Here is a 72,089-nt window from a genome sequence, read left to right on the forward strand (position 1 = left end):
ACTGCCAACAGCATTGCTCGTCCATTGTGCCAGTCACCTTGCAATCATGCCAAAGCAAACACCTTCTTTGCCACTGGCTGTAATACTCCGTTCACAAAACATTTGTGCAACAACTTGACAAAGAGATGTTCAAGCTCCCGTCTGAGCCTACAGCTGTAAAAAAACAGAAGTTTCACCAGAAGACTTGAAGCCTTTGACCCATCAGTTGCAGATCCTACAGCCTAATTTTGGTCATACGATCTCATTGGGACTGAAGTTTGGATATGCATTTACATGGAGAATAAGCTGTATTTCTACATGTACTAAGCTGCATAATTAAAAGGAAATTACTTTGTCTGAAACAGCTGGCGGGAGAGGAGGGGCAGCTGGAAAGACTTTTAGGTGGTTTGTTTTTATTCATAAATAACCTCATATAATATCAACTCTGAGCTCTGAAGAAAAGCCTATGATGTGATGATAATCTTTTTATGAGTTCACTCCCACTGGCCCACTAGCCTTAATTTAACAGGACCCCTGTAAAGGTGGGAGGACCATAGTGCAGCCGGGAGACAAGAATTCTCAAATTATTCATAGTCCTGCCCTCATTCCCAAAGCACAAATTGTTACCTCTTGCTCCATGTGAAATTATAATACTCCAAACATGAGTAAAGCCAGTTTGTTCTTCTGCTCAGTGATTTTTTTTCTTTCTTCTTCCAATTAAAAATGTAGTCTGTTCTTTAATGTGGACACCAATTCTTTGCCTCTGGACTGAGACTGTTAACTTGCTTCCAATAAATTGTGCCAACCATCAAGTTAAATGAACAATATTGAAAATACATTTGTAAAATCTCATTAGCTTTCCAAGGAAACATCTAACAGTTCTCAGCAGAGGCAGCTTCTGATTGAAGTGTTCGTAGTATCTGTCTCAAAGGATGAGAAGAGGAAAGCTAAACTCAAACATGTCCCCTCACTTTCCATATACAGTGCAAACAGTCCACTGCAATCTGACAAGGAGCAAAGTTGTATGCCATCTACAACTAGATGGTACACGACACAGGTTACACTGATTGAACCCAGCTTAAAAGTGTTGAAGCTAAACTTCATATTGTTTTGAGGAGAGTGAGGGCAGGTAGCATGGCTTTCCCACTTAGATATCTGCTTTTTTTTTTTTTTTTGAGAACTCGGAAGCATCTGCTCTCTGAAGTGTGTGTGTGAATCTTCTTGTAAGTGCTTAAGGCATGCATCATCCTAACATCAATAACTTAATTTCTTTGTCTCGTCACTGGAGAGAAAGAGGTACATTTAATAGCTCTCAGAGTTACCTTTTTGCCTGCCAGAGCAAAGATAATGCTCTGCCAGCTGGATTTCACCCACAGTTACTTACCTGGCTTGCACTACTGGGTGGCTACTGATACAGCTGCTGAGCAGAAAAGTGATACTAATCTGGAAAATATATGAGACAGACCTTTCCATCTTGGAATTCCCTGGTGTATTTTTACTGGTAATGATTGTACTCCAGTGACAAAACACACATGCAGGAGGTACTATAGGTACTAGTGACGTGCTCCCCAGAAAAGTAAGAATTTCCCTAGAGGTTTTCTCATCTCATGTAGTATATGGTAGCAGAAACAGAAGGACAATTTGTTTGAAGGTTGAACTTAATGGAAGTTTCATCCAACATCACTATGATTTATTTATTTACTTATTTATTTATTAAAAAAAAAAAAAAAAAAGGTAATGGATGATCTCAGACTCCTAAGTTTGGCTACTGGTCAGTTCTTTTACCAGATAAAAGAAAACATGGGAGAGAGAAAACAGTGTGTGTGGGGAGGCATTTCTCTCTATATAACACCAGTAATTTTTTCTACCTGTTATACATAGCTACAGTTGTCTTGTATCTGATTTTGGTATGTGATTTCTGCTGATAGCTGGAAAGGAAGGCCAAACCTAGCAATGCAAAACCTGTTGGGAGGTGTTATGAATACCTGCCTTGCTCTCAAGTTAATTGCCTTTTCAGGGTGTGAACACTTTGTGGCAGAGAAGGGCTCTTGTGATATTTATGCAGTTCCTTTCAAAGCCTTGGTGGCAGTTTACTTCCCATGGCACTTGCACGTCCTGTGCTCTGTCACTGATTTCCTGAGTGCTCTGAGACAAGTTGTTTGGAGCCATATTTTTAAGGGGTTAGCACATGTTTACACAGTTCTTATGGCTGGGGTGGAAGACACTGGAATGTGGTTATCAGTCTCTTTGTGTTTTAGTCTTTCTATCTGTAAACATGTTTATCTCCATTTTTCCCCTATCCCTGCCCTTCCTTGTCTTGTGCATTAAACAATAAGTTCCTTGTCATCGTGCTGTGCTTGCTATGTATTTGTACAAAGCTTAGCAGAGAGATGTTACTCCAGCTAGTTCTACTAGTATATAAATGAAAAAGTAAAAGAAAACCCTGATTTGAGTCCCAACAGAATATAAACATCAGCTCTGGGGCTCAAAATTGCATTTTTTTTTCTAAGCATTTTCGGTTCAATAAGAAGTATTCAACTTGACACAATAACAGCTAGGTAAAAGTCTGTGGCCTTGATCCTGCATCAAGGAAGAGTAAAGATGATTGCTTTGTTTCCTTTGGCTTTGAAATCTGTGCATAAATCAAATTTAGTAATTCTGAAACAGTCTGGCAACTATGGAGCTGCCAGGTTTTGAGCTTCTTTGCCTGTGGTGCCAAAATCTGTGTGTCTCAAGCCCCATTCCTCTTGGGACAGGTAGATCTGGGAGGATGAAAAACATTGCTTAGGTGGCAAATCAACTCCTAATAGGGAGAAAGTGGAGTGAAACCTCACTCTTCCTCCAGGCAAAAGGTTCACATATGGTTATGCATTAAACCTTAGGGGCTTTTAAATGCTAATCTCTAATGAACTTAAAAATGAAATTACTTGTGTGGACACTAGTGATTCAGCAGACTGAAGGAAGATGACAGAGATAGATTTACCCTTGTTAAATCTTGCCAAAATCAGCAATGTGAGATGAATTTGCACTGCAAAATAAAGTTATCTGAACTAATTTTCACAACGGAACAAACTGTTTAGCTATGTTTATCAAGTCTGTGTGTAGAGTCATTTCTGCTTGGTGTGAAGTTAAGCAAAATCTCCTGAAGTTCTGAAGATTAGAACTTGCACAAATTAGAGAAATATCTTCACATGTTCTTACTGATGATCTGCCGACTTATACTCCTCACTTCTGGTGGATGTGTCATAGCTTTACAATAGCTAACAGTAAAACACTACATTATAGAAGTTTTTTAGATCATGATTCAAGTTCTGAGCAAAGTTGTACACATTTCTGTTTATTATGGATGAAGAAAGCTATACAAATAGAACCCTGGACTGCGATCTGTCAGGAGCTGACCTAAGCTAACTTCAAGCTGGACAACATTTGGACCATGCATCTCCAAGAACACTTGCCAAATTAAAGTTTAGGTGAAGTTTTGGAAGCAGAATATATTTAATTTGAGTTTCGATTTTTATACCTCATGCTTTTATTCCACTTTTTGTACCAGACAGCTCTTTGTTAGAGAATCCTATGTTTTACAAAATATCTGCTTGTCATCATCAATGACCTGAAACAGAAGAATAATTGCTATAAAAGGAAGACTGAAAACCTCATCCAGTAAATTGCATGGCCAGGATTACATGTGTCTATAGCAAACAGAGGTAACAGGAGTCTCCTGTCTCACTACAGCCAAGGAAAAATATCTTAAGCAAAGTAAATTGCCATCACACAACAAGTTGTGTATTTGATTTGATGATTTTAAGTTAAATGTTAAAATGATATCTACACATTATGACAGTTGTACACTTTCACCAATGAACCCCTGACAGTGATGACAAGGATACATGTGTAATGGTGGGAGTGAGCTGCTTGATTTAAACAGTCTTTCAACTGCACTGTAAATCTGTCGTGAATGTTGATCGCTATAGAAAACCCATAAAATAACAAATCTGATTAGAAAAAAAACCCAAACAGTAGAATTTCGCATGTATAATTCACATAACACAGCACATGTTTTGAGCCCTTATCTTGAGAGGCAGGAGCTCGTTAACAGTGTAAAGCTCAAGACTTGCTGCCAAGGAGGTGCGATGGGTAAGGAAATGCTTTGACCTTCAAATTCAGTGACCTTTTGGAAAAGCTGTGAATGCCTCCTCCCACGTTTTGGTACAAATGGAGCAAGGACAGTAAACTTTTGAAGATGAAACCAGAAAAAGTGTTTCTTTAGTGATGGCATTTGGAAGCTGTTGCTGAATAGGCTGAATTCTCTGAGCTAGCACATGGCAGGTGTTTCCACGTTCCTAACTAGGAAAGTCAAAGTACTAAAAAACTAAAAAACACACTTATAAACGTGATATGAATTTCAGATTATTTCTCTTGTAACCATGCACCTGGTTTCTTCCTGTCTGAAGCAAGGTTTACCCAGCTATTATTGATCAGACTGAAAGTGGCCATCTAAAGGAACTCCAGCTTCATAGAAGTATGATCTCAAACGACATGGCCTGTGCTGGGGCTTTGTTCCCTGGGCTATTTAGTGATATTTGAGATGGCTGTCTGTTCCTTTCAATCTGCTATAGCCAATCTATGGGACACTGTTCATAGGTCCCCACAGCAAGGAGAGATTAGTCTCCTCTCCTGCTAGACTGGCTGTCAGAAAAACCTCAACCCTAGGCAGTGCATGAAAATATACTTTCAGAGTTAAAGTTTTGAAATTAATGTGGTTTGCATGATGTTTGAATATCCTAGTGGTCTCAAATAAATTTTCTGTAATTCTGTAGCCTGACAATAGCCTATATAGCAGTTTCACTTCACGTATAAGGTGATTATTCTTTCTAGTGAATGGAGCATCATATGGCTGCAGAGATGGTTTTGGATGATAAATGATGCCCACGGTTTTTCTGTGTAGCAGGCCAGGGAAGTCAAAGAATTACAGCCTTTTTGTAAACTTAATAGTATAAAATACTGAGCTTGATCAGTCTATATGAAATTGGAAGATCACCATGCTCAGTGTCTCTGAAAGGTGCAGGAAAGCAAAAGATGGACATTAGGATCTTCACAAGGCTGGACAGGGGCCAGGTCTTGCAGAGACTGCCAAATGAGTGAAAATGAATTTACTGCATGTAAAAATGCTTGAGGGAGTGCAGGACTGACTGGACTTGTGGGGGCTTTTTTGGGGGGGAGTGGATGAGGGGGGAAGGAAGGGACCAGGGACAGACTGGGGTGAGGAGGGAAGTTTGAGATAACATATTGAAATGCTGTGATTGTATCTGAGAGTTACTGATCTGTAGTCTTCCACTTCTGCTAGAAAGATGATAAGTTCCGCTGTGGTGAAAAATAGTAAAGCTTGCTGAAGTAGAATAGGTGAAATAAAAAACTAGGCATGAATTTTGAACTGATAGAGTATCTTCCAGAGCATTTCTGAGTTGTATTCCTGAAGATTTTCTGCAGGGCTATCTGAGAGGCACTGTTTAGGAATCTGAAAAGTTTGGTTGTAGTCCAACATTCTGAACAATTTGCAACTGCATCACCCCAACCATTATTTTTATTTGAAAGCATCAGCCAGATTTGTTGGGGCAGATGAAAACTTTTCTTCAACTAAACTGGCTATTTTTTTGTGTATAAAAGGATGAAATCCATGACAATTTAAGGTTTGGGTTTGTGTGGTGTATGTGTGTGGGTTGTTTGTTTGTTTGTTTGTTTTTCCTTTCCTTTTGACGTGTAACTTGAGTGGAAAATCTTCCTTACTGTAGAGCTTGACCACTGACCCCCTAATTTTCTGTCCTATGCTAATGCCCTCCACATGTCTAACGCAGTGCTGTAGCCAGTGTTAGGGAAAGAAATAAAAAAGAAGGAAGCAACAGCTTTATTTCTTCTTTCTCGTCTCACTACTGCCATATTAAATGCAAAGAAGAAATATCATTAAGTGATTTCTTCATGGCAAATGGCATGGAAAGATAGTATAGAGCTGAATGGCAAAGATTCTTGAAGGGGTTGGCACCCACCTGTGTATAGGGCTTGCTCATGCTACTCTTGAGTAATTGCAACTCTCTCAACCTTATCAAATTCTGCCCTCAGAAGTCAGTGGTGCTGGATCAGAAGGAAGAACTGGAACCAGTGGGGAGGCAGGGTGCCTGTAGCAGCCTGAAGTGTAGGGCTGTTAGGAAGAGCAAGCTGGAGCTGCACGGTTTCTTTTGGGAGTGAATGGAGACAATAGTAGATAAAGTCAACGTAGGAATGCCTTGGCTAACATGGGGGACTTCTCTGATTTGTTGTATGAGCAATTCTTTGATCAATTTTGGCGGTCAGACAACTGGCTGGTGAGAACCTCAGGAATGGTTCTGTCTCTGAATCCTTCAGGGAGGCAGGACAAGGGAATACACATTCTTAAAATGCTCCCATTGCTTAATACTATCCTTCACAATATAATAGTGTGGTTTTCCTGGGTGGGCAAACTAGCTTTCTGCTGAGGTATTGCATCCAGGCTAATGGTACACTCACCCAAGGGAGAACTGCTGCTGGAAAGGCAGTTGAACACTGTGATGCAAGAGAGAGAATGAAGGTGGATAAAGAATAGAGGGACTGGAGGAAGACAAGACCTGGAACAAGTCTCTCACATAATTCTAACTTTCACTTCTAAAAAAGAAGAAAAAATCTTTGAAGACTGACTTCGTCACCGCTGCGTAAATGGACATGTTATTTTTTATCTTATCAAACAGTAAGAAACAAAAGGATAGATGCCTTATCAACAGGCAAGAATAGACAGTTTTGTCATTGAGCCTGTAAGTCAGCTAGATTTGAGAACTAAATTTAGACACTTAAGGGCATGCATGTTGGGAACTCATTGCCTCAAATCTTCTTGAACTTGACCATTCCTTTAGAAGAAGATCCACAGTTGTACTGAAGACTGTGGTTGGTTTGTTTGTTTTTTAAAGACAGAATCACTCCTATTTTGATTATAAAACTACTAGCAATACTGGAAGCAGGTCCTTCTCATTTTCATATGTAGGACTTCTCACTTCTTCCTCTGAAATATGTAGTCTTCTGTGATCAGAGATAGATTATTAAATGGGGTCTGTTGTTGCATGGCAGTTTATCTTCTTCTGACTTCATTTTTGTTGCTGGACCATTACCATTTTAGAGGCAATCCAGCAGCCATATTATTTCAGTAAATGTATCCTATTAACAATACTATTAATAAGAAGTAGGTAAGAGTAAAATTCAGAGATTCAAATGTCATTAATTAGTAGAGAAACTATCCATCAAAACATAAATCTGATTTGACAGAAATAAGAATGTTTTTTTGCCCATCAAGAGCATGTGTAATTCCTATGTAAAGGGTGAGTCTGTAATATAATGAGAGATATTGGATTTGGCTTTTAGAGAACAAAAAACATTTTTATGAATTCCTCTTCCTTCTTCCCTTCAGAATTACAGTTTCAGAAATAACTTTAAAATATTGGCAGGTGTAACTTAACGGACAGCTCAGCCTATTGTTAACAACACAGGCACAAATGTTTCAAATGTGATGAAGTCTCGCTGCTGGAGAAGAGTTCTCACCAAACTTTGCCATTAAAAAAAACCAAAACAAACCAACAAAGAAAAAGTCTGCTTTCTGTAGTATACCTTGGAAAGTGTCCCTGTGATTAACACTCCCTCTCTGATGCTCTCTTCACTATGTTCCTAAAGTGCCAAGGACTATTAAACAAGTTCTTCAGTCAAAACAGATCGATACACAAAAAATAGGTTTCAGTCTTTCCTTGTAAATATCATCACAATCTATCAAACATACTATTTGTGCTGTTACATATTCCCTGTGTCTGTTACGTGGGCACTCAGGTAGAGCAAAATGTAATTTGTGGATGCACTGAAGAATTATTTTGTTTAGTGTTATTAACTCCCTAACCTAACCTTTAATGATAACCAGAGGAGTACTTGCCAAATAGATTTACTTTCTTCTGCCATATTTAATGGAATTATTTTCCTAACACAGGCGGCTGCCTGTTTTATTTATTTTTTCCATGTTGATCTGGTCACGTGTCAGCTACCTGTCATCATTTTTGCCCTCTGAGTATCGATCTCCCTTTATAATCCCCAGGAGAGATGGAACAAGTGTCTGATCTGAGTCCTGTCCCGTTCCCCTTTCATGTTCCCCATTCATGCCCTACACATTGGGATTTCTTCTTGCCTAGATTATACATTTTGAAAACTTGCTTGACGTAGTTTAGATATTGCAAAACAAACTCTTCATGCGTATTGCCACATTAACTTATTTTTTGGAGGCGGTGTGGTTTTTATTTGTCCCCCCAAGCTAACTAACACCAAACCAACATGGCTCCATAGAAAAAGACCCACCTGACAGTGCAGGCTTTCTGATGTTTTTTTTGCTTTCCCCTGGAGCAACAGTCTGTCATGCTTATGGAAAGAGACCTTTCTAGTCCCATAGCTCATCAAAAGCACAGCACACTGCAGTGCCCCCGGTATCTTTCTCCAGGTGCTCACCTCAGTTTCTTGAAAACAGAACATCAGAAGAGTAAAGGCACCTTGTATCTATCTGGATATCAGGTTCAACTTGCCTCAAGGTTCACATTGCATGTTTTTCCCATGCATCTTCAATCTACATCTGTCCAAAATAAAGTGTCAGTATCCAGGCAGTGTACTGACAGGCAATTCAGTTCTACAGCTGGATGTTCAAGACTGGTTCCTGGCAAAGTGTCAGGCACATTGCTCAATTAAATCATTTTTAGCAAAAAAAAAAAAAAAAAAAATAAATAAAAAAAAAAATCCTATATGTTTGCAACTTATCCAGCTGATATGGGTGCTTAAAATCTGTTGTTAATGTTAATTACAATTATAATTTTAAGAAATTTAAGAGCTGTGAACAAGTAAAATACTGGCCTTTCTCTGCAGGTGGGTTTCTTGATATGATCTGCTTTGCCCTGATGCTGTGAAGAGAGAGCAGCTCTCACAGGATTTCTGTTATCACATCAGTGGATCAGATGAGACATTTAAACACTGGAAGTCAAGAGGGATTTTTCCCCTGCTTGTGCTCAGGCCTTGATTTTTAAAGTAATTATTTCTAGGAAACCTGTAACATACAAGTGCCTGATTGTCAGTTCCTAATGAAGAACTACTTCACTGTTTGACCTGGGTTTGGTTTTCTGGAAACTGTTTTCCTTTACTTGCTTTCTGTACAGATATTAGATGTGCCATTTTCTATATATAATTGGAAGAGTGTTAGACAGTAAGTGTTGCAAAATCAAATCTTTGGGACACAGGAAACCTTTTCCTTTTTTTTTTTTTTTCTGCTCCTGACCCTGTGACTTTGAGGCATACAAAGGTTTTTCTGCTGGTTTTGTCGTTTGCTTGTTTTTAAGAAATTTCCTTTATTATCCTTGAAGTTAGCTCTTAGATTGTAAATCATTCACTGCTGTAATGCTACTGCTGCTTCTGTACCCCCTCACTGCTTCCTGCCCTCAAAAACCACAGCTCATCTCGGTCCTTCTGCCAAGCTGAATTTTGGCATTAACAAGCAGAGACATGAGACTTTCTTGGGGATGAGCATGATAAATACTATGCAGAGTTGGGAGTGGTCTCTAAGTCAAGGTAGTGTGTAGGTGTCTAAGGCTTTATATCCATTCACCACTAGCAGGTAAGCTGCTGAGTTAAAGACCCAGTGTTACTTCTGCATGCAGCTTGGATGTGAATAAATCTCTAATTTAAAGAGGAGAAGAAATCAGAGTAACAAAATAATATATTGAGTACTTTAGTTGTATCCTGTACTCACAAACCTGTGATCACAACTATGGTTCACAGGGATATAAGTAGCTAGCAGAGATTTTGAGATTCCCAGTCATATCCACTCCCTAGCTTGTTAAGCAATGTTGACACTTGAGGTTTTTGTTTCATCCTAGCAAACACTAAAAGTACCCAAGGATGGGCAGCAGGGCTCTAGTCTGTGTGCAGAACATGATACGCAGAGACGTTGCCTTTGCTCTGTAATGTTGCATGTATTATGATGGCATTGAAACACTTGCAGCACCTAGAAATGGAAACCTTTACTGTTTAATGAAATTGCTAAATAAAAGGTGCTCCTTATAGAGCGTTTTCAACACCTGTTTTGAAGGAATAACTCTGTTGGCATCACAATCAGTCACAATTTGTAGTATTCTAATCTCTGTGAAGGAGCCAGAAGTGTTTTCTTAGAACCTCCGAAAGTCAAGAAACTAGCTATGCTTCCAAAGTATGCATGGTTACATAAAATAGGTGTGAACCCAGTGTGATATTTAACTATTATTGTTTCTAGAGGCTTTTGAGAGGTGGCAAGGAAATGAATTCATAGAAGAATTAAGCTAAGAAAATTGCAAAGTTTTCTCTGCTTAGCAGAAAGAAGAAGTATTGCAAATAGTACAAAGTTGGATCCTTTAGTTCACCTTTACTTTCCATTTCTTGTTCCTTAAAAAATTACCTAGTAATGTGAGTAGGAGGCAACATATTTCTTTTTGTAATACTTGAGGCCAAAGAGAAATCATGAAGTATTTCAGAGTGATAGCTGAAACCTGAAAGATAATATCAAAACTTAACTACACATTCTTGAGGCTTCTGGAAAGCAATATTCCCAAATGTGAAGTCCATAACTGAAAATAAATTCTTTAGACATTATGCTTTCAACAAGGAACTGTAGAAGTGCAGTTGTACGAAACAGAAGGAAGCATACGTGTCTTGTAGAGGGAGTGTCTGTGATATAGTAATTTTTGCTTGCACAGTGTTCCCCAACCGGGTGGTAAAGCAGTCAGTTCTGGGTCATGCAGAGCTGAGCAGAGGCTGCAAAAACCCACCTGTCAACTTGTGGAAATCTACTGAGAGGATGACCCACTTCAAGTCCTGTTTTTGTTATGCCAAGACTGCTAGCTCTACCCTTTAATGCTAGCTCAGATGAAGTACTCTGAGCAGCACTATGTCAGTTACAAGTAGCAGTGTAGACATATGTGGGTCTGCAGAAAATTTAAACTCTGGCTTCAGGATGGAGTGTGAATGGCTCTGAAGTTCCCATGGGGTGATAAATTTTCAGAACTTTGAAAAAGTAGGTACCAAACTCATCAACTACTTAACAACAGAGTAAATAAGTAGATATATCAATTGAAAATGCTTTTCTATCATTATAGGAAGAGTGACAAGTAACAGGGTCATACTAAAGCATTAAGATTGTGGCAAAGCATCAGTGATACATAGGGTTGAGATCTCTCAAGGTTGAACATTAAAAGCCGTTTCCATCTCTGTTCAGAATGAGATACAGCTGCATTTTCTGTGATTGACTTACATGTAGCAGTCTAAGAGAATAAGGCAGACTTTATAACCTCAACTGGAGGTTTCATTTGCTATCCTTTACTATCACAAGCTACACAGTACCACAGCTGAGACCTGTTATCAAAGACTGATAAACTTGTGTCCAACCACTTGTCAGCGAGTTGTGTAAAACTGTTCCATGCCACAAGTGCCAAGGGACTATTAAAATACAACCTATTACTGTAACTAATGTTCATCTAGAAACATGTTAATCTGCAGAGAACAGGCAGTGTTTTAGATTTGATGATGATGTTTAGTGCCTTCTGAAACCATTTCTCTTCTTTGTATTGCTTTCTCTTTAGAATTCCTTTTCTTCTCTCTATTTCATGGAATTTAAATAATCCAGTATACTTAATACTTGATCAAATCAGGAACACTGTATTTAACATTCTGGTAAATATACCTTACTCTTTTTTTAGAAATAAACTTGTAAAGTAAGTCTAAAAATCCAACCTATGTAACTAGCAAGTCATTTTTCTGCAGGACAGCTAAAAGAGAGCCTGAGGAATGAGGCACATCTCCATCACCTTCTTGTGTTGTTTGTCCTGTCTTTGCAAATGCATAAACTTCATCTTCTGTATACAAAGGCCACAAATCACTGTGAATAATGGTATAGCTGAGTAGCACTATCTGTATAAGGTTCATGTAGATGTCTGTGGGGAGACACTGCCACAGGAGATCACTGCTCTTAACAAAACCTGCTTTTGAAGAGGACTGCACTGGGTCAAGGTTGAATGAAAGACAAATTGCTAGTGTCTTTCTCTGGGATGTTGATACTCTGAAACCACAAAGGAATGTGTTGTCTCCTATTTTTGAGGGCAAAGGCAGCAGAGAAGTGCTTTCTTTTGAGCTTTTTTTATTTTCTCCCTTACCACTATTTTAAGCACAGTAGGAAATATTTTGTTTTGGTAGCTAGAGTGGAAAGATTAAAAAAAAACAGTGCAATTGAATTTTAAAAGACCTGGAAGAGAATTCTGGAGGCATCACATGCAGCAAAAATACCATTTGCAGCAAATCTGTCTCCTGACTTCTGTGAAGCTGAACTTTCTACCTGAGACTTTTCTGTTCCTCTAATGCATTTTTCTGCCTCTGTGACAGCAGCACTCTGCATCCCAAGTTCTCTGCTCTTATGGGTCAAGCACTGCATCCCAAGCTTGAACAGCAGAGTGCACCTGGCAAACTGTTTCTTGCCCTTATACAGAAAAATGCCACTTCTCTCAGTAGTCACTCGGGTTCACTCACTGGTCATCAGCACAGCTGATCTCTTTCCAGCCTCTTCACTTCCTCATTCCCTGCTCACTTCATGCTGTGAGCATGATCATCAGTCAAATAATACTTTGCACCATTAAGCACTTGTCAGTTTACGTCTTCCTTACACAGTAGCTACAGCAAATGAAAAGCTTAGCTTTTTTTTTCTTTCCTATACAGAATTCCTTCTTTTTGCAGCAAAAGAGATTCATACCTTTCCCTTTCCCTGAGATTCATACCTTTCCCTTTCCCCACTAATCAGCATAGCTTTATATCCCATGTGCATTGTTCTCTCTTCTCTTACCTGGATTTATCCAGGTAAGTTCCTAATTAATAGGGCTGTCCATCAAAATTTTCATTTGGGATGATATTTTATCACTGAATGTACCTATGGAAAACGGTTTTCTTATTTTCCTAGTATCCTACAAAGGCACTGGGGATTTATGCATTCCCAGCACTAAGCCTAGAACACAGGAGAGATGAGACCCAGCCCTGGTGTCATATAATGTAAGATCATCAGGCACATTGCCTGGTACTCGATGATGTGTGTACAGCTTGTCCCATCACTTCCCACATCCCTTGGCCAGCTGACCAAATGTGGTCATCTTTTGCCCAGCAATGTTTATATTTCCCTCCTTCTCTCATCGTCTTCTTGGCAGGCCTGAGGACATACCTCAATCACAAGGGCTCCCTCATTATGCTCTCATACAAAGGAATGCTTTTGGGAGGTGGGGTGCTTAGTTTTGAAAGTGGTTTTCCTTTTCATTACCCTCCTTTTCTGTCTTTGTGCCAGCCTAGTGGTGAAGGTTTTAAGGAGTTCCCAGAGGGAACTTTTTGGAAATGGCTTATTCTATTTGCAGAAATTCTTAGTGTTTATAAAACTTCCATATGTAATCTTGTTGTCATATCTCTGTCAATATACTTCCACTGTGTAAAGATATTGTTTCTCTTTCTCTCTCCTTCCCCTTTCCCCATGGGTTTCTTATTTTAGCCCCTGTGCATCTACTTGCATTCTTGTGCTCTTTCCTTATCCTTACTTGCTGCCTCCACTTCATAGAGATACTGAAAGAATTGTGGGTGTTTTAACTATTTAAAGAACTGTTCTTAGATTCATGTGTCAATTCTCAGTAATTCATCAGTCAGACATTAGTGCTGGCAACAAATACACTGGTTCTGTAAAAAGCACACTTTCTTTTTGTACATTAATTGGGATTTTAGACTATGGATACCTTAATCTGGTGTGATTAAACCTCCCCAGTCCCTGAAGTAGAAGCCTGAGATATAAAATCTTGCATGTTTATACAATGTGCTCAATTTTTCAACACTTTGAGATGCAGCAGTAAAGCAAAATATATTTCCTTTGAAGGAATCTGAACACATTATCAAAGATACTGTCTCATATCAGAGGCAGAAGGAACAGTGAGATTTCTATACAGATGTGGGATGCCAAATCTAGGAATTATGGTGCTGGAATTAAGGAGGCATTTTAATTTCCAGTGGAACAATAATAGTAGAAGCCACAAAGTATTAGTCTTGGAAGCTTTCACTACTATCTGAAATCAGGACTTCTAGGCCAACAGCTGAGATTTCTGGAAAGAGAGGAACCTGAAAGTCCATACAGCCCTGTCATAGCAGAGTGGTTGGGTGACAGTCAGGTTTAGCCTGACTTCAGCCTTGTGTCCTGCCTGAGTGCAAAGCAGGCCCTGAACAGATTGACGTTAACTGCAGGTAGCTCTTACGGGAAGAACAAAAAGTACCAATTTACACTTGCAGTGAAAAAACCCCACGTCTTAAACCATGGCATTGCACAATGGAAACAGACAACCAGCTTTCAGTTTCTATTCAGTAATGATTTGATATAACACACCTCCTAGAACTGTAACTGAAAATTCTTTTTTCGTTCTTTTTTCCATCAGCATTTATAACCCGCTATGTATAGGATCAGTGAGAGGATTCTAGGAAAGTCACTGAGTGGTCTCTTGGTTTACAGCACTAATTTAATGAGCTCTCCTGCACAAAAAGGTCCACAAGATTGTATTTCCTCCAGTTTCTGCTTCAGAGACACATTTGCTCCTCCTGCCCTGCCCTTGAGATAGGTTTGTTGTTGACTCTTTCTCTTTCACCCATAGCATCTGGTTTACAGTCCTCATGTAAATGACGTCAAAACCAAACAGAACTTCTTGTAGCTAGAACAAGGAAGAAGAGAGACCTGAATAGCCTCTCTTGGGCTGTTGCTGTGCTGTCATGGGCCCTGAGGAATGGTACTTTAAGTCATTCTTGTACAGACTACAAGGAAAATCTGACCCAGGGAAGAGTATAGGAAGAATAATAAAGTAAAAAGGATTGGAAATACTTTGTATTAATTGGCAAAGTAACAGATCTAGTTCTTCCCCTTTAGTCATTCTAGCAAAATTTATCTGAAAACAGGAATTGTTGTGTCGATTTTTTTTTAAGAAAAGTTTTTATTCTAGACCTTCCGAATGGAAGTTGCTGTACAGTTGTCTCAGTTCCAATTGCAAGATCTTTAATTATGTGAGTTATTGGACTTCATTGTGGGTTTGGGTACTATATTGTACTGTAGCTGTAGCATCTGGTGTTTTTGCTGCAAATTAGTAAGACTCAGGATTTTCATGCTCTCGGGCAGACTCCATAAATTTAGTCATAAACCATAACTTCACTTTTTTTCTTCATTTGTATCACAACACAGCAGCAAAGCTCCATTATTCTTCAACATTTTCCCCTTTTTCCAGTTGGATATTTGATGATGTTTTATATGATTAACTGTTTCCTAGGAGGAAAGCACTTCCAGTAGTGGAACGGATTCCCTAACCTGTGGAGAGATTCCACGGAGCAGGTCAGAGGGGACTTTGATTGATGTGGATGACAGGACACCTTCAGCCAGCTACAGTACGTCTCTTCTGCTATTTCATATACTAAGGCTCTCTACCTGAAGTCTGTGTTTCTGCAAAAGTCTCAATAGTGTCAAGAGCTATAGTTACTCTGTAAATGCCTCTACATTATTTTATTGTATTGCTTGTGTATTGCACTGCCCAGTTCATTGTAGATTTTCCTGGAGTCAGAACACAAGGGGTTTTCACGGGGTCCCCCAGAAGAAACTTACTGGCATATAAGAGAAGTCCTCTGTCCCCTGCTATGGCAAATGTGGGTCAGGCAGGTTGGGAGGAAGACCTGGAATCATTAACTTTACATGAATAAATGCCATTTAGGGTATGTTCACTGGGGGTTGAGACTGGAAAGAGAAGAGAGAATTCTGAGCCAAACTACATGAATTTGGGGTTTTAAGAATCAGAAAGGCAAGGTAATTTTGGAGTTAGCCCATTTTAAAAACTGGAGTCTTAGCAAATTGATAATTATCAGCACCTCACAGAAGATGCTTTACATCCTTTAGCACTGATTTGTTAGGACAGTTTCTATTAGCAAAGGTTCTTAATGCTACTTAGAAGTCAATATTGATACTGTTTAAAAACCTGAAGGAGAAATATATAAATGACCTAAATGTATTTTAGGAACATAAATTTAGTCACCTGTTAGCTTAACAGACAATCAGTTTGAAATGAATGGAATGCCTCAAGTTTCTGTGCTTTAGGAAATGCTTCTTTTTTTTCTTTTAAACAGATGTCAATGAACGTAAATTGGATTTGGATATTGACTGGTCTGATGTGTTCAAACACGCCCGTGCTGTTTCCAAGACTAATCCTTTCTGGAATGAACTGTCAGCCTCCAACCCTTTCGTACATGATATAGCTGCTTCAAATAGAAATGAAAATAATAAATACCTTTCAATCTTAAAAGAAAAACACTATTTGTTCTCTAAAGCTTCTACCAACAGGGATTCTTTGGCTTCCTCGGGTGATGAGCTAGATATTGATTGTCTTCTAAGAAAGACTTCAACAAGAAGATCTGGACGATCCAAGAGTGTCTCTGACTTCCTGGATATTGTTGAAAACAGAAGATTTACTCCTCACGAGACAACACCTCAAAAAACTATAGCTTGGGATATGACATGGCTTCAAAAAGACCGTGAAGCCTACAAGATGGCTTGGTTGAGTCATCGACAACTCACTCGGTCTTGCCTAGATTTAGAAGCCATGAGCCATAGTCCTGGATGGGCACAAACGCAAGCTACAGACATTCATGTAGTTTGTAAACTAAATTATGAAGGCGGTTCAGTACAGCTACCTGACTCAGATATTAACATTCATGTCCCTGTGGGTCATGTATTACCTGGGGAATTCCAAGAAGTTGGTTTAAAGGCTATCCTCAACCCTCCATCATCATTTAACAATGAGCTGTCTAGCACTGTAAGCCCTCTAATAGAACTTACGCTGAGCAACCTCAACACGAGGGAAGCAATTTTCCTAGAGGTGAAAGTTGCAGCTAAAGTGAAGAATGATCCACTCAGCCAAGTTATGAGTGAAATGGTGTGTTTTTTTAGTCTCAATAAAGAAGGGCCTTTTAAGAAGTTAGAGAATTGCTACACTTATCAAGATACCATACAAGTGAAGCTAACAGACCTAAGTCATGTGATGTATGCTGTGATTGCCATACAAGCAAACAAAATCCAGCCTCCAGCAACTCATGTCTGGGACTATGTTCATAGAATGGTCTCAGTTGGAATTTATGGTCCCAAATACATTCATCCTTCTTTTACAGCAGTTTTTACAGTCTTTGGTCATAACTACATTCCAGGAAAACTCACAATTTGTGACATAAAAAAGGGAGGGAAAAATATGCCTCCCGTTGTGTTTCAGCTGTGGGGAAAACATACATTTCCGCTTGAAAAGCCACAAGATCTAAACATTTCTTTGATATCCTGTGATCCAGATTTTGAAGTGAAGATGGAAGACCAAAACAAAAATATTAAAGAGGAGGAGCTGAAAAGTGGTGAAATGGTCCGCCAACAATTCCTGTTTTCCATGCTTGGATGTAGGGAGATGCATTTCTTCGATTTCCTCGTTCAGATTAAAGTCTTAAAAAGTAGCCAAGTGACACAGTTCCATGTTACAAGTCCTGCCCCAGCTCCAAAATTGAGCGGAATTATCAATAGGCCAAAACGCTTACAAAACCGTAAAGAAATCAAGTCTGCACCTTTGCTTTTAATACCAACAGTTAGATATCCAAAGTTTCAAGATAAAACTTTGAGTGTTAATACTTATGGAGTGGCTTTGAAAACTGTGTTACGTCAAAATAAGATTGACTATTTGCTAGAATATTTTAAAGGGGACACAATAGCACTTCTTGGTGAAGATAAAGTAAAAGCCATTGGACAAACTAAAATAAAAGAGTGGTACGTAGGCATTCTCAGAAGAAAGATTGGTCTTGTACATTGCAAAAACATAAAAGTAATTTCCAAAGAACAAGCTATGGACACTGCTGATAGTGAGCTAACAACCAGGAATCTTGTTGAACAAATTGCATTGCCATTCAAAAAATTGACTTACATCTACTCAGTAGTTCTGTCTACAGTAACAGAGAGTGTTTATGACTGGAGAGCTTTGGCTGAGGTGCTAGGATACTCACATTTGTCTTTAGATGACTTTAATGTGGCACATGCTGATAAAGAATCAGAAAGAGTTGCACATGTAGTGAAGAGGATGAAGGAAGACTGCCATGCTAACAAAAAAAAAAGACTGTTTCTTTATGAGCTCATTGTTGTAAGTATTGCACGAATTAACTTGGTTATTGGGACTGCATTGCCAAGAAGCTACTTAATAGTAATGCGTGAACAAGAAAACATGGTCCTATACCTCTGTGGGAATCTTTACAAACCAGAACATACTAGTAAAAGTTATAGACACCTATAGATGGAAAATATGTCCAGACTCTCATGAAGAATAATACTTTGATGAATTAATTCTAAAGATTGCTCTACAAATGTTCTGTGAGCTCTGCTCATTTAGTATGTTGACTGGGTTGACTTTGTTTTGTTTTGTTTTTAAACAGCCTTGAATGAAACAGTTTTGTCTTTTGTCAGGGAAGTCACCATGGTAAATTGCTTCCCTGAGCAATTGACATTCCCATTGTTAAGTATTTAGTAACTTGATAGTGTGGAAACTCCATTATTTATATACTTTGTGTACCCTGAGGTCTATGTTAGCTTCATATTTTTAAAGCAAGAATGTCCTGATCCACAGGCTGAAGACATGGTTTTCTCTCCATATATGACAACTTCTTAGTCAATGTTGTAGGAACTTACTGAAATACTTGCAATATTGTCCTTATGTGTTTTCATGGGCCTCGTTTGTAAGCCACTGGACAACTTCTATGTGATTCGATACTGTTACATGTAAATTGAAAATGGTTTTATTCTAAATGCTTCCAGGTAATAGGCTGCATTGTTCAACGTCTTAATTTACTTACAGATCAGTGCACAAATTAATTTGGAATTAATGATTGCTCAATACTACCCTGGTTCTGACTGAAAAGTCTACCAGCCTACTTAGGAACAGAAGAGAATTATATTTGTGATATGAAAATAAGGTACTACGAGAAAGGATGTTTAAAAATTCATATTGTAGCCTTTCATTTGTCCTGAATTGTAAACCTTAATGGGGTTTACTTCTTATAACTACTCTGTCCCCTTTGAAGTGCTGACAGCAATATCAGCAGGATTCAGAAAATTTTAGTAGCAGTGGCTACTTACAACTCTTAAGACTGCATTAAACTCTGTGGAATAAAACTGACCAGGCATGAAGTACGGTTTAGTCTGCAGTGCCTCTGTACAAAAAGCTGAGGTGAAAATTATCAAAACTTTTAATTCAATACAGTGAAACACAGTTCATTATAGAACAGGCAAAAATGGGGCTTAATTAGATTAACAAGATGTCCCATTTTGTTGAGAAGTGTATGATTTTGAGCTATGAATTGCCAATGCCGGTCCCTGTGTTTGTAAAGCTAGACTTAAAGCTAGATGTCATCCATGTCACTTTTAGTTAGAATTTACTGGTTATTTCTTTTAATGAATCTATAGCCTATTTTTATGTTTAATGGGATTCTTGATTATCAGAACAAAGCCAAACTGAACAACCTTGTCTCCACTTTGCCAAAGTACAGGGGATTTGGTACTGTACACTATAGTCTGCTTCTCACTACTGTGCCTATCAAAAGTTCTGCTGAGGATTTTTATGGAAAACTGTTCTACAATAAATCACTCAAATGTCCGATTTTTGCAGAAATGCTTGATATTTTATTAAAAATCAGTATCTAAAAAACAAGGAAAACTTCTGGATTTTGTTCTTGATCTTTCACAGAAAAAGTCAACATTTACAGTGGAACATTTTGCTGTTAATTTGAGAAGAAAGAAAAAGCACCTATTGTTCTCTATAGCTCTTATCCAAACAAATAAAGGAAAGAGAATGCAACACATCTGCATTTGAGGGTTTCACTCCTGGAACCATTTTAATTTGTTTATTAAAACTCATTTGGCAAGGGGGAAGGAAGAGTTTTACACTTGCATTTCTGCTTAATTGTCAGCAAATTATCAGTTCTGTGGGACAGCTAAGTCAAAAGGTGCTGGCCAATGTAATAAATGATTTTTCAGAAAAGCAGTAGATGAATGACCACACCTTAGTATAACAGTGCTTTAGCTTCATTTTCAAGTTTCATGTCATATTTTTAAGCAGCTAAATTTGATGTTCCAAATATTTTTATTGGAGAAGCAATTTTTTCCTTCAGGTTCTGTAAGCTTGGCAGGATCCATGTGACACTGGAATGCTGAAGCAGCTGAATGCCAGCTCAATTTTTTTCTTAAGCTTGTACGCAGTTTTCCTATGACAATGTTGGCAACATCTTTTTGTAGGAAAAAGAAATATATATATATCTTTGTAAGGACAAAAAATAGACAAAAAACCTTCTTGTCTGCTTAGAAATGCAGAATAGTGCTATAAAAATAAATGATAATCTGTTTGTAATTACTGGTGAAGGAACACTAATGTAAATTATTGTTGCAGGCACTTTTGAAAATAGATTGCCAGGGATTAGTGGCACGTCTTACTCAGGACACCATCATTTTGACTTCAGCTGTCAAGCTTGGCAAATACTGGCGGGAGGTTGCAGAGAAGCTAGCCCGGCTCACAAAGCAGCAAATTGAGGCCTATGAAAAACCCCACCAAGGGAAAAATGGAGCAGTAGCTCTGGAGGTAAGGCTCTGGTGTGACAGTGTGTGCACACTTTCTCTTCTGCACAAACACAGCCAAGGCCCCTTCCTTCTTCTTTGCTTTGTGCACTTCGTTCCTTTTGCAGTTTAGCCTTGTTATTTAGTTTACAAGCCCTTCAATGCGAGGAATTCTCACCACATTTTGCTTGTAATTGTTTAGATGTTCCATTAAGGCCAGTTGTTCAGTGTAATTGTGCCCAATTAATTTGCTGTGGATGTCCTGGTCTCTGTCTTGAGCATGAGCTTTTTGCTCCCACCCATAGGGCCACTTTCAGTCCCTTCTTATTGTCCTGTCTGCTTGTTAATCTTACTCCTCTGGTGTAATTTCAGACACAGTGAGGAAGACCCTGTAGTCCTTGCAGGAGCCATTTCAAATTACCCTAAGCATAGCTTTTGCTCTTTCCACTAAAAGGAGGCTTATCTCCACCATGAACACTTTTATTTTCTGCGCTTCTATAATGTTTGTCATCATTTAGCTTAAGTAGCATGACAAGAGGTTGGAAGCTCTGATGCCAATTCCACTTCTGTCCTATTACATGAACATGGCAAATCCATGTTCTAATTTCATAGCCTGTCAGGTAGGTCACACTATTTATCTTCCTTTGGAAAGCACTCTGCTCATATAGAAGTACGAGATCTAAGTAAAAGTCAAGTTGTCCTCTCAGATGTATTTTAGTGCATATGCATCTAAGGAGCAGTTTAGGTGCCTAATTATCTCTAGTGCAATTTGAGTTCCCTAGAGAGTAGCCATGGCATCCATGCAATGTCAGATATGTCACAAGACTTACGGTGGGCCCTGATTCACATTGAAGGCCAGCCTGTGCTCCTGGCACAACTTTTCCTGGGCAGCCAAGATGCTCCCTGCATTTCTCTACTCTTACTTTAAGACCAAAGCATACAGTAGATCCACTGTTCCCACAGAGTTACAGAGTTATGTGCCAATGACATCTAGTTCCCAGACTGGGTTTTACACTGGACACCCTCTTTTATAACTGCTGCTGAATGATGCTCAAGCTGACCTTTCTGCTTTGAGTGCTTACACTCAGGCACGACTCTCCTTCTGCTTGTACTATCATCCCCCCATTATTGTTTTAAATCGGTGTGTATTTACATGAAACCCATCTTCTGCCTCATACAGTCTATTCTTTTGTCTTCCAGAATTTTTTACATTATTTTTATGATAAACCACCTACAAGACTCATCACCTTTCAGCGAGTGTCTGCTGCCAGAAGATAGTACTGTCAAAATCATTAAAAAAAATCCAATAATAGAGAATGTTCTGTTTTTTTAAGAGAACATTCAATAAGCATACAAAGCTCAGAATTTTGCTTTATTTTTGTGCCTTTCTCAAGGCTTAGGATGGTCCAATGGACAATTTATTGGTTTAGTGTGAGCCTTGTAACAGTGCTTGTCCATACAAGTGTGAGTTCAAAGCAAACTAGGTTTCTAGCACTGGTTTGTCACATGGACACTCACCATCCTCACTGTCCTGTGAATCTAACCCTAAATTTCAGTACTTTCTACTTGGTTCAGTGCTTTCTTCTGACCTCTGAACTTCCCAGTGTTCTGGAGAATTTGAACCTCTACACGGAGAAAGCAAAACTGTTTGTAAAGTTTTGTGTATGTTATTCAGTAGGGAGGCAAAACAAATGTAGGTAATGCAGTGTAAATTCGTACCTGTGTGGAGACGCTCCCAGCGTTGTTACAGGGTTGGCTTTAGTCTGACTAATTTTGGAATGATTGCTGATCCTCACATTTACTTATCAGGTATAAGAGAACCCTGATTTAAACCATCTTACCCTGGCCTGGAATTTTCTAGGGGAAAAGCTTTCTCATTGATAGTAGTTGTTGGTGTGAAAATAGGAAGCCAAACAAAGGGCAGAGTAATAAATTTTGACTAATTATTGAGGATTACCTGAATACATGAACCATTTTGTTACCTATGGAGGACTGTTCTACCATCAAGAGGATTGATTTGTTGATCGCTTTTAAAATTAATATTTTTCTTAGTGGGAGAAATCTTCTACCAGATGATCACAGAGACAACCTGAGGTACATACAATTGGTGCCTAGATTTTGAAGTGCTTTTCATCAGTAAATTCCAAATCACTTTACAGAGGATGTAGGTATTATTATTACCTACTCAGCAGAGGCAGTGGGAGCAGAGGGAAAACTCATGCACACAGCTGAGATGAGACTTGCCCAAGATGCTGCATTGATTTAATATTTTGTCTGAAAATCCACATTGATAAAATTCAGGACTGTCAAATGCACTTCAGTTCATCCATTGCATTAGAGTATGTGGGTGTGAAGAAGAACCTGTCTAAGAAGCCTGTTTTGCAATGTTAGTTCAGTGTGATGATTGTGTAGATTAATGCTATTGATCATGCATCGCTGGTGACCAGTTTGTAAAGCTTTTGATCCTCCTCCTCCTCCCGCCCCCCCCCCTTTTTTTTTTTTTTCCTTTCCCATTTCTTTAATCCCAGGAAAAAATCAATGGTGACAGAGTAAAGGTAACCAGGGTTTGTATTTTAGGCAAATTTCAGCCAATTCCCTGATTGCACAGTGTCAGACTGACCTTCAGCATAAGTCAAAGCAGAGCATCTTTTCACACTCACTGTCTTTTCACATTCCAGTGAAGACAGAAGGCTGTACCTTAATTCTTCAAACATCCTGGTCTAACAGGAGTATAAGGAAAGCAAACAGAAGACAGAGAAAAGGCATGGCCAGCAGCAGAATATCAGGAAATCCCAGTTTCTCTTTTTGACTACCTTGGTTATCAAGCTAAAAATAGGAATACAGAAACCCTCTGGTCTTAGCATAAATGTAACTGTGGTGAGATGCCTTAGTTCATTAAAATATGTTGTAATATCTAGTATTTACGGTAGTACATTAAAATCTTCTTCAGCATAGCCTGTCTAATAAAATGAAAGAATTCATTGCTCTCCTTCTTCCTACCTACCACTACATTATTTTTCTTTCCTCCATTTGTAACCTTATGGTTATGACCTATGATAGACTTGCTTAAAGCGAGAAGTAGGCACCATTTGTTTTGGGCAAATGATGATACCCTTCCCACCTGTAGACCTAAAATAAGAACCTTCCCTGGAAGCACAGGCACTTTTTTATGGCTTAGACTAAAGGCAGAAGCCAGACTAATCAGGCTGTGAGATACACTACTGAGAATATGAGTTTGATGGGGTTTGGGGATGGGGGAGAAAGGCAGCAGAAGAGAGATGTTTACAGAACCTATGATAGACTCAGTCTTGGGGTAAGCTGAGAATTCTTAGCCCAAATGTGAAGAAAAGCTCAGAACTATGAGCAAAGAATTTCTCCTGTTACTCAGTTACTCAAGGAATCAAGTAAATAAAGCTTAAATCAAGGAAATGGAGCTTTATGTTATGTATTATTTGTAAATTAATAGGATTATATTGAGGAAATAACCAATTTCCTTCTGAATTATCCTTCAGAACCATGAAAAACACTTTTTCATTAAGAGAAAGAGATGTTAAAAAAGTCTGTACTTTCTGATCACTTCTGTGCATGTATATATAAATGTACACACATCAGTCCATAAGCTTTTATTGCTATGTATAAATGTGTTTCTGTTAAAAGAGCAAATGCCAGTACGTTTTAAGAAAGTGAGGTGTTTCTTTGTGGTCTTGTGCATCATCCCTGCAATCGCTAACTCAATCACTCTTGCCTAAGCCTTTGTTGTCAGTGAGGAGTGGGAAAATAGAAAGTGGATAGTTCAAGTTAGATTTGGAAAAACAGCAGCTGGGAAAACAATCTTTTATCTGTAAACAGAGCAAACTTACTCTGGACATCAGCATTTTAAAAGATGTAAGTCCTACTTGCTATCTGAATCACGCTCTCATGGCTTAATTAATGTCACTAGACCAATGACTGATTAAACATGCTAAGGATCTGCTCTATATTTGTTTGGCATAAAATAAATATATTGTAGTTTGAAATAGGGAGCACTGGTAACCTGTCTCTTCATTTCCTTTGTTTCTTGCAGGACACTTTTAAAATTCTATGTCCTGATTTTAAAAAAGTAATTGTAAAGGCTTTCGACTCTCCTGTTTTCGGAGTGTATGTGTAGTGGGTTTGTTTGTTTGTTTGTTTGTTTGCTTTGTTTGGGGTTTTTTTGTTGGTTTTTGTTTGTTTCTAAATCAGATATTTTATAGATAGACTATCTGCTATATTCCTGCCGCTGTTACCAGAAAACATTTTGTAGAGAAAAGAAACATGTTTAAAAGTTCCAGGCTAAGTAGGGGGACAGTGGGATGTTGATTAATGACACAAAGGGAAGCATCAGCCATTAAAGCACAGTTGAACTCCAAATAGGGAAACTGCTGCTGGGTGTATGCATTGCAAAAATGACTAAAGGGAAAGGTGTTTTCCTGCCACTCCTGTTCTTTGAATAATAATTTCAGACAAGTATATCTTTTGACTTGGTGGTAATGACCTGAATGATGAATTTGTTTTTCTATTATTTACTCCTCCAAGGAATTTAAGAGTTTCATAGAAATGAAGAGCAAAAGATTGCCTTTTATGAAAAAATATTTTAGCGTGGCTAGGGATCAAATGCTTATTTTCTTTTATTTCCTTTTTTTTTTTTTCTTGTGACATTTCTACCATTTGAAAGATTTAGCTTTTTTTTTTTTTTCCAATAATACAATTTCTGCAAATAAACCTTCTTATTTTTTCTGTTACTTTCAGATGATGTGGAAACCTGCATATGACTTTCTCTACACGTGGGCTGCCCATTATGGATACAGTTACAGGGATGTCTTACAGGACCTGCAATCAGCCTTGGATAAAACGAAAAACCCAGTAACAAAACATTGGCGAGAGTTAACTGGGACATTAATTCTTGTGAACTGCATGGAGGTTTTAAGGGCAAGTGCTTTCTCCAAAACGGAGGAAGAATAGGACACCAAGATATGTTTTTGAAAAAATCACTTGGGAAACTGTACTGCTGATATTTATGTTTCAGTGATGCTTGCAGAGCAGGACAGAATGCAGTTTGTTTTCTGTGAGCTGATGCTGGGTCTAGCCCCATGGTTCTCAGCTACAGATCGCCAGATCTTGCTAATGGCTACTGCGTATATAAGAAAAGAGTGGGGATTGAACTAGTGAGGTCAACAAAAATTACTTGAATTCTATAGGGTAGTTTCTAAAAGGAGCCATTTCTGATTGCACTGACTTCTATGTGGAAATCATTTTTAAAAACAGAACTACACATGGATGAGTTCAGTCTGCGGGGCCTAGATATACATTGTTTTGTGTGAGGTATTAAAAATCTAAGTATTTAATACATTATTTTAAGTGGCGTCCAAACCCCTCAACTCAATGGGTACAGGTTAGCCTAGAAAAAAACCTTCAGGATACTTTAATTTGCAACTTGGACAAAATTAATCTCATCTGTTCACAAAACAGAAATTCAACAGTTATTTGCACCTGGGAAATCCTGCTCAGTCCTTCCAAAACAGCTTCTGATATCTTTTTTGAAGACTGGAAGAGAGATGGGCAATGTAATGGTCAAAGATGATTGGTTTTTATTGGTTTGTTGATGTAACCAGCTGGGTTTGTGTTCTCTCTTTTTTTGTTGTTGTTTTGTTTGTTTGTTGTTTTTGTGGTTTTTGTTGTTGTTTTGGGGTTTTTTGTTTTGTTTTATTTTAATTCCAGCAAATGTGTCTAGATTCTGCTGAGTGGAAATTCAGGAAAATTCAGGAAGCCTTCTTGGTGTACATTGTCCATCCCTCTGATCATTTGCTTATTCTTACTCTGTCATTATTAAATAAGTAAATAGGGAAGAATGGCTTTGTAGATACAAGGGCTGTAGATAGTTCATACCCACTTCTGTTGATAATTTTCTTCTGCCTTACTGTATGAAGAATAATAAGTGATGGCTATTATTTTTTTAAAAAAAGTTGTCAGTTGGGTGCTTTTTAGATTAATTTATTATGGAGCAATTAATTATCATTAGTCACATTTTTAAAAAAGAACCTTGCTTAAATACAACCAATAAAAAGCTGAGTAGCTTCTTATAAATACAGAAAGTACAGGCTGAATAATAGCTACGGGCTACCAAACTATTTTATTTTTTTTACATGAGATTTTAAAAATATATTTTAGTTAAGTGATAGATCTAAAAGGTTAGAGACATTCTGAACATCTCTAATCTTTCTTCATTCTGAAACATCAGAAAATACTCATGATAACCAGTTGAAAATTGGAGTTCTGCTATCAGGTGCAGTTGAGAAGCCAAAGGCAAATTCTTTCAGGAGTACCACAAAGTAGTAGCATCTCAGTCCAGAATCTGTGCTTCCACTGTTTTTTTAGTTGATCTCTTCTAAGGAGGGAGGTCTTGTGATTTAACATATAAACATTTTTCTTCCCCTCTCCTTTCCTTTGACTTGCTTTTTTTTCTGCTTTCATTAAGCTTTCCCAAAGCATGCATAGCTCAGGAAGGAGGCTGAGGAAAGAGCACTTGCTCCAGCAATGGGGAAGCTCACTCATCAAAAGGCCCTTTAGCATCAGGGCATGAGTGAATTAGCATGTGTGCAAGCTTCTGCCTTTCTGGACTTGCTCCTGATTTGCAACAGAACAAGGAATTCAGCCCACAGAACAGTAACTGGTGTTGCTGATCAAAGAAATGTGGAGAAAAAGGAATCGGATTATTAGAGCTCCCTGTTGTTTTAGGTGCTAGCACCTGTTTTATGTCTTGCCCTGTGCAGTTTTAAAACAAGCTGCAGAGAAAATATGAAATACCTTTCTCTTGTTAGCAGTACTTCTGGGCAGAGACCAGCTGTTCCTTCCTTCTCGACCCCCAAAGGAAAGAAAGTCTCTGTTGTCTTTCTTTTTTGTGGTGCTGGGTAAGGAAAAGGTGCGTTCTGGTTCATTTGAAAATAGGCTTCTTCAAAGGCAAAAGTATAAATTCAAATATTTAAATTATAAATATTAAAAATAGACATTAAATTAAAAAAAAACCTTTAAAATAATATTTACAACATGCCACTGCATACTCCCAGGGAAATTTTTTTGCAGGTTACCCAGATTGCCGCTGCTTTCACCCTAGCCCCTGCTTATAGCAGACACTCTGAAACCTGAACAGGATTTTGCAGTGGTGCAAGAGGTCACACACCATCTCCCTGCTTAAAACTGCAGGGAAATACTTTTTAGCTCCCTAAGAGCTGAAATACCGGAGCAGATCACAGAGAAAATCTTTCAGCTTCACCACGTTATCTCATCAGCTGATTTCCATGTATTCTGGCAGGCCAGGCTCTCTTACTGAAAGCCCTGTTAAGCACCCACCCCTTTTTTTTTCTTTCCTTCTTGTTAACCTGGCTGCAACAGCAAAACAACTCAACTTACTTCTGCTTCTGAAACAGGTGTGTGCTTCCATCTGTTTTTTGCACATATTAATTTCTTACCTTTAGTAAATGTGCATTTACTGCATGCCCTGTTGAAAAAGAAAGTAATATCCAAGTTCAGTCCTGTATTTTCCTGTTATAATATTACTACTAGTCAAAAGGTGGGGGGGAAAGCTACTTAGAAGCACCCATTCCAGTTGTGCGATTCTACCAAATATGAAGGACAAGCTGCCCAAAGACTTTAGGGCTGAAGGACAAACCATCCTGAGAAGGTGGTCAGTGATCAGGAACTCGGGATGAGAAGTGCCTAGGGAGCAGAGGCTGTTGCCTGTTATTCTCATGGCCAGGCCCTCTCATTGCTGTGAAACAACAGCAAAGTTGTTTCTGTCTTGAACGAGAGTTGAATTTGGCCCAGTAAGTTTAGCAAATATTGACTTAGTGAGTCAGTGTTCTCCTCAGCTTGCAGAATTATGCAACTGGTCCTCCAAGTAGATTTCTTTAAAAGGGAATTTGTATCTGTTTGTAGTTGTGCCATACTCCAGGGTCTTTGACTGTGGGCTTTGGTTGCTAATTGTGTTCCCTGTTTTTGCTTTAAGCTTCTGCTCATATGAATGAAATGTGCACTCGTGCAATATATTCTGTTTACTTTAGCAGCCCACACTGGATATATTAAAAAAGAAAAAAAAAGGTATTTAAACCCCATATTTTATTTAGTGCTCTAGTATTCAAAACCACAAAATGCCAGCTGAGAGTGGAAGCAGCTGCACTCAGCAGCAGCACACAGCTAGAAGCACATGGCTTTGGTAAACACGCTCTGTTCCTGACCTTTTCTCCTTTCCTCCCACCCTGTCAAGAGAGAACAGCTTTCCCATGAGTCTGCACACATACCTTCTTGGGTTTCTGTGAAGTGGGATGAAATTAACAACTCCTGAGGAGGAGAAGAGGAAAAAATACCAGCCCCTGGTCCTTGCCTTAAATGACCCTCTGTTTCCAGGTTTCCCAATTTCTTTGTGTATCTTGGGGAAAAGAGTTGTGTCAGCCAGTTCCATTTCCCTTTGTAACTGCAGATAGAAAAAAAAAAACCCTCTTTCACCCTCCTTCTAACCTTTGAATGCATACAATACTTAAGCAAACAAGCAAAAAACACTTATAAGTGCACCAATATCTTTGCTATTCCATCTACCCATGAAAGCTGGACAAGGTTCCCTTGGGTCTGGCTGCACCTGAATGGGGCAGATATTTTCCATACTGGGCAGCAACAGCAAGAAAAATCTAGCTGTTACTCATGCTAGAAATGTTGTTTTTTCAGTGCAGTTGGAAGCCATTCCTGTTGTTACAGTACGGAGTCATCTCAGCACCATGCCATTTAATGGCACAGTGTGGTGACTTATTTCTGAATTAATAACAGTCGAGACAGGAGAGAAAAGGCAAACTATTCCCTCACATAAGTTCCAGTCCTCCACTTGGGTTTGGCGAAGGAGTCAGTTCCTTAGGTTTCACTTGTTTTTTTGGGAAGCAGAGGTTTAGGGTAGGAAAATGAAGTTTCTTCTAATATAAGTAAAAGGCTACTCCCTAAGCCAGTGTGCAGGCAGCAGGTTGGATGTCAAGAGAAAGCTGCAGGTTGAGCAGGTTGAGGAGCATACTTCATGGAATTTTCCAGGGAATAAAAACAGAGCAGGCTTCAGCCATCCTTCTTCCCGAGGCCAGAAAAATGGGGAGAAGTGGATGTCTCTTAAGGCTTTTTTTTTGTGAAAATGACTGATTTTCACAAATTCTTCCTGTAAAACTAAGCTCTGTGAAAAGCAAACACAAGCACCTTCAAAGGAACAACAGTTTCACTGTGTTCAGTTGACTCTAAAGACTTATTTCTAAAGTATTTCTGGACTCAGTAAGTGATGTAGCCAACAATGACCTACTAAATAACAAAGCCTGTTGTTTAGAACTGCAGATGGCAATACCATGTTCCCAGCTAAACCCAGTGATCCTGATTTTTCATCAAATAATAACTTGTTCAACTATGAAGAGCTGAACTAAATAGGAACATAGAGCTTTGCTGTTTTGTTCTATTTTTGTCATAGCTATGAAAATTGCTCATGAAAAGTCAATAAAATGGTAAGTGGAGTTGAATTTCAACCCCCAGGAACAGGATGTAGCAAATGATATTCTGAATATTAGTGTGAGACACCAACCAGTCTATTAATTTCTCTGGAGAGGTCCTAGAACAATTGTAGATATGTAAAGAAAGTGTCCAGTGTGGGTGATAACTGTTGTTCCTGACTGTTCCGCTGGCAATATATGACTACAGACAGTATAGGATATACTTATTCAAATAACTTGTGATTATTCTTAGTACAGAAAGTGCCATTTTATATTTGTTGCCAATGTGTATATATATATATTATCTATTTTTTTTAACTTACAGTATATATTTTTAAACAAAATAAACAAAGGAAAACAATATTGTCCACTGGCACCTTGCATGGATTTTATTTTGTTTTTGTAACACAGAGAAGAGAAAGACAGTTATGTCGTGAAAGATCATGGTTCTATTTAATACCAGGGAAATGAGCAATGCCGTTATGCACATTTTTCTTCATTTAAAAATTCCGTGTCTTAAAAGGCTGATTGTACACTCCTTTTAGCATGTTCATAAACAAAAGTGATTTGCTTATACTGCTTCCAGGAGCAGAATGAACTCACTCTTGAGAAGGCTGTCTGTTGGGCTTGTTGGGGAAGACAGGCCTCCTGACAAGAAGATGCTCTTGATTCTTTTTTTTTTTTTTGAGAATCATGAATGTAAGTTTGAAAAGGCAAATCTTTGTTTGAAAAGGTCAGTCAAAACTAACACAAGCTTCTGAACCCTCAATAGAAATAATACTGCGGATTAATTTTAATTGGACATTTGTTTCAGTTTTCTCAACTCAAATTGTTACTTATGATCCTTTCCAAATTAGCCAGGAATACAGCCTGTATCTCAAATCCTAAATTTATTATTAGGATTTTAATTCAAAACTAAGTAGCGGGAGTTACTATACCAACTGGAAGGTGAATTTACATATCAATTCTAAATCCCATGTCTTAAAATGTAAATGAACTGGCCTGCCAGGATAGGGATGGCAGCACAATAGTCCCAAGAGAGCAGACAAAAAGAAGTGCATTCAGCTCTGCTCTGCAACTTCAGAGCTTTAAACATTTCGTTTGTGGTAAATTCAGAACAAGATCTAAAATACAGCCTTGTCAAATACAATACTCTGAGAACAAAGGGAATCAGGAGTGACAGGGAGGAAGTGAATAAGCAATGACTGCTCAGTATGTCTCATAACAATGAAGTTATCAGGCAATGGGTTTAAAAATAAATGAATGTGTCTTTTCACACAGTGAGGAATTGGTGAATTCATTGATACAGGATATTGTCAACGACAAAAGCATAAATGGGTGCAAAAGGCCATTAGTCACATTTATGGAAAAAAGTGCCTTGTGGGTATAGTGGTTTGTGTACAGCCACCAGCTTTGTATAGCACAGAGATGGTTGCTGCAAATGCAGCAGGGAGAAATATTATCCTGCTCTCTCCCCGTTTCTCACACTCTCCCCTGGAGACTGTGCGGCTGACGCCTGCTCTCACCCTGACTTTCCCAGCGCTCTTATAAGCAGGAGACTCACACAGTCCTCAAACATCCTGGTAGGGTCCTTTCTAGCACCCTGCCTTCCTTCTGCCCCAGCCGAGGTGATAGATCCTCTATTTATCCTGCAACAACCATGAACCCTCTCCTGGTCCATGATCTCAAGTGCCCAGAGCAGCTGGCTGGACAGAGCTGTGGTCTGTGTCCTCTGGCAAAGGGGTCGCTGATGGTGAAACCTGATCCTAAACTTCAGTCAAGGAAATGGCAACCTAACCAGGCTCCTCAGTGCTGGCCCAACCCCATGACCTTTCTTCTCTCTCAGGATCCAGCATAGCCCTATTTCATGCATCTGAGGGAAAAAATCATGAAGTTGGGAAAGGATGAGAGTGGAAAGGAGTGGCAGATTTTAAACGAAATCTCAGACAAGAAAGCTCATTTCTTAATTCTACTCACAAGTAGGAAATGTTATTATTAGAGTCTGAAACCATTTCATATAACACCACCCTCTGTTCTTCATACAAAAGCCTCTATTGCTATTAATAAAGGAGTTTTAAAAAAAGCAGCTAATGGATGGTTTAATAATGCTGCTTATAAAACTAATTGTGTGTAACTCAAAAGCTCTCCCTGGGGTCCCATTTGCAGGAGTGTTAAATAGGATTATCAAATGTAAAAAAAAAAAAAAAAAAAAAAAAAAATCCCAAAGCCCTTAAGCCCCAGGAAGAAGATAATATGTCACAAAGCAAGAAGGAGTTGGGACATTTTGCTTTTAAATTACAGACCGTAGTCATTAGTGCCAGGGGATTATCTCATGGAAAAGAAAATCTGAATTAGCTCTGTATGCCTGCAAGCACCATTAAAGGTTTTAGATCAGAAGCTCCATTTTCATACATACAAACAAGTCTCTTCACCTGGACACCTCCAGCCAGCAGGATGACTTCAGTGGCAGTCCATATACCCTGCATGTCAGCGTATCAAACATTTCAAAGTACTATAGAAAAACTAAATGGACCTTGCCCTTCTGTTATTTTTTATTTGCCTGTAAAAAGCCTATGTTTCTCCACAAATCAAAAGTGATGGTGTAGCTGAGATGGGGAGAATGAGACCAAGGTGTGCAGACTCGTGTGAGAGTTGTCTTGTGCATATCAGCTCCTTGATTACATAGACGCCTTTGCAAACCATGCTGCCAACTGCCTTCTCAGGCTTGCTCATCCCTTCAAAACCTTTTGCCTCTTTCCCCAGAGATGTACTCTCCTTGACCTGACTGGCAGCCATTCAATGTGGACTCCCATCTCACCTCACATCTCAGCCATCCTCCCTCGCCCAATGTTTTGGATCCTGGTGTTTTCTGAGACCCCCATTTCCTCTGACCCCCAACCCTCTGCACTTTCTCATTTCCTACAGCTTCTCCTAAGCTGGACCCCCACTTCCAACAGCTTCAACTCCCCCCAGGCTTTCTACCACCTGTAAAGTACATCTATGAGCTTCTCTCTAGCTCTCAACTGCCCCATGCCCACCACTTGACAGCCCTGTGGGTCCTTGCTGGGTTTTACAAACTCTGCTGTTACCACTTGCTGGTTACCTGGTCAGCCGTATGCAATGCTCCCCCGTTATTGCCACAGTGGCTGAGCCCAGCCCTTCATTTGGCTTTTTGCTCAGGAGCAGATTCCATGATCTGGCCCCTGATGAGGTTGAAAACAACCTGGACACAGGCTGCCCCAGCCAAAAAATCTGCCCACACACAACTTGGAAAGCAGAGGAGAAGAATATATCCAGACAAAAATCAAAAGAAAACACAAAAATGTGATAGTCCCATCCTTTCTGTTAATAGACATCATCCAAAGATAAAGTGTGATTTTTGACTGTAGACAAAAGACACCTTCTCACAGGTTTCTGGTTTCTTGCTATTTTATACTTTTTTGTAATGAATTAAGCCAACAAATTTAGCAGCAGCACATTAGTTAAGGCCAGTCTCCTGTTTTAAACAGTACCTTTAACCTGCCATGGATTTTGACCTTTTGAAAGACTTTAGAAGCAGGATTTTACTTTGGGAGACGGAGTTGTGTAAAGATAAGCACTGCTGGCACAGAAACTCAGCATGTCAGAGTCCAAGAAGTATGTTGATGGAGCTTATGTGGGGCTACTGCACTCCTACTGAAATTCGTGTCATGTTACTTCACCAGGGAAGGAAAATATAACAAAAAAGGACGCAGAAGACTCAGTAATTAAAACCACTACAAGATATTTACAGCCAATCAACACATTTCAAGCCCTCTTGACAGTTTATTTTTGTGTACTGTAAAGTATGTCTGGAGAGGAGAAGGTAAAAGAGGTAAGGTGGGGTGGGGGGAAGAGGTTATTATTACTTGGATGATTATTCTTGTTGTCTATTTGTACTACCTCCATGGCTTGTTTGAATCTGAAGATCCATTGTGCAGTGATCTTCAACAATGGAAAGAGAGAAAAAACACAAGAAGCAAAGTGAACCTAGATAAAACGTTTTTTAAGGATATCAAAGGATATCTCCAGGATTTTTCCAAACTCTTGGTCAGGCATTGAGCATTGCTGCCTTCATAGTTAACTGGCTTATCATAAAGCATTATGTTAAGAAATGCTGGTCTTTTGGCTGCAACAGGGTTCACAGGTTCTTCACAGGAAGCATTTGCAGGCTGTACACAGCAAGTATTTTTTCTGTCATTTAACCAGATGTATCCATCACCTGGCCAAACTGTGGGCATACACTGCACATGGAGAAAGTACATTACATCTGATTAGTGGTGCCCTTGTGTGAGGGGTCAGTGATACCCTCACACCATGTGCAGATATGGGATGGACCTTTTGGAGAGAGGAGCTGGCCTGGATTGCCACTGTAGGCCATAAAGCTATAAGATGAGCTATGTAAGAGATGTTTTTATTCACTTGCCAGTGGACCTCTGAGACAGGATGTTTTTATAGAAATCCTGACTGCTGTAATTCTTTTATTTCAGCCTTGGCAATGTACATATGGCCAGCAGAAATAAAAGCTGGGAAATATCTTTAGCAGCCAAATACATTGATAGAAGAGTCCCTCTGTCTCTCTGTGCAGTATCCAACTGCAAGTAAGACCCAAGACTTTCTAACACTTAACCAGCAAGTTTATCTTGAGAAAAGACAACATTTAAATAATCCAGGTGTCTTTTTTATGTAATGTCAGGTGTATCTCCAGAATGGGTGACAATGAGAATTTTGACCACTTTTTATTAATTGAAATATTATTTAATATTTCACTGTATAATTGGATCATTCCCAAAGTGAACAGCATTCTTGTAACTGTATAATTTCACATGAGCTCTCTCTAGCAGACTGGTTCTTTCGAAATGGATATCACTTAGTACAGGAAAATAGCAACCCAGGCTAGTTAATCTAAATGACAAATCTTGAACCTGGGCCCACCTACAAGCCTCCCAATAAGGTACTGGCTTAGCATACATTTTTTCCCTAAAGTCCAATTATTTTTGTACTCAGGGATACCCATTAACTTAGAATAGTGCTGCTAGCTCTTTTTTCTCATGAAGGCAGAAGGGACTCATTAAAATATGTGTATCAGCTAAGGATGCTCTGGCCTTTCATTATGTTCAGTAATAATAGTTTTCACTATACCTATTAAAATATCTTATTTATGTAGCTACATTTACCTGCATTGTATTGGTTTTATGTCACCAAGTGTTACACTTTTAGGACTGCAGTCTTGCAAATGCTGAGAAAAAACCCTTCCAAAAGCCACACTATTAACCCATACCTACCTATACTAAATGGCCTATACCACAAATCAGCATGCTTTTCTCTCTTTTAGAAAAGAAACTTGAAATTCCAATTTAGTTTCTTCCCGCTCTCCCTCCTTTTCTGTGCACCAGAAGAACACAGCATTTGGTGTACAGTACAAAGCAACATTTTTGTGGGAGGTATTTACTGAAATAGTGGCAGCACATGACTAAGATGATAATGAGCACAAAAGTGCTTACACAAATGCTAAGAGGAAGCCAGCATAGTACAGAATAACTGGCAAGGAAAAAATTGCTGAGCTTAGTTATAGAGTTCCTGTACGATGTTACTAGTTACAGCCAACCAAAATTTTGCAAAACAACTAGACATAAAAGGAAATAAACACTAATGTCAGCCATTGTCTGAAGTCACAGACTAATAAAAAGCAGAGTGACTCTTCATCATTCTGAAGTTATTTCTTTTTTCTGTGTTTCATTTAGTGGAAGATGCCTCACAGTTTCCATGCATGAATGCAATAATAAAAAAATACGGATTCATTTTTCTAGCCTTGTTTAGTTCATATACAGTTATGGAAAATATTCCTCTGTGACTAGTGCTTCCCTCAAGACAATCAATTATTTTTGAGCACAATACAGTAATCAAAGCCTTCAAAGCATAGCTTGCCTAATCCTGCCTGTGCTCCTATTTGTAAGTAGCTGAATTAATGAAGGAGAGGATCACAAGATAGTTTAAAAGGTTTAAATACCTACAAAGCGCCTACAGACAGAAAAGTGATGGCATCCAAAATCTCAGCCTTCAAATTTCTCTCCTGTTTTTTTCTACTCCAATTGTTTTTTATTCTTTTTTAAAGACTAGTTTACTGTTTCTCCCTGCACTGTCACATTAACATCAAGACACATTAAGATTACTTTAAAGGCAACACATAATATTATAATCCTATCTTTGTCTTTCATTACTCTTCTATTACATCTGCACCTCCTTCCACCTCTTTGCACATCTTGGATATTGATGTAAACAGTGAAAAAGCCATACTGTGGATATTTGTAGTCCGATGCTGATAGGATGCAGCTGAAGGTCAGGAGATAACTTAGACCAATATATTTAATGGGACTGTGCTATTTGTAGTAACTGATCCAGAAACAGACAGCATCAGTACTGTTGTGCTAGGCATTGTATAAAGTCAGAGCAAAAAGCAGTTGTCAAGATCTCCTTGGAGCAACTACAAAATTCAGCTGTAAAAGGCACAGAGATGCTTTTCATCTATGCAGAAAGGTCATGGACATCCACTAATTTACAACTGCCTTTAGTCCCTTTGATCATGGCTATTATTTTAATACTATTAGCCATCTGATTCTGCAATAGCATTTTGAGTATCGTGGATGTAGTTCTCCCTCAAACAAGGATTGTACATACCTGAATATTCATGATCCACTGTACAGGACAAATCAAGGCGATTGGTATGAAGTAAGGAACAGAAACTCTTGCATTCTAGTCCCAGTCATTTCCCCAGCCATTTCTTACATTGGCTCTTCCTGTGATGTTGAACACATGATGAGGGTTCAAGACTGACCCAACTACCTTGTTTGTCTGCTCTGGTTACTCACTTGTTGGAGTTCACATAACTGTCAGTATAAGTTATCAGGAACAACAAACACAAGCTCTTTCCAGAACTGTCTGCTTTGCTAAGTGATGTGAGCTACTTCTGGATGAGACTTGGAGTCCAAACATGCATCTCAGTATCTTTCTACAAGTTTTCATGATCACCAACTTCTATTGGAGGAAACTTTTTTCAGACAACTGCAGTACAAGACCCATGCAGCTGGAATAGTGCTTTCATTTTACAGATCCTCTGGAGGGACACAGGTTGCACAGAGATTTGTCACACTATTGTACAAAAAATGCCTTCCTGCTGTTTACTTAACATGAAGTTGCACTTAATTCAAGGCAAGTCAAGGTAAAATTCAAATGAAAGCACACATCCACACAATTCCAAAGTAGGCAATACAGTTGCACTTTATACAAGACAACTGTACATTTGAAAAAAGTCTGGTGTGCCTAATGAACTTAATAAATCAGAAATGTCTCTATTTCTATGCCCATTATGAAAGTGGTCTGCTGTCATATCTTACCAAAGTGATGTGTGTCCCAACTTCCTACTGTTAGAAAGTTGATCATTAGACAGATCTCATTAGAAAGTACACCTGTGTCAAGTAGGGCATGTTGACTTTTATAGCCAGTCTCCTCAAGGAGATTTCCAGCTGACCAACTAAATGAGCCATTGCTCCTTAAAGGGTCAGTGCTCATAGGTGTATGCCCCTTCTTTCTCTTTTGCAATTCTCTGAAAAAATATGTGAATTTACTAACCAAAAAGGAAACCAATCCTTTGTTTTCCTAAATTAGTTTTCTACTGATTCAGTGAATTGAACTGGCTACCTTCAGGGTCAGAGCACAGCTCAGCTGTCTTGTGAAAGCCCACCTTGAATCAGTTGCTTGACCAGGAGATATCTGGTAATTCTGAATTAAAATGAGCATGGGATCATTTTCTTGGAGAAAATGACAAGGGAAAAGATGGAAAGAAAATGGGTCAGGGTGAGCAACAATCTCTTTCTTTTAAGAATGGCACAACACATGCTAGTACAGGTAGTTTGGCATGTAATCTTAAGCTCTCAACTGGAAAACCTTGGCTTGGCTGCCTATAGCTGAACACCCTGCCACTCTTGCAGGGTTTGAAGCCGCAGCTGCCCAGACAGAACAGGAGAAGCCCTGCTACACTGGGCATCTCAGCATTGCAGGACACAAAGTGAACACACTGAACTGGGAAGGTTAAGGAAAAGCTACAGCCCTTCTGGGACAGCACTATAAATCTGTGGCAGATTCATTCAATAGCAGAGGCTACCTTCAAAATTTTCCACTTCTTAAACTTTCTGCCTATAAAACAGATATAGAGGTTTTCTTATCAAAATCACATGACTAGTGATGTAGGTCAAATGCACAACATCTGCGTATGTCATCCCAGCACCACTGATTTCAACATATGCTAAATGAAGCTTGCCTCCAAAGGTAATAAATATACACAAATGATAAAATATTAAAAAAAACCAAACCAAACCAAACCAAAAAACAACTCAATTTTTAAAATAATTTTAAAGTCTTCTTGCAAGTGTGCTTCAGTTTCACATCAGTGACAAAAAAGATTTAGCCATCCCCTTTGCCATCCAAACCAGAAGTAGGCTCTGTGGCACTCTGGAAGCTGTGGGAATTGCCATCAGAATTTAATGCAAAAGCCAGCAAGTATTTCGACATACATTATAAATGACTTGCTGGTTTTGCTAAGCTGCTTTTATATGGTTAGCTTCTGCGACACATACGTCTGTGACACAGCCTAGGTAACTAACTGACAAATGTCCATTTGATGTCAGCAGTAGAATGCCAAGGACAGGGTAAACCGGGTAAGAGCTAAAAGCAATGCCCCTGAGGGAAAAGCACACTAGTTATTTTTCACTAACACTCTGTTTGTTCAACTGTGAGCTCTTTTCTTTCCAAAATACTCTCTGATCATAAACTGAAAGTACTGGGATCTTTGTCACTCCTATTCCTTCTGTGTTGTAAAATTAGCAGAAAATATGTTTTAAATGGTAATGAAAAAATATTGTTGTTTACTCCACTGCCTGAAATCTATAGAGTATGGTTCTCAAGGAGAATAAATCAAAATCGTGTGGTGTGTGAGCAGAAAACACTGGCACCACTTCTTGCACTCTTGATACCTGGGCCTCAGATTAAGCCTTTTGCATACAGCTGGATTACACCCTGGCTGCTCACCATCTTTAGGTGTTCAGTTCATTCCTTGTGACGGCATTTGCCAGGCACTGAATAAAAGGAAGAAATGCTTCTCTCTCTTCAAACAGGTGCCTTTGCAGAGAGAAAAAAACCCTAAAAAATACAGAACAGTTTTCAGAGATACCCAGTTTGGCATAATTTTAACATCCTGGTTTAGGAAGGTGTATCACCTGCCCCTTTATGGACTTTGAATGATGGTTTAGTTTTACAGCATAGCTGACCATAACAGTAACAGTTGTTCATTCTCAAGTCAGCTGAGGGATGCCTAACTCTGCACACGCCATATGGCCCCGGTAAGACTTTCCAGCCTACTTAAAATGGAAAGCAAGAGAGAACATGTTGTTTGTATATTCTTTATTCTAAATAGGGATGCAAAGTAGTTTAGACACAGATCAGATATTTTCTAAGCACTGGAGACTATCTTATTTTATGTTGTAACTAAGCCAAATGATGTCACTAGAGTTTTCACAGTTCATATCTGTAATGAATTTGACTCTCTTGGGCAAGTATCTTTTTCCTTCTTTTAATGAAAACCACAAGTAACTTAAGTCAAATGACTGAGCCAAATTGTACCTCTTAGAGTGCTGACTTACCATTTACTAGTGTTAATTGAGCAACACAGATGTAAAATGCTACAAGCTCATAATCTTAGTATTTTATGCTCAGAGACTACTGTACAAGTTTTAAGACATAGAATTTCACTTGTGATGGTTAAACCTTCCAGCTACCTCCTGTTAAGTTCTCAGTATCAGCTCAGCCCAACCTCAGCCCTTTAGCTTTGCAATGTTAAATGTGTCTCCATAATTCCTCTGTTTCTAAAAGAATTCTGCTTTGCCCAATAAGCAAAGTAGGACAGAAAACCTGCCCTGTATGAAGATCTTCAACCCATCTTCAAAACACATGATGAGAAATGCATAATTAAGAAGATAAACACCACAGACTTCTATAGTGAGGAGGCAGAATTATGGCAGGAGATCCAGATTCAGTTAAAACAATTCAGAATTCCAGGAACAACTGCTCAGTTCAGTATAATGTTGACTTTTTCAAAAAGAACAATGGGCCATATGTTTTCTTATGGACAAGTTTGTTTTTCTTTTCTTTATTTCTTTCATGCGAAGAAGAAGGTCATCCTGACTAAACTATCATCAGCTTCCTTAGAGGGAAGTAGAAAACTATCCAGCACTTCAAAATAGCCAAAGACCTTCAGCGTACTGCTGTTAACTCTCTTAAGCTTTTTATTTTAGTCTTCTCTCTTTGTCACATTACTGTTTGACCATGTATTTGTTCACATAAAGATGCATCTACTCCATTTTACAATTTTTTTTTTTATAACTGTCACAGTTTTTCTTGATTTTAACAAGGATTTTCATTATGTATTTCCTTTCTTATTGTACGTTTATTACACAAGCCAAGGTGATAAATACATTTTTATTTACTTGATTAGCTGTAAATTGCACTTCGGTACAAACAGGATTTGAAAAAAAAATTATGAACAGGTTGAATGTGTGTTAATTGTAAGAGGTACCTAAGAGTCTTAGTAATGACTACTGTACTTTTTAAGATTGAGTTTTACATATCGGTTATAGGGGAGAATGTGAAGAAACATAAGTCCAAGCTAATTAAGGGATGATGGAAAATTTTCTGTCATGTATTCTTTATTAGTCCAGTTTAATAAGCTGACTACAAGCATCCTTATCAAGAATAATATACAACTGGCTACTTTTCATTACTCTAGCAAATGAAACATGTCATATCAAATGAAATAATCTGAAAGGTGTTAATTCAATAAGCTAAGAGTCATTGCAGCTACAGTGTACTAAAATAAAGTGTTAATGGTTCCTTTATCCATTCTTGCCATTTTTGTCAGATATCTTTTAAATCTAACTGGTAGTCACTAAACATGGATAGAAAAGTAAGTCTCTTTCTGCAGTTTCTTATTTGAAAAATTCTGTAGTAGAGCTGAGAAACATCACAAAACTTAAACCAAACTTAGTCTTAGCAAAATGACTAAAAATGCCTGCATGCATGAGCAATGGTTTTAACATGTAGTTGGTAGTCTCTGTAGAAATGAAATTAGGGCTGCAGAGGTGAATGAAATTCATTTCAGAATCAATGGACTTGAATATCATGTTTTTTGATGATATTTCATTCAGCAGCTTGCTCATTGTTTTAGGATTTTTGCATTGTGTTGTCATGCAGTTTTTATCTGGCTGCCAAGAGGAAGTACAGGTTACGAGCTACACATTATTTGTAGTTGTCTGACACTTCGTCAAACTCACTGAACCGAAGAGTCAGTATGTTAAATAATAACACAAATTTGGTCCTAGACATGATATTTTGCTGCATCTGAAAGCAAAACCTAGCTTATTACTGTGTGGTAAATTCCTCAAGTGTAAGGAGCCTTACCTTCTTTTTGTGGTATAAAATACATTCAAATTACAGTCATTGCAAGTGCCCTGAGCCATGGATGTTTTATGTGACCTCTCAAAAAGGCGACAGTGGAGAATATCTTTTATCTATTCATGTTGAAATGAAAGCATACACTTCTGGCACCATCAAAGACAAAAAGGCAAATCCTGCTGCGCAGTGTGTCCACTTTGTGCTGCTGTCCTTTTCAGATTCTTATTTCAGAGGAAATATATTACAAAGTAATAAATACAGATTCTGCAATGAAGTAGACATATTTAACACTCTATTTCTTATATGCAATTCTGCATTAGTAATTCAGTCCAGAATCTTTTGCTTTTGATAAGAAAAATCTACAATTTCAAATAAGACAGTACTTCAAAGGAAACTACTTTGAGAGCTTTCTATGTATCTATTAATATTTCAATACAGCTTGCAACATTTGTTTTGATTTAGAAGTCTGGATGATGAATGTGATTTTTAGAGAGCTAATCAATGTTTCATATGCAATGTATGAAATACGTCTATGTGTGCATACATATGTTGAATGTTACTGAATAAATAAGGCAAAAGTGCTTATAGTTTGTATTAGACTCATTGCAACCACCACCAGAAAAACATTGTATATGTTTCCATAACAAAAATCTGCTTCTTAAGGCACGTAGGAGTCCTTCCTATAACAAAAGCAAATGAAAAAGACATTCCCAATGTGTAAGACACAGATGACCCAAGTGTTTAGCAAAAGCCTGAATTTAAGGTAGTTATAATGCTGCTACAAACTGTGGATCAACCCTTCCAATTTCAAAGAGTCTGCGTTGACTCTTAATAAGTGGGGAGCAAATCTCATAGGATTGTTTTCTTTTCATTCCTCCTTTAAGAAATCCAAAAGATTTTTTTATAATTCTCAACAAGGAAGCTTAGGCTGTGGAACATCTTTGCCCCCAGGCTACTATGGAAATGCAAAGCCACAAGGTCTTGCTGTGTTTCACACTGCAAGTAAGCTCGGACTGACGTGCGCTCTTGAACACACTAACTAGTGTGATAAATTTTGCTGCGTCCTCCATCAGCTTTGGTGCCGTCCCAAGAAGAGGCAGGAGGAAAAGGGCACAGGTGACTCCCCTGTACTGTGCATGATTTACCTGACAGCACATGCATGTGTAGCAGAAATTACAGTGGTCATGTGTCAGCAAGAAACTGTATGGTGCAAATATGACTTATTTTTTTGCCCTGCATGGACTTTGAGCAGTATCATTCTTTTTTTGGCTTACAGTTGGCAAAAGGCAGAGACTCTAATGAGACTTTGCACACAGGTAACACCATCTTCATGTCATCTGCTGGAAAACAGCAGTAAGTCTTGGACAGTGCTACCATCTGAGCACCCTCACTCTCAAACCTGCTCTTTGTGCTGAAGGAAAATGAATAGATGTCTAATGAGACTCATTGTACCGTGTGTTAAATAGTGTAATAAAATTACTGTGAGCCAGAGATACCACTGGAACAGTAGGTCCCACAATCAGCTAGGCAGTACAGTGGGAATCAGGAGGACCATACAAACTATTCAATGGCAAAGATACTATATGAGCACAAAAACATACTATTCAGTTGATCTAGTATGCAAACTACTAAGAGCATAAGATAAGAAACTGCATGTGCTTCATTAAAGTTATATACCGGAGTCAAGACTAAAGTTGAATTACAATGTAGAGAGAACAGGTCAGTTAAGTCTAAGCAGCATGAACAGAGAAATGGGAGATAGTTTTGGTATGCAAAGGGTGCTGGTATCTGGGTAGTCGCATCAGTGATACCAGAATGGGCTGAGTTTGCCTACGTAAGGGTGTCAGAAACACTGTATTTAGATTTGCATGTGGCCGAAATGGGACCAATGAGGAAAACATAGTTAAAAAGTGGATGGTAGGTAGGGTGATGAAAAAAGATAAGAAAAAAAGAATCAGTTGTCGACTTGAGTAAAGAATAGATTGGGTGGTATCCCTCTGGTGGCGGCGAAGATGACCTGCACACCCAAGTCCCATGGGATGCTGGGAGAACCCCCCCAGACAGTCCACTGGGCTCCCCATCAAGTCTATGCTCGAAAGACTTGGCAGAACAGGGAGGAGTGAGCAGGAACAGACTGGCACCCTAATACTAAATAGAGAAGGAAAAATAATAGGGCTTCTGTGTGACTTGAAAGGGTTGTCCATGGCAGGGCAATTGTGACTTAATACTCCTAGTAATACAGGTGAGTTTTTTAGATAATTAAGGAATCAGTAATTTCCTGGTGGTGTGTTAGTTAATTAATAAACATCATAGCCATTTAAATCAGTTATTTCTCAAGTCTCCAGTCTAAAGGGTTATAGTCAGGTCGTGGCAGTAACACTTGCTTTTCATATTAACTCAGGAGAGCCTGAGGCATAGTTATCAGCTCTCACAATCTTAATCTCATTTTAACCTCCAGTTGCTAGAAATTTATGTTTAAGAAAATCTCAGTTTACATTTTCTTTTAGGAATCTCTGTTCAAGTGTTTGCAAAGAAAAGGGTACAAAATACATCTGAAGTGCCTATCTAAAAGCTTACAACCCAGAGGTTAAATATCAAGCATTTTAAATGTATTTTAGAACCGCTTTCTTTCCAGAAAATCTCATCTTTTTATGAGGTTTGTCTTAAAATTACAAAACTCTTGTGATAGAGTACAGACAACAGTTGATCTTCTAATATCCTCTTAAATGTCTTATGTTTCTGCTACATGCTGAGAAAAGATAATGAAGACGCCACATAATTGTTAAATAATTTTGGTGAACTTTCAGAAACATTTTTAGAATTGGCGAAGTAACATGGGTGACACTTGTCTAGAAGCCACTGAAATTAATTTCTCAAATGCAGACTATTAATCATCACAATTAAAAAAAAAAAAAAAACAACAACCAAACAAACAAAAAACAATCAAAAAGCAACCAAAAAACCCAACGTTGTAACACAAAAGAATGCTCTCTGATAAATTATAATACAATTGCAAATGAGAGATTTCTGTCTAGCAAAACCAGCCACTTTGGCAGCTATGTAGAAAAATAGATTTGAATTCAGCATTGAATTACTGGAGTATATCAGTTCAAGCAGCAGAAGTGAATGTGTAAGCAAAAAGATAAAGAGTTTTAATAAACTAATCCTTATAATAACAGGCAAATTTTCTTTTATAAGAGTACCGATGGAAGAGAGAATGATACATCTGGGCAAAAATAGAAACTTAATTTTAGAATCCTAAATCCATATTGAAGATCCCCATGGGTGGAATTCTCAAAAGTGACAATTAAATGAAAAAGAAAATCTACTGAAGTTAATTATTTTTGTTTTCTTCTATGCAAGATTTAAAATACGTTTCTTAATTTTTATGGATATTATTTTATTAGATTAATTACTATTTCCTTAATAGTATTTCAATATATTTTATTACATTATATTACGCTTTTAGTTACCTTTAGAAAAAAATATTCTGACCTTTAGGAAAATAATTCTGACTAAATTGGAAACTAGTATGATGAATTCCATAGTTGTCAGAGTTTTGATTCAAATCTTTAAAATCCTGGATCATCTTGTTATAGTTTCATTATGACTATTAAAATCATCAGGTTGGCACGCACTACTTTTCTATGTTTTAATGAAATGAAATGGGAAATGACACAGTAGGTTCATGTCACAAAATAAAAAGCTCATATTTCGCATCCCTCACCATTCTCCCCTGTTTCCTTCTGATGAACCAAGCTTTACAGATGAGAAATATGCCCATTCCAGATGCCTAATTAGCATCACAGTCTATTCAGTCTTTGAGCTGCTTGACAAGACTACCAATAATGGAATCAGTTTTGACAGTGACCTTTTTTCTTAACAGTGACGTTAAGCTGATTATAATGCTAAAGATTGGACTCAACACACACACATATTTTAAACAGACCATTGAACAGAGCTTGACACAGCTTTAAGATAGATTATTTGTTTAATAAAAACTATTTTACAGAGAAATCTTGCCCTCTCACAGTTATTCAAAATTTTAGGACAAAATTAGGAAAAATTTAGGGCAAGTTTAGGAAATATATAATGATGGGTAATAAAATACTTTGTAAAATATTTGAAAGGGTTTTTGACATTTTCTAAATAGAAAAAAAATTGGCCAATTTAGACATTCATTGGAGAAACATGCCTTTCAAAAGTGGAAGTGAAAATGAAAAGTAGGTTTGGTTGTTGTTGTTTGGGTTTTTCTGGTTTTTGTTTTGTTTTGTTTTGTTTTTAAGTTTTTAGTCTTAGCTAGAAAAAAAAAATAAATATTTTGAGACTACCTGATGATTCTATTAGATCAGTCACTGAACTACAATAAACCAACCGCAGAATCATTTGTACAACTCTGCTGGAAAAATTCTGGAATGCCAGAGCCAGAAGACAGTCTATTATATTCTGCATCAAGTATGTGGGTCTGGTCCTACTTTTGGGCTTTTAAACTTGCCAGGAGATTGCAAAGTGAGAGTTTTACCAGTGCTGAGTCAGAGTACAGCTTACATAGCTAATGCAAGCTCTCTCTCTCACCCAATGCATTTAGAAAGAAAGGATAAGATTTTTCTCTAATGTCTGTAACATCCTTCTTTCCAAAAGCCAGTCCCAAGGTAACCACTGCACCTCATTTCTATTTGAAAATTCTTTCCTGTAATGTTAAAGGAAGCATTTATGTAATGCACTGCAGCATGCAGTAAGTAGGGGTGATCAGGAAGGGTGATGCTGTCTCAGCTCAAGGGTCTGTATTACAGTATTGATTTAATTGCACAAGGTTAATACTGAGCCAGCCCTTCTATTCTGTACTCATTTTTCTGATCTTTAACTGTACCAGAATTTGAGGCTAAGCTGAAACCTATCCCCACGACTTATGCTGTAGAAATTGCTTACATTAACTATCATGTCCCACACTTCTGAAGGAAAGTTTATAGAGCTCTTTAAAGACAATGGATTCATCAAAATACAATGACCCATTTTAAACTGAAGACAGAGATGGTCAAAGTGGACTAATGACTTGAATAAGCTGTTTTTGAATTACTCATCTGAGACAAATGTAAAGGATCATGTGTGAGAAAATGTTCTTCTAAAATTGGGCACTTTAAGTCTTTAGTCTGATAAAAAAGTTTGATCAGGATCAGCGATTTGGGCAGCTCAACATTATATTGGTGACGTGAAGGCATTTACTGTTCTTCAGTGGCTTAAGCTACGAGGTAAAATTAACTACTGTTCTTTTAAGTTTTAACACATTCCTTCCCTTAAACATCTAGCCATAAAGAGTTTTAATAATAATTTCACAGGGGTTAAATTATCACCCAGCATTTAGTTTCTAGAAGACAACATACTGTCCATCTTTTTGAAATCTTTTAGACCGCTAGTATTCTCAATCTTGAGCATCTGATAAATAATACATCTTCTTGCAGTGCTTCAAGGAATGGGGAGTTAGGTTTATCCTCATTTTATAGCTAGAAAATTGATTTACCTGAGGCCAAATATGAAGCCTGGAGCAGAGGAGTGCACTGAAGTTGTCTCTCCCATTTGCCTGTCAGCTTAAGCCTGGATAGCCTTTGTTTCCCTATTTTTCTGTTACATTACTGGAAAGAGAATGGCACTGTCTGTTTCATTATTTCAACAGTTACCAGACACACTTAGTGAATATCTAGTGTTTGACAGCTAGGATATAGTGGACATTTTCCCCTTTGGCAGCTTTTTATTTTATTCTAGAGAAGTAGCATAGTAATGGATAGAAAGATGCAGGAGACAAACAATTTACCTTTGCTCTTGACAAACTCTGTGAGTTAGGTGAAATGGCATTTTTTATTTTCCTTACTGAAAAATGGGCATTAACCAAATTACAAGTGTGTTAATAAGATTCAGAGTGCAATTCAACTTAATTTCCATGGAAATCAAAGATTTTATGCTAATCCTTCAAATGCTTTGCTAGATAGACCCTTTATCATTACATCTGTAGTATTCACCACAATGGTGATTTATATAATACTGTATATCAACCTTAAATTGTCATTTCTAAATATTTTATTTAATATAAAATTAATTTGTAACACCAAAATGAACATGTAAATAATGTTGGGTTCAGAAAAAGAATCACAAATAAAATACTAGGGCATTATATAGAAGCCATTTTGCCTGACAAAAATCACTAACTGTCAAACTAGAATGTTCCATTAAGCTTTTCATCCTTCACCCTACACAAAATTTTGTAGAGTGGTTGTCAAAAATATGAAAAAAACATTCTGTCTAGTTTGATTTTATATTATTCTAATTGGATAAGTAGATATTGAAGCTAGGGAAGATATGACTATCAGAAATAACAATTATTTTGGAAAACTTTACTTCTGCTTGATTACTTACAAGAATGCAATTAGAGCACTGCAATTATCCCAGACATCACAGTAGCAGCAGAAACCACTAAGCACAACATTTTCTTCTTCTGTGATCTATTTTTCAGTCACACCTCCATTAGAAAAATATGTTAATTTAAAGGATAGTCAGTCTCCTCACTTTCTACTTGCATCAGTGTTCCTACCAGCAAAATACTCAACTGGGTTAAAAGGGAACATAATTAAAAAGTTGATGCATCTCCTACTGATAATTGTTCAGCTTTATTGTGATACAGTGTGTTGGAGTATATTACCATGGCAGGAGCAGTCAGAACACCTGGGTGAACCTGACTTGCAGGAGAAAATGTGCAGGTTCATTATCAGGAGCAATGTGACTGTAAAAATGAAGCCACTGCTGAGGAGGTTGTGCAATCTCCACTTTTAAAATGTCACAAACTTGACTGGTTCACCCCTGGAGCAGAGGAATGGGGTAGATGACCTTTTCAGATCTCTTCCAATTCTGTTTTTCCATAATCCTGTGATTTTTTGACATATGAATCCATAAAAAGTATTGACTGGCTTTTTAGATTTTAAGATAAACAAAGGCATTGTGGAATAAACATCCACTTGCCTCTAATCGAAGAACTAGATTTTTGTTTTCCAAAGCTATTGCATCTATATTTGTTACATAAGCACATGATTAGAGTGGTTTGGAAAATGCTAAAATCCCAAGCACTTCCCCAGTTAACTCAAAAGAGAAGCAGTAGTTTAGACAGGGAAGGGGAATGTTTGTTTCTGTAACACCATTTCAAAAGAACTTTATAGCAGCTTGTACCTATGGTTTTCCAGATTAGATATTAATAAAAAGCAATCAGATGTCATAATATGATCTTTTTGCTAGCACATTGGCTTGTATTTTTGAAGAGTGAGAGGTTACAGGGAACTGTCCCTTGGACTAGTGTATACCCATATATCCACCATCTCTTAGATGTCTAATTACTATATTGCTAGCTCCTCTGGGACAGAATTATCCTTCTGCTGTAAATATGAAATATCTAGAACAGTATTTGATTGCCTTGATGGTTTCATAACTGGATTTTCTAGATGTTACAGTAACACAAAGAACAGCAAAAATAAGATACAGGAAGACTAGTTTCTCAGTAACACAGCTGATAATGAAGTATGCACATTTTAAGTAATGTTCCTAATCTCTGCCTAATTTTCATATTTATTATCTTCTTTGATAATTTTATTACACACCTTTCTTCATTTTTTTATAAATTAGATAATCATTATGCAGTGAAACTCCTTTAACAGTGCTAGCATGTCATGGTACAGTTATGGGGTGGCATGGACCAACAAGCACAAAAAAAACTTTAAAAGCTCTGAATTACCAAAGACACTGCACAAAGCAATGTATTATTTTAATGGATTTTGCAACACACTAATGATAGCTCTTCAACTACATAAAGAGTTTGTTCTCTGCCCATGCTCTACTTTGTTAAATCTGTCATTTTATAACCACAGTAAACCAGAAAGATATACTTCAAACTATTTTCAGGTGCTCAATATGCAATTTACTGTATTACTTGGAGCAAATTCTTCCAGTGTAGTGTTTCTGCAGTGTTGAAATTAAATTATTCATTGTTTTTAGCACGAGACTTGGTTTCTGACATTACTAGTGGTGAATGCAGACTCCAGATGAAAGACTTCAGTAGTTCGAAGTCATGGTGCTGTATTGCACCTCGTGCTCAGAAATAAGCTCAATGCTTTGAACCCAACATTTTGCCCCTGAAATCATACCGTCATAGCTTATCTCAAATTCTCATGGCTTCCTAGCCATTAAAGGAAAAATGAATATTGATACAGAGAAAGTAATTTCCCCTTTTCTGTCTACATTCAAATGTTAGAACATAAGTCCATAATCATAGGTCTCTTAGCAGCTAAAATCAATACACTGCTAGCTAAGTAAAATCTTAACACCTAAACTCTGAAAAACAAGTCAGAATAAGCTGCAGTTTTCCCAGACGTTCTAGAAGCATTGAATCTGTGGGAAATCAGGCACTTCTTCGTGCTGAAAATCAATGATGTGGTATTTCAGCTTGAACAACAACACAGAATTATCTTGAAAGAAATGTCAGTAATATGAAAAGACAGTTATTAATTATTTCTACCAGTCAGGTGAAAAAATCCTAACAAATTCCTGTGATGGAGTTTGCAGCAGTATACTGCCAAGACAAAAGACAGCAGACTATTCTTGAGTGGCTGTAAGTCTGCAAGGTTAAGAAACAGGTAATTTTATTTCCTCATTTTGCTTCATTGGCTTTTTCAGCAAAGCTTGAAAACTCCGTCTCTTCAGAAATTATGAGAAACCAGATAAACAACCAGGTGACCCTGTATGAACACTCCCTTTATCTAGTTAATGCTACAATGAAAGACAGCCTTTAACAGGATGCAGACTTTCTGTCAATACCCAGGACCTGACTCAAAGCATAACAAACACTTATCAGAAGTCTAAATAGATATAAGGGTATATTGCACTCCTAGAGAAATAAATTATTATATTGCATAATTAAGTGGATCATTTTGATACTGATTTAAAGACAAAAAAAATCACAAATCAGTAAAAAACAGTTCTCCCAAAACAGCGGAAACATTTCTGTAGGGAATGATGTTCCCTAGAAACCCTAAACTTTTTTCTAGATCCAGGTATTTTGAATCCCCTGTTTTGGTGAAGTAGCAACAGCAAAAATCAGCTTCACCAAAGAAAAGTAGATAAAAGATCTCACCAAAATAAAATATCCATGTAACTCTTTTAGAAAGACTGTAGGGAAACTTGGAAATGAAGCCTCACAATAAGAATTTAGCAGAGTTGGGAACATTACACATTTCACATAGCTATTAGTGATAGCCTCTAAAACCAAGTCTAAAAACTTAAATGCAACTTGAGTTGATGTTAATATGATTTTTCCTGTAGTTAGCGAACGATACAACAACTGTGTTTAGTTTAGCCATAAACTGGATCTGTTAAATGTATTTCATTGATCCTAACATTGCACAGCATTATCTTGCACTGCATCTCAAAAAGTCACCATTGTAGATGAAAATAAATGTTATAATTTTATCATTTCTATTAGAAATTGTTTTAAAGGGACAGCCCCCTTGTACTTGTCATTCTGTCTGCATTACTCCATATCTATCCATACAGCTCTGCTAGTTAGCACATCACGAACACAAAAGCAAGTAGCTCTTCATTAACATGGAACATAAACAACATTGAATATCCATTTTCTTTTGCTGCTCTTTGTTTTGCCTCTCTTTTATTAATATTTCATTGTTTTATTGTGGCAATGCAATATAATAAATTATCCCCAAAGCACTCCATATGACCCATTTTCATTACCACCAGCTTGTTAATGGCATGTGAGGAAGAGACGCTAAACTTTCTCCTCCTCAATGCTATTAATACATAGTGACACCAAATACTATAATGAAACCCCAAAATAATTAACAGCAACTGCTGCTCTTACAGTTTCAATTAAAGACAATTAAATCTATTCATACAATTTCTTGAGACTTAAAGAAGAGACTATACTCAGAAGCTTGTTTTTCCCCCATCAAATGCACATCTGAAAATAGTAAAGTTTTTTGCAGCTGGTGAAACAATTAATTCTCAGATTAATCTCAATTTATTTTGAGCATTATATTTCTTGCTGTGTGTTCTAAGAATCAGCCAGTCAACTGAATATCAAACTTTCCCTATTTGCAAAATTAGACTGATATAACTTTCATGAGGGGGGTATCCCAGGGTTACTGCAGTGGCCACAAGTTACAAGGCACTATAGAAGAACTACAGGTTTGTGCTTTACAGGAGAGCAAAATCGTTATTTCTCTTGGCTTAAAAGCAATTCCATGAATCAAGGTGCTTTGTGCCATCCTGAAATGAAAAATGCTACATACAAATGTTATTATAATTAGTTTCACCTGAAACCTGTTAAAAGCTCATGTTTCTTTTGGGTAGAGGTGGTTATGAGATTTTAGCTGTAATGCAAAAAAAAAGTGCCTTGCGTTCTGTTGAATTTAATATCTGTTGGTTGAAATTGCCACAGCTTCCTCATAAACCACAGTTACCTCCAGAAAAATGGTTTGATCAGTGAGAAGTTTGAAAGATATATGCAATTACATAAATGGACCCATACATACCACACCGGGACTTCAACACACATGCCAACATTTCCCATAGAAAACAAGATGGAGTAGGGGCATATAAGAATTTGACCTTTACCAATACTTTTGAAGTATTATTTCAAGTACTGGTCATTAATCACGTGTATTTTTAAATTGTCGAGTTCCATAATAATGGAACTTTATAAGGATTCTCATATCCTATAAAGGTTTGCCAGTGTGCAGATGCAAAGGAAGATAAGTGAACATCACACTGATATTAAGCACGCATTGATTTTGACATGTAATTTTAGTCCCATTAATTTTGGTCACAAAATTTATTGGAACAGACTTTTTTTGTTTAGACAATACAATAACGTTCACATTTTCCTTCTGGCCCAATTGATATATGAAGGCTCTGAAGTTCTGCTGAGCAAAGTAAAGGTATATTTTCTAGGAGGCTATAAAACTGTCAGTTCTGGCTGAGATGTTTCTGAAACAGTCTCACTACCCGATGTTAACCTTTCACATTCTGATACTGTATTCTGTATGATCTGACTTCCTTTAATTATCTCACTCTCTGAATAGTTTTTTGGTTTAGCATTACTGATCGATGAGCTCTAAACAGTCAGTTCTTTGCTTTTCTATGCAACATTTCCACATACATCAATACTTCACCTGGAAAATTTCTATGAACCTTTATGGAATTTATGATGATTAAATTCAGTAGCTGCAATTTTGAATTTCAGAGTTAGAGAAATAAATTTAATCCCATTCCCTGGCTCTGAAGGATCACTTTGGGACTCCCAGGTGCCTGGGTACGAGTTGGAACCCAGGCATCTGTGGAGATGGGGCAGGGAACTCTTGCTTTGTCACCACCCTGGCCTCCCAGTCCAGCTGCTGTGGGGCTTGTGATGCACACCATTAGCCCTCTTCTGTCAAAGTAAACATAAACACCCTTTAAAAGAAAAAAAAAAGAAAAAAAGAGAAAGAAAAGAAAATGAAAGCTAGCAATGGTACACATTTTTCTTCCAGCAGCTAAATGCAAACCTTGTCATTCTGCAATGGGATTTCACTAGAATGAAGAGGTAAGTAATTTTATTGGGGTAAAACAACCTCCTTCAGTTGTTTGCCTTTTCTTAATATCTGTTCTGGAAAACAAGATATGCATACATATGGCAACTTTCCTGCTTCAAAACTGCTTCTTTGCACAAGAGCTGTTCCTACACGTGTTGCTTGCAAACAGTAGTTCAAAGACAGTCACAGACTGCATGCTACGTTAATATTTTCTCATAGGAGATTAAAGGAAAAACTCCATGAGTGAAGGGATGCTGACCCATTTCTCAGGTACTGTCTTGCTGTTAAATAAACAACCAGTGTGCTTCACCACTAACTCACAGGAAAAAGAAAAAAACAAAAAACAAAAACATCTGGAGGTAGAAGGAGGAGCCTGGAAGTCCTACAGAAAAAGGACTTCTTGTATCATTTGCGAGATGTCAAAAGTAAGCAAATGTATCACTTGCTGATGTCATCCTGGGCTACCAGAAATCTTTATAAATGTATAAATCTGTTCCTGTATAAATGCCACAGCACTTGGCACTCCTGCACAATGGCCTCTGCCTAAAGGAGACAGCATCAGTTACAAAGAAATGCTACTAATTAAAAACCTGTCCTGGAGTGCCAATTCATGTGGAATTGTTCCTTTCTGAAAGGAGCTCCGGGCTGGGTGATGTGGTGCCAGTGTAGCCCATCCCGGGGGTGCCCTGGAGAGCAGTGGGTTGAGGGCACTGGGGAGGACCAGCCACTGCCTCAGTGAGAGGCAGGGAGCAACCCAAAGCTATTGCTGGCCTGGGATCCCCTACACCAAACTGGTCTCCAGAGTTGTTTTTTCTGCCGCAACATAATTAGGTTATCCAAAAACACGGAGATCCAAAATATGTGCTCAAAACAGTGATACCACAGTCACTGTAACCTGAAGACTTTGGATAGCTTTTGGATATCAGCCCCTGCATAATGATCTCCCCAGTGGCCGTGTCTCTCCCATGTTACAAAGGCAACACTGGCGTTGCTGCAGGGTCTTCTGCAGGCTGTTCTCTTTTCCAGTCCTTGTGAACATTTTGTATTTTAGTCACCTTTACTCCTCTACTCACCCGGGATTTTTTAAAATTATCTCACAATGAAGTTTTACACAGGTTCAGCATCATGTCTTTAAATAACATACATCTACCTTTGTGAAAGAAAATAGCACCTTTTGGTATCAATGTTTTTTTTGCAAATATTAAGACTAATGGTTGCTTGCTTCAGAATTTAGCATTTATGACTACTGTTGGGAAAACACCTCACTTTCCTATAGCTCTCACATCCATTCATCCAGAGTGCACAAGATTTCTTTTGAAAATAAAGGGGTAAATAAGCCATAAATATTTATCATGCACTAGAAATACTCGTTTCTAGTTAGAGCATAGGGATCAGTTGAGACATAGTTGAGCACAAGGATCAGTTGAAACACAGAAATTGGGACTCTCTGTTTACTAAAGCCATCCTGTTTTTTATTCAAATGGTGAAACAAGACTTAATTGTATGTATGTTGCAAGGTTAGCAGCATATTTTAAAGGCAGATGTAGTTTCATACATATCAGTCAATTTATGGCTGTAAAAGTGACTTTTAGGGATCTGAGAAAGAGCAACAGTTGTCATAAATCAGCCTGTTTCTCACTGTTCATTGACAATAAGGAATGTTGACATTCCTACCCCCCTTGCCCCTTTGTATCTCGGTTCCTTATGTAACATCAGCTCCTTTATGTTTTTTTTTCTCCTCCCTCATAATTTTCCCTGGAATTTCTGGTCAACCTGTTGTTCTGGCACGATGAGCACATTTTACTTAATATTTCTCCACAATACTGCACTACCTGTCATCCAGACTGAGCAAGAAAAAGTGGATGAAAGCAGAGTGCTGGTGAGATGCCCCAAGTGCAGCCAGCAGCCCTGCTTGTAGGCACTGACTGACCTGGCAGGGGCAGAAGAATGACAGATGTGACTTTCTCTTTTGAAGGTCATTTGAGGTATTTTTCATGAAGCATGACATCATGCACCCTCTTCTCCCCCTCCTTATATTTCTGTCAATACAATCTTTCAATTTAGTTTTCATTCAAAAAATCTTTCCTGTGGTCAATGTTTCTTGAAAGTTAATGTTTCATTATCTTCTTAGCTGTACACTGAGAGATTTCCTTAGACATGGTCTTCTAGCACCCCCTGCAAGGACACCCCAGAGTGTCCTATCTCCAGAGTTACATCTATTACCATTTTAATTATTTTTTGGTCACAGGCACTGTGCATGTTTCCTGGACAGCTTCTGTTTCAGAGCAGTAAGTAAAGATTTTTCTTCAATCCCAGCTTAACTCTACTTTGAGGACAAGACTTAGTAGTAATCAAAGCTTGAACTGCACAGGAAAAGAAGGTGGAAAAAGTGAAATGTGCTAGGAGAAGGGGGAAAAGCAGAAAATACAAGGAAAAGAGTTACAAAATGAAAAGGTGAGGATAAGTATGAAATTGAAAGGTGAAAAACCTCCAATATGCTTTGGTTTTTAATTAAATAAGAATATCAGTCTGACCTCCAAAGCTTCCTGACACGTCCTGTGCAAATGCTAGATCCTCTGTACTCACTCTGCATTTGGAAATCCCTTTCTAAGTGATTTGCTAGTACATAACAAATGCTATTACAGTTATGCTACAAAAATCACTTTGTATTCTGCTTCTTCAACAAACAGGCGACTAACTGATTCAAAAGAGTGGTGACTGGGCAGACAGTGAAGATTCAAACTTTATGAGGAAGAAATGTTTAGATTATATTGTATTGCATCATATACTTCCTTAATTATTGTTAAAAAAAAAATAAATCTGGCAAGATGAAAGAGGGAGCCATGAAGTGTTAAGTCTCATTGTCTTTTCTGCATTGCCATGGCTTGGCTAACGTTCAGCTACCGGGTAGCAGTAATTGAATACTCAAATGAGGCTTTTTGTACTTGCTGAATATGCTGTTTGAACACTCTCTTGGTACTATGAAGTGGCAGACAACTACTGGGAAGGCTGAGAAACCCTGCTGTTCCTGGTGCCTGAAGGAAGGCACAGAAATTCAGGGAAAGCTTAGAATGACAGTGGTTGAAACAGAATAGTCCCCTTGCTACCCTTCAGCAGGGTGGACTTGTTGCCAATACAAGGTGAGATTTGCCATGACATGCTGACTGGAGCTGAGACAAGACAGCGAAGGAGCTAAAGCCTCAGAATTGGTTTTAAACAGAAGAAACACTATAAACTTAAATGTATGGTTCTGACTCAAGAAAATCTTAGCTATATCTAAAAATGCAATGGTTAGAAGGCTAGAAGGACAACAGAGAAGAAATATCCCAGCCTTTTAGCCTGGGGAGTAAAAACTGATATGAGAGTGGAAAACCTACTTGTCTCTACTTGTTTGTGGGGTTTTTTGTTTGTTTTGGTTGGTTGGTTTTGTTGTTGTTATTTGTGGTGGGTTTTTTGTTTGTTTGGGTTTTTGTTTTTTGTTTGTTTTTAATTCAGTGGTGGTGTCCTACATTCACGTATCCCCATGGAGCATGAATCTTGAACAACGTCTTTACCAATCGAGTGCCCTAAGCATTAGCCTGCAGAATGAAAGGCACTTACGTGTCCAACACTGTCTTCACGCTGGTTTATAACTGTGATAGAGGATTTCCCCTCCAAACTTGGACTGTTCCCTCTTTATCCTCTTTAAAGCAGGCCGAGGCCCTTTCTGCCCCTTTCTCCATCCAGTAGGCAGTTGACACTTGGAAGAGGGAAGGTGTAGAAAATTATTACAAGGAATCTGTCAACAGGTAATATAGCCAGACGGTGTATATATAGTGCAGCATCCTGCATATCCCACTGCTTTATTTCCGTGAAGCAATAAAACATCTCCCGATTAAAAAAAAATCAGTTTTCCTTAGAGCAGAAAATCATTTTATTATAACATGGCAATCTCATTTTTCGTTGGGGTAGGGTGTCAGTGTCAAGAGTTACAGTTTCTGGTTGTTAATCAGCTCTCTCAAATTGAAACTGCTTGAATTACTCAGGTTTTCTCAGTTTTCCTTTCCTTCTAACTTTTCCCTTCCCTTCCCTTCCCTTCCCTTCCCTTCCCTTCCCTTCCCTTCCCTTCCCTTCCCTTCCCTTCCCTTCCCTTCCCTTCCCTTCCCTTCCCTTCCCTTCCCTTCCCTTCCCTTCCCTTCCCTTCCCTTCCCTTCCCTTCCCTTCCCTTCCCTTCCCTTCCCTTCCCTTCCCTTCCCTTCCCTTCCCTGTTTCTTTTCCTGTCTGACATCTGTAGCCTAATTTCTTTATGCTTAAAACTGCTTACATTATTATAGACAGGATATCTTTGGTCAAAAGCAAAGAGGGCATCTGACAAACCCAATGCAGTTTCATTTCATTCAATTTCTGAAAAATCTAATGTAATTGATATTCACATAGGGATCAATGGGTCAGTTGACTACTCAGTATATTTTGCTAACTCTGATCATTTACAGCCTGATTTAATAAGAAGTGGTAATCTGAAAGATCCTCAAAGCAATTTTCAAGAGTCAATAATTTCTCTATGAGAGTGACAAAAATAACAATAAAGGTAATGTGCTGTTTTGCCAAGTGCAAAAGATTTGAGTTTAGAAAAGGTGCTTCAATCCAAAATGATAAGAAGAAATTTATAACTTCAAATGAGACCCCTAAACTTTACAAGAAAAAAAGCCATCCTATTAAAAAAAACAACCAAGCAACCAAAAGAAAAAAACCCAACCAACCAAAAAAAAAATCAACCAACCAAAAAAACCCACCACGACCACCACCACCACCAAAAAGCAAACAAAGCAAGAAAAAGCCAATTTTCTTTTTAATTGGAAGGATCCTGACTTTGTTTCTGAAAATTTAAAGTGAGCTCAGAGTAACTTTTCCATGCAGTTACAGGCCTAGAGATTTCATCTAAATGAAAGCAGACAGTCTTACAATCACCAGTCTTCTAGAGACAGGTCATTAACTTAAATAGCAAATGTGAGGAGACTTCATCTTAAAAGCATAAAGTTGGCAGTGCAGAAAGGCATGTTCCCTGCAAATCAAACCTATAGAGTTAAGGCACATTTGGGTTCAATGGTCTTTATTTTTAGCACAAATCCATTTCAAGAAATAGCTTTAAGTGTACTGGGATAGAAGTCACACATCAAAAGGACAAGAGTGGTGTAGAGGAACCCTTAAAGGCCCTTGTCAACTTAGAAACTTCACTCACCATCAGTCTTGGGTATCGGCATGGAACAAAGCTACAGCTGTGCTGTTGGTGGTTATCACTGTAGCTCCTCGTGTGGGGCAATGGTGGGAGGGACAGGTTGTCTCACTAGTAGCCAGAAGTTTTGGACAGTGCTGAAGAAATAATTATTTTGATTTTTGCAAAACTTTAAAATCACAGAATCATAGAATCATTTAGGCTGGAACAGAAATTTAAGATCATCAAGTCCAACCGTAAACCAAACACTGCCGTGTCCACCACTAAACCATGTCCCAAAGTGCCACATCTACATGTCTTCTGAATACCTCCAAGCATGATGACTCAGCCACTTCCCTGGGCAGCCTGTTCCAAATCTCGACAACCCTTTCAGTGAAGAAATTTTTCTAATATCCAATCTAAACATCCCTGGGCACAACATGAGGCCATTTCCTCTTGTCCTTCAAACACAGTAACTGTCTGAGACTGAAAATTCCTGAAGAGTTGAAGGTAGGCAGTAAATGATCACGTCATGAATAATCTTGAGCATGACTGGAAGAATGCCAATGAACTTTATGTTAGAAAGAAGGTATTAAACCACAAAAGAGCAGGAAAGAATATTAATGTTCAATCATGCAATAAGTTCTCATCAGACATTAGATTTCCCTAAATCAAATTACATAGAAAATGCCTACTATATTATTTCAGTTACAGTAGCCATTCTAGTTTTACAAGTGCATAAAACACAATAAAAGGCTATAGTCATTTGTAAATTCCAACCAAGTCCCTTGCACGTAATTTATTGTACTGAACACTGTGAGGAAAAGAAAACAAAAACCAACCAACCAAAAAAAAAACCAAAAACAAACAAACAAAAAAAACCAACAAAAACAAAAAATCAAAAACAAAAAACCAAAAAACTTTACAGAAGAAAATGCTATTTTCCTTAGAGAGAAAAATGAGCTTATTAACTGACAGCCAATACTTCTGAAAAAAAGCCTATTTTTTAGTGTTCTTATAGCATTCAGCAGATTCCTTTGTACTGCAGCTCCCCTATTTCTCTAGCAGAGTGCATAAACACATATCAGCAGTTTATGTTTCCATTGCACCTTGTCTTCTGTTGCAACTTGTCTATGATTTGCATTAATTAAAATGCCAGAACATTGCCATGAGGTAGGCAAGCACTATGGTCTGGATTAAAAAACTCACTAAATGCCAAAGCAAAAGCTGCTACGGGCTTACCTTATTAAAGGATTTTATATAGACAGCCAAGATGATTCTTCAGGTTGGTCTGTACATCCCAGACCTGGTAAACATGAGATTTAGACAGAGTAATATTTTTTTTTAATTTTTTTTTCTTTTTTTTTTTTTTGTGCCTTGGAAAAAGTATATTCTGCCTTTTTTAACTACATTTTTTAATTATTTCTTTTAGAGCAGGATATACCAATGTCAGTCAGTCCTTTTGCTATGAAGACTACATCCTGAAGAATCAAAACAACTGCAAAGCAAGTTACCCCTTCCTCCTAGAGTCTATGCATGCTAGCTTGATATCTGCCAGAAACTAGCCCATGAGCTTCTACAGGTGACAGGAGTTACTCAGCTGACTTAATGCTAAAGAAATGTCCTTGTTCCTTTAACATATAATCCTGATATAAATCCCACAAAATTAAGATAAATTCATAGCTATTTGGATTTTTTGCACATTTCACTTATTAGAATGCTGCTGGGTATGCTTCTGAGGTTGCTTTGCTCCAGGTGAATGAACATGGGTATGATTTAGTGCCTCTAGCTTGATAACAGCATATGTTGTTCTAATTAGTGTTTATTAGGTTTTGGTGTTTGTTCATACCTCTTGATATGTTTCTTGCCAGAACTATTCTAAATACTAGGGTCTCTTGTCACAGTAGTATAAGAGACAAATAAATACTCAGAATCTGGAAGACATAACACTGATAAATTCACTTGTATGTAGCAGAGAGTGGAACTTATGTGGAGCACAAATCTTTTGCAAACATCAGTTTTCCTTCAGGAACTGGAATAACCTCTTCTCTGGGTAGCTGATTAGAAAAATATAACTGATGTTTCTTCACTTACTTTAGCAGTTATTCTGAAAAGATCTTGAAAGATTATAAAGTCATCCACCATAAAACGTACTGGTGATATGTAGTAAGAGAATAAGAAATATAAGGGACTTTATATTACTGTTTGATAAATACCTGCTGGCTCCAAGATGCCCAGATACCTTTGTGATCAAGACTCTTAATAAGCTTATATTGGTCATTTTACTGTTGATTGCCAAGGACTTCTCTTCTTTTTTTTTTTTTCCAAAACTTTGCTGTGATAGGATCAGGTTGTCCACTATAGCAAGACCTGGAAGCAACAATCAGAGTGGCTAACATGTCAGAGAGTGGCTGACATACTTGACCTGCTCATCCTGGTCATAAGGTGACTTGCTTCCCATCATACATTATTCCCAGAACACTGGTGAAAAGAATTAAACCTAGATAGGAGGTTTTGGTCAGAGTCCAACAAAGTCCCCTATATGGATTCCAAAATCTCAGGGTTTCAAGAAACACCCATCCTCTATATGATTTGATTAGAAAGTTTAGGAGTTCTCTATACTGTGAAGGGTTTAGGAGCTTTGGGGAAAAAAAAGAAAATAAAACCTCAAAAAAGAAATAGGCAATCAGCAGCAACAGCAACAAAAACCCCCAACCAAACTGCCAATCAAGTTTTCTTTGAAAGTCAGAATCTAAGTGAGACATAAAGTGCCCCAGAATTTTTATTGAGTAGTGCACATCACAGGTTTTATTTTTTTCTCATTCGTTTATAACACGATACTGTTCCCAAAATTCCAAAACTGACAAACCTAAAAGCGAGAATTGCTCTGAGGTGATCAGGGCACACTGACAGTACTCTATTGAAATTAGAGGACTCTTCTCACTGTCTGACTCGAAGAGCTATCATCATTTCATCCAGATGCTTCCATTAAAGTACATCACTGTTCTCATCTCTCAGAAGGACTAAATGAAAAACTTTAAAACTGGAGAAAACACACTCCTCTCCTTTTCTGACACATCTGCTTCCCTACCACTGGAGAGGTTTGCTCCCCCAGCTGAGCATCACTCGCCACCAGCCAGAGATAACGCATCACATACCCTGAACTAGCCCCAGCTCAACACCTCTCTGTGCAGATGTCTCAGTGAGTGAGCATCAGTGTTTTGCATTCTTTGCAGCCCTCAGAGTTTATGGCCAGGCTATAAAAGGCACTCATGATCATGCTTATAATCAAACTCATACATACTGAATTTCCCTAATTAGAAATCAGCTAGTGACCTTTTTAGTCATCTGGGGCATTATTAGAGCAAAAGGTACTATGTAAATCTAAAAATTAATATGAAATATATATTGTTTCTCTGACCCCCCCTAAACATGCTTTCCAGATAAAATAAAAAGCCATCTTAGCTATTTTTACCTGATTTCCCTGGAAATAAAGTGTTAGATTTGTCATTATCTGGAGAAGAAATTTGAAGCTCTCTCTGATTCTGAATAAGAAGATTTAAGTCATTGCAGCTGAGGCAGATTATTGCTCATATCCTTTTATGAACAGGCAGAGCATGAAGAGACATTTCTATACAGCAAATCCACGTAATAAACTATTCCTTTTGACAACTTGCACTGCTTCAGCCACTTGGATTACTTGCTTGTGTGACCTCAGCCACACACACACATACGACAGAGCCCAAAATAGATCTGGAAGATGAGTCATGATGTTCAGGAAGGATTTCAAAACAAATGGACCTATTTACTCTTGCAGCTGTCTCCTGAAGCTAATACTATTTAAAAATGGTGCTATTGATTTGTTTTCATTATCTGCATCTGAGAAGTTCATTTGTTTTTGTTTTGGGTTGGAGGGGGTTTCATCACATCATTAAAATGGTTTAGCTCTTCAGAGGAAATATTTCAGGAATAAATATGCCACATACATTCTAGATGATCTAAAATAGGAACATCATAACTAAGACATCGTCAGCATTGCAGGTATTTTAATTCTTGCTTGCCAGATGCCATGCAAGTGCAGAGCAATTTAATTCAGCATTGAGGGTAATATGAAATACAGTGTTTTTCTGTCACTGCACTAGGGATGCTCCATCCTTTCACCCAATCTAGTATGCAATATGCATGCTAACATGTTATATTTGTTAATATCTACTTAATATGGTGGTAGCGATGCATGACTAAAAGAAAAGGTGCAGTCACCAAATGTGACTACAAACATTTGCATAGAAGTGTTGTTTGGGTAGACACGGCTCTGTTTCAGCACAAATCCCAATGCCTTCCAAAAGGTAACAGAAATTTAAGTTAGCAAAATTCTCAACTTGGCCTTTTGACCTAACACTACTTTTCTTTGATTAACAATGATCTTTGAAATAAAATTCTTATTCCAAAATGGTTTTCGTATTTGACTGCCAAGCCCATTATGTTTCAGCAAGTCCAATTATCTCTTTAATGTGATACTACTTTAATCCAAAAACAAGACCATGCTTAATTATTAATTATCATTAGTTTTAATAAGTTCACCCCTAAAGGCCTATGCCAACTGCTATTGGCATGATAAAATGTACCTTAACATCAGTGGAAGCTGGATCAGACCGTAACAGCAAAAGATAATTGTGACATAAATCTCACGTTTCCAGTGTAGCTAACTTAAATAGCAAATTCTCTGCAAGAGACTATGGACCTAATTATTTATTATGGTTTACTATAGCTCTATATAAATGACTCAAAATTTATATAATGGAAAGTGAGAAACAAAGAAGCCTCTAGCTGTCAAAGTAGTAAGTGTTAACATTTATGACGAAAAATTATGACGTTTATCGCATGACCCTTGTTGCCAATCAGTAGGTTGGAAAGAAAAGAGGGATGAGGGAAGGCTTATATTGAAGTTGCTTGTACCATGGATTTAAGATCACCAGGAATTACCATTTTGCTTCCCAAGACATGACATGAGAAAAGGGCCATTTCTCACAAATTTCATGATAAGGCCTTCATTCAACAAGGTACTTAAGATTAATTTACCTTTAAAATGTGAGAATGTTGCAGAAAATACCGGCAGACTTCCGTTAAATGTACAACTGAATATATAGCCCTCAGGCAACAGAAATTACTTTAGGAAGACTGAATTTCGTTAATCACCTCCTACAGCTTATGCTCATAGAATTTAGCATTTGTGTTTGGATTAATGTTGTTTAATTTGCTAAAAAGATATTTACATTTCTGAAATGCTGTTGATCAATAACTAACCTGATGCAGACATTGTTTGTAAAAGTCTTCATCCTAACTCCCTTATGGTATGTCAGACTCCAGGCAAATGATAAAAATAGCATCATAAAAAATATAAAAGCATGAATACACACTCATTCAAACAAATCAATAAATGAATATTTATCTTAAATATATGAGCAAAATATATATCACTGTTTACAAGAAAATAATAAACTCTTTTGTTTGTATTTTGCAAGTAGTAATTGCGTCCTTTCTAGAGATCACCTGTTTCCACTCTTGAATTGGGGTCTCCTGCATTTTTTAGACAAAACCAAGTGTCACCAGTATAAAATGAAGATGAATGACAAAGTCATAAAAGCATCATCTGTATTTGTAGATGTAGTCATAAAAATCATCATCTGGTTTTGGCTTTTGTCAGACTAGATAATGTTTTGGTTTAACCAGTGAAGTCATAGATGAACTTGCAGAATGCGGTAATCATTCTAAAAATAGGATTTACTCTGGCAAAGGCAGCTTTGGCTCACTCAGCAGACAGTGCCTGTTACTAAGTGAACTTACTAACAGGTATAGTTTTGAACTCTTCCCTTGCTTGCTTTGCCTTTAGGAATTTACACTGCTTATCTTTGTAGGTACAGAATTTGAAAATTGCTGTTGCACCTCATTGATTTTTTTACAGTAGATTAGGTAACTTTATGATGTTTTTAAGAATATTTTCCTGCCTTACATATAGAATAAGTGCTTACCTTCACTTTTCCATTGAGTAAATTTCCATGAAAACTGAACACATTGTGTTCTCCTGCTAGCTGCATTTCTTGTCTATCTGGGGTAGCACTTCGATTAAATGTGCCCTCATAGTTCACCATTATAAGGGTTCTCTAAAGTCTCTGTTAATTAAAAAAAAATGCTTTAATGTTTTGAATTTAATTTAGCATACTTGCAAGGAAAACAAGGAATGGTATTTTCTGATCTAGCTAGATGCTGGTACTGCTTAACTGTTTCACTGTAATCATGGAACTTCAGCGATATGTGCTGAACTGAGGTCTATCATCAGCTCTCGAGTCATGATCAGTTACAGACCTTACAGTATGCCATCAGTTCCCCACTTCACTGATTGTGCCTCTTTTAGTGCCAACTCTTTCCACAACATAATTCTCCAATCCCCATTCTCCAAGCCATTGTCCTCTAACTTGCAGACGTCACAAAAAAGAAACAGTACACACTAGTTCTTACAAACCATAACAGGCTGTAGCATTTTCCTGGAAATGTTGCCTTTTAGCATATACAGCTCCTGCTAGAGAAGGAGTAATGGGTTTTGATGACTCACTGCAAAGAGCATTTCGTTATATCTACCCAGTCTAGGAAGAATAAAAATGGTTTGGGAATGGGACCTATGAAATTGAATTAATAAACTTGTGATAAGAGCCATAACACCCCAAGAATGACATCTAATGCTGAGAGCTTTTATTTTCTTCGCTAATGAAGACAACCCACTTCCTCCAAGGAGGTAAATTTATTATATTCACAGATATTAGAATTTAAATAACTCTGTGACAGGTACCTCTACACAGTACATTTCCTCCTTTTCATCCTAGTCCATCTGATCACTGGCAGAAGTTTAATTGTAGACTTTCTTGGAGAACTGAAAGGTGGTGGGTATTGAGGAAGTAACAACAACTTGTTTTTATGCATGACTTTGGAATGAGATAAAATAAAGCATCTCTTTCAAGTCCTAAGTGACCACAGACCAGGGCTGAAAGTAAACAGAAAACAGGTATACGAGAAAGCTGAAGGACAGAACTGTTATAAGCTACATATTTTTAGGACTTAGGCAGTGACAGAGAATATTGGAGAAAATACGAAGTGTTTCATTTGACCTGCAAAGGCACCTACCACAGACGCAGAGTCATAGAATCATAGAATCATAGAATATCCTGACTTGGAAGGGACCCACAAGGATCGTTGAGTCCAACTCCTGTCCCTGCATAGGACAACCTCACTGCTTACAATGTGCATCTGAGGGCGTTGTCCAGTCTCTTCTTGAACACTGTCAGACTTGGAGCCATGATTGCCTTCCTGGGGAGCCTGGTCCAGTGCTCCACCACCCTCTGCGTGAAGAACCTTTTCTTAATGTCCAACCTACACCTCCCCTGGCACATCTTCCTGACGTTCCCTCGGCTTCTGTCATTGGTTACTAAAGAGAAGAGGTCAGTGTCAATCCTTCCTTCTCCCCTTGTGAGGAAGCTGTAGACCATGATGAGGTCTCCCCTCAGTCTCCTCTTCTTCAGGCTGAACAAACCAGGTGACTTGAACTGCTCCTCATACAGCTTCCCCTCCAAACCCTTCACCAACTTTGCAGCCCTCTTCTGGACACTCTCTAGTAGCTTAATATCTTTTTTATCCTGTGGCACCCAGAACTGCACACAGTGCTCCAGGTGAGGCTGCACCAGTGCAGAGAAGAGTGGGGACAATCACCTCCTTTGAGCAGCTGTCGCTGTGCTTGGTGCACCCCAGGACACAGTTGGCCCTCTTGGCTGCAAGGGCACACTGTTGGCAGGGAATAAAATAAAGATGCTGTCTTCTGAATACAAATAATAGCTGATTCTGACACATGAGAACCAATAGTCACCTGTTTTTACTTAACTCAGACTTGACAGATTAATGATGAAACTGCAGGGTGACATCTGAAGAGAACAGTGTTCTGGCAGATAAAAAACTGTCTTGCTGTTATCTTAATTAGATAGCACAGTGAGAAAATGAACCTGGAGAAGACTTTGGAAGTGGTTTGAACTAATACCAAACACAAGAATTTCAAATTCTGTGTTGAGAAAAAGGAGAAATGAGTTTGGTAGGGAGATTATGGGTGACTGAATCTGGAACAGCTGTAGAGACAATAGTAAGACTAAGAACAATGATAATTTTCCAAGTCAAAGAGAACAGCCACAGATAAGACTGCAACATAGCTTAAAAGCAGTTCCTGATTAAAACAGGGTGGAGGGTGAAATCAGGGAGAAAATGTTTGCGTAAGCCTTCTTGACAAAGTGTTCTCAAAAATGTCAAGACTGAACACCAGCACAATTACCTACATGCATGCTGAGTCCAGGCAGACAAAGCCCAGGGGAGGCAGATCTGCTTAGTGCTCTGATATTAGTGACAGTCATTGATGAAGCAACTTTTATGTGTTTATTTTGAAGATGGTGGAAAAGGACAGGCAGTCACTTGGTGATTGCCTTCTCAAAGATGTCTCAGATTCTGGAAGCAATATGGACTTGCCTCTGAATAAAAGCTTTTTTCCTAAACTTCAAATTCATACTTCTCAGTTTTTGAAATTTGATCCAACATGATCTGCTGGTTTCTAGAAACCAGCCTGTACCATCTTGTTAACTGTCTCCTCAAATTCCAACAGTAAATCTTCCTGCAGCAAAGCCGTAAGTACAGACGTGGTGCAGGAATACATCAGTTCGAGCACTGTCCCTCCAAGACTATGTGACATATGGACCTATGGAGAGGATTTTCTTAGATTAAACAGGAGAGAAGTGTGCAGTCACTGGAGTCCATGTAAACCTGTGAGGTCTGTTACTGCCATAGTATACAGAGGGGCGGGACCTCAAGGAGCACTAACCTCTTGGCCAGGCTTCTTCAGAAAAGCAGCTATTTAGTTTGTCCCTGGGTGAAGTCCAGATATGCATTAAGATCCACCAAGTGGATAATCCAGGGCCTAGTATCTCAGTGCAAAACAAGCATAGAAACTTGCATAAGCACACCCTTTAGAATGTGTGGGCAATGCTGTGGTAGAGAATGATAATGACAGAAGAATAGACATCTGAAATAGAAAGAATGCAGAGTCAGTCTGATCTGTATTTACCATGATTTTATTACAAAATAACACATATTCTTTTTGTTCAAAAAGAAATTTTCAATAAGAATGCCATGGCTGTTTAAACACTTGTGTTCCTGGTTAGTAGGGATAAAAGAATAAACAGACAGAAAAGGCAAGGCAAAGACTGTTTGGTATGATTTGGTGTCCTAAAAGCATGAAACTAGTGCTATGCTTCTTTTGGAAACAAAACATGCAACCCAAAACCCAAATCAAAATCAAACCAAAAAGAAACAAAACAAAACCCAAAACATTTGCAAACAGTAATGTGTCACAATAGGTTGCCCCAAGGTCCTATAATGTTGTCACTCCAAACAAACAATGCTACCAGAAATAGGTGACATATTGCTCAATTTTGACCATAAAGAGAACAGAGTCTGTCATTTTGCTCAAGGGTCACTGCTAACATCAGGCAGAGACACCAGAACTGAATAGAAATATAGAGACTTCCCATCTCCTGATGGAGATGGAGAAAACAGCAGACCATTTATCTGTTGTAAACTCTGCATGACTAATACATGGTCCCTAAGAATATAAAATAATACTATAGATAATTTCATTAAGAACTAAAATAATTATATTAATTGTATATAATTTATAAACTTGGGGGTTGAGTCTTAATATTGTGCCTTGGAAGGAAATGAATAGCATCAGGGTTTGTGCTTTGCAGTATAAACAGCTCTTGCACGTGTGGTGCAGCATTTCTTTTTAGTCAGGTGCACTATAAAGCAACTTTATTTTAAACTCTGATATGATAAATGATCATCAGTCATTCCCCATTAGACTTCATGTCCCACTGTCTTCCACTAACAATTAACCTCCAAAATATTTAAGCAGCTTTTGGAAAAATCTAACAGTAATCGCAATTATTTCAGGTTACTCTAGAAAACTGCATCTGGATGGTGTTAAGAGAGAATCTCTAGACTTTGTGTCTGGGCAATGTTTGGTCTCTCTCAACTGGAAAAAATTCCTTAGGAAAGGCAATTGTGTCTTCAAAGACATATACTTTTCCTAGGAACTGACACTGGCCACATCATCCATTTGCATCCCCTGATTCCTGTTATTCTTCATGGTTTTCACTCACCAATAACCTGGCTCAAGTGAAGGGTCCAATCTACTACCTAGTCGTTCACATATGCAGCACAAAATCTTTCGCTTAAAGATGGAAGAGTTTAATTTTCATACTTATATAGAGATATTTTTTTTCCCCTTCGAAAGCTGAGGTGCAGGCAGCACCCAGTGGAGCCCAGGGTTGGTTTCATGTCTATTTTTATACCATTTCTGCTTGTCCTGCAGAATTTGATAAATGAAGAGTTGCAGAGTTGGTTATGGGAATATGATTATGCAGAATTAAATTGTCAGGCTCATTAATTATTCCACTTAAACACACAAAGCCAAGCAAAGGGATTTTTGTGCCCCCTACAATGAATTGTGTACAGAAAATCTGTGGGCATTTACATTTTTGTACTTTAATAAATGCATCTTAAAATGTAAACATAATGACTCACAAAAACAGAGCTGGAGTTCAACTCACAGGAGGCTGCAGGCAGAAACCTCTCCCATTGGTATACTGGTATTTGCATCATTTTTTGATTTAGTGTAACAAATCTACCAGCCACCCTCATGTGCACATGAAGCCCTGTGCACTGCTGTGATTGCTCTCTCTTCACACTCCATCTGCCTTCATTTGTACATCATTATGGAAATATGCAAATAATCTCTTTTTACTATTGTGAACAATTAGCTTCCAGGGAAAGATAAAATATTTTGTCTTGTGTTCACCCATAATTATTCTGGTGTGTTAAAAGGAACAGGGGAGAGGAGGAGTCTGCAATTTAGTTCTAATACAAATACCTATCACACAAATGAGAAGCATGCTGTCAACTATATTTTCTTCTGAAGACACTGACCCATACAGCATTGTTTCATTTCAAATCTTACATTATGGGTAGCCGCAAAAAATAAAACCATCAGAGCACATAAGATAGAAATAATAATAAGTTAATAATAGGATAAGATAGCGATAATGATTACAACCACAAATACTATCACTTTGTCAGGTGTCCAGAGGAGATAGAATATCCTTCCCTTTTAGCTGAGAAAATGTCTGATTCATGCAGGAACAAAGTAAGAATCTGATAGAATCTTTCATTACTGTTGTTTTTTACCAACATCCACTCCAATAAGGGGGGCAAAACAAAGTGGCATGAAGTGTCAAAGTGTTGGGGAAACTGCTCTACATTTTTGCCTCCACAAAAAACAGGCTGAGTCTTTCCTTGAGGAACAAACCCTACTTTTTCCAAACTTTGAAACTGCTGCATGTACTCCCCCAGAATGTCAAGAGAACGTCCAGTAAGAGAAAGAAAATAGAACAAGCAGTTCAGAAATACCACAGGTGGCAAGAAATAGTCCTGAGCCCAATATTAAAGGTTTCTTAAACTCCTAGTAAGATATATTGTTTAGCACTTTATTCATAACTTTTCCTGAAGGTCAGTCTTACAGCTTGCTAAATAATGTTGGGAAGAAACAACTCTTTCAAAGTTGAGTTTCCACTAAGCAGTATGTTACTTAGCTATATTTAGCTTTCTGAGATATATAACTTCCCCTACTTTACCACCCAAAGACTTCAAGTATTTGTTGCTACTGTTACCTCCCTACTTTATTTCTCCAGTCAGATTTTCATTTGGACCAAACATAATAAGTGGTTTTGAACAGCAGAAATCTTGAATTGGGCTCTGAAAGCAAGAAACCAAAGCAGAGAGAGGTCCAGGCCCACATGTTAGCTTAGAGCTCCATCAGACCACAGAGCTCACATTTTTACATTGGTATTTAATAGCAAGGTGGGTAAGCACCCTTAGATTTCAACAAGAGAAATCTCAGCTCAAGTTTAAGCTTCTTATTTAATAGCTTTGATAACTAGTTTACAAAAAATGTGACTCTCAATTCCATATTGCAGCTGATCTTGAACTTTTTGGGAAACATTTATCTAGGACCTCTGCAGTTCTCTTGATCATGGATCCAAAAAGTAGAATAACCTAATTTCTTCCAAGCTTACAAATGCTGGTTACCTTCACAAAGATCCTTTCTGTCCTTCTCACCATTTCGTAAGTCTCTCTGATCTGGAGTTACTTGCTGCAGTTTTGGAGGCTGATTGGAAAGCTCTGCCTAGGGCTCTCCTGAGAACCCAGCACTCCTCATGCAGTGTAATATGTGTCTCTAATTCTGTCCATCTTCTTCTGGGAGAAATCCTTCACCTGATTACTTAAAAAATGCCTGGGGACTTTTTCAGTTTTCAGTGGTGTTTTTGGCAGTAACTGGCATCAAAATAAGGACTCTTGCCAGAAAGTCTTTACATAAGTTTTTGTTCAAATGTCACTGTCTGTATCTTAACTGCTGACATGAGCCCTTCACTAGCCTGCGGGAAGAAGTGATTAAGACTCACCAACATATAAATCCCGCAAGGATTACACTCATCTTCCTGTCACTAAAAATGACACAAACACGGTTTTATTGTAAGGATGAATCAAAGGTTACACAAGAAGGCTTCTTCCAAATCCCGTTTCCCCATTTGCCCAATGCTGCCTCCTCTTACTCCACATTTACTACATTCAAAACCAAAGCTGGAAGTCTGAGAGCCCACCACATTCACTGCTCATAGCAATATTTGTGTTGGTTTCAGTGCATATTCTTCTTTCAGGTAGTGAAATCTACAGTAAATAATGCATTGAGATCCATTCACCATTTCTGTGCTGTTGCCTACAGCCAGGTTGGAAGCACAGGACTGGTTCCCTGCAGCAAAGCTTTAGCTACGAGTTCAGAAGTGATGACTTCCAAGGGTCCAATTCTCTCCAGGTGCTGAATGTAGTTTCTTTGTATTCAGACTTCGGGGCCCTTTAAACCAAGTAAGGATCTGTGCAATGCAGTACATTTTGCAGGATGGCAGAATGATCTGAAGTTAAGATTCCTGATGTTTAGTCCGTTAAAAGTACCCCCTCCATTAAATTTCAGTAACTGCAAAATTCAGAAACTGTGAAAGAAAAACATCTTTTAACTCTTTCTGTTTACTATCTTGCAAGCCAGTGTTCACGTTTATTTTACATGCACTCACTTTCATGCTTCATATCCATTAAAAATGAATATATAGCAGCATGTGTTTTCTTTTCCTCCTATGTCATTTATAGTTTGTTGCTTTCCATTTCAAAGCATTTATTATTGAACAGACCAGATGATGAATTTTTTATGAATTTTTGAAACAGAAGCCAGACACAGAAGCACTAGTTAAGTAAAATGAACCTATAAATAACTTCATAATAAGGCCAAATATACATTAAAATGA

At 38.1% G+C, this 72,089-nt stretch overlaps 1 protein-coding gene across 1 annotated transcript; it reads left to right on the forward strand.

Annotated features, from left to right (window-relative positions):
* Window positions 1–6,266: 6,266 nt before the first annotated feature.
* MACC1 (MET transcriptional regulator MACC1) lies at window positions 6,267–25,723 on the forward strand (the record flags this gene model as incomplete). The annotated part of the gene is made up of 5 exons (XM_082044607.1): window positions 6,267–6,335; window positions 15,402–15,516; window positions 16,246–18,284; window positions 20,580–20,768; window positions 25,511–25,723. The coding sequence occupies 5 exons, from the start codon at window positions 6,267–6,269 to the stop codon at window positions 25,721–25,723; spliced, it is 2,625 nt and encodes an 874-aa protein (XP_081900733.1).
* Between the last annotated feature and the right edge of the window lie 46,366 nt (window positions 25,724–72,089).

The sequence above is a fragment of the Streptopelia decaocto genome (genome assembly GCF_964273445.1).
Source record: "Streptopelia decaocto genome assembly, chromosome: 2".
NCBI lineage: Eukaryota > Metazoa > Chordata > Aves > Columbiformes > Columbidae > Streptopelia > Streptopelia decaocto.